General features: G+C 34.9%; 4 protein-coding genes across 6 annotated transcripts in view; 2 read left to right on the forward strand and 2 right to left on the reverse strand.

Moving 5' to 3' along the window:
- Nucleotides 1-2,036, forward strand: part of LOC110455371 (T-cell leukemia homeobox protein 3-like) — a 29,821-nt gene extending 27,785 nt beyond the window's left edge. Inside the window, exon 3 of the mRNA XM_021505469.1 lies at nt 1,509-2,036. Coding sequence (XP_021361144.1) covers nt 1,509-1,695 — 187 coding nt within the window. The 3' untranslated portion in view covers nt 1,696-2,036. The remainder of the gene's footprint in view (nt 1-1,508) is intronic.
- A 20,738-nt stretch (nt 2,037-22,774) lies between these two features.
- Nucleotides 22,775-38,136, reverse strand: LOC110455435. Of its 2 annotated transcripts, XM_021505573.1 has the most exons (12): nt 38,025-38,136; nt 36,079-36,167; nt 35,168-35,254; nt 33,248-33,718; nt 33,068-33,127; nt 32,341-32,463; nt 31,522-31,640; nt 30,373-30,448; nt 29,770-29,915; nt 27,977-28,106; nt 24,528-24,604; nt 22,775-23,352 (listed from the first exon to the last, which is right to left on the reverse strand). In XM_021505573.1, exons 1-12 carry the CDS (start codon nt 38,110-38,112, stop codon nt 23,286-23,288), a joined length of 1,533 nt encoding a protein of 510 aa, XP_021361248.1. In that variant the 5' UTR covers nt 38,113-38,136; the 3' UTR covers nt 22,775-23,285. The 2 variants fall into 2 exon arrangements, with proteins under 2 accessions (XP_021361248.1, XP_021361247.1); XM_021505572.1 differs by lacking the exon at nt 33,068-33,127 and having other exon boundaries at nt 22,776-23,352; nt 33,188-33,718.
- A 78-nt stretch (nt 38,137-38,214) lies between these two features.
- Nucleotides 38,215-42,939, forward strand: LOC110455437 (leucine-rich repeat protein soc-2 homolog). Its single transcript, XM_021505575.1, has 3 exons — nt 38,215-38,363; nt 40,144-40,879; nt 41,925-42,939. Exons 2-3 carry the CDS (start codon nt 40,148-40,150, stop codon nt 42,291-42,293), a joined length of 1,101 nt encoding a protein of 366 aa, XP_021361250.1. The 5' UTR covers nt 38,215-38,363; nt 40,144-40,147; the 3' UTR covers nt 42,294-42,939.
- A 4,343-nt stretch (nt 42,940-47,282) lies between these two features.
- Nucleotides 47,283-64,060, reverse strand: part of LOC110455414 (solute carrier family 23 member 1-like) — a 29,001-nt gene continuing 12,223 nt past the window's right edge. For both annotated transcript variants that reach the window (XM_021505541.1, XM_021505542.1), the window contains exons 3-12: nt 63,779-63,936; nt 63,079-63,194; nt 60,809-60,888; nt 59,015-59,196; nt 57,374-57,494; nt 53,397-53,553; nt 51,836-52,089; nt 50,834-51,107; nt 49,355-49,450; nt 47,283-48,328 (exon numbers count right to left, since the gene is read on the reverse strand). In XM_021505541.1, the coding sequence (XP_021361216.1) occupies nt 48,084-48,328; nt 49,355-49,450; nt 50,834-51,107; nt 51,836-52,089; nt 53,397-53,553; nt 57,374-57,494; nt 59,015-59,196; nt 60,809-60,888; nt 63,079-63,194; nt 63,779-63,936 (1,683 nt within the window). In that variant the 3' untranslated portion in view covers nt 47,283-48,083. The remainder of the gene's footprint in view (nt 48,329-49,354; nt 49,451-50,833; nt 51,108-51,835; nt 52,090-53,396; nt 53,554-57,373; nt 57,495-59,014; nt 59,197-60,808; nt 60,889-63,078; nt 63,195-63,778; nt 63,937-64,060) is intronic.

The following is a 64,060-nucleotide window of genomic DNA, read 5'->3' on the forward strand; positions in this document are numbered from 1 at the left end:
GGGGGGAGGTGCATAAAGGAGAAATAAAGGTTAATTTGGTATTAAATGGTTTGGATACAGTGGTGTAGGTTACTAGACTGATTGTCATAAGGGATCGAAATCTACTAATATGTCTTTATATATATTAACATCGATCGTACAACATCGTCACTATACCAGCTAAGAATGTCGTGACCCAATGGTTGACGTCATAACTGTAACATTGAATGCCGTTGACCCCCGGGACAGATGACTGTTCTGATTATTGAAACAAACAATGGTTAACTTAAGGAATGTAACTGCATTCAGTTGACATTCATAGGGTAGCGCGTTTACTTGATTTTTTTTTTTTTTTTTGCCTTTTTACTATTGTCATTTATATTGCCTATATATGCCAACTGAAAGCAGTTCAATGCTTAAATGACGTCATCGATACTTATGCTGCGGCAAACGTAATAAATATCCCCTGATATTCCACAAGATTCATATGACTTTTCATCCATTACCTGTAACATAGTTTGTCGATACATATAGGATCTTACATGAGTTTCCATTTCATATGAGATTTATGAAATGGAAACTAAGAATTTTTCAATTTGGCGAGCCTATGGCGAGCTAAAATAAAAAAATTCGTGACCAGTTTCAAAAATTCCATATGAAATGAAAAGAGTGTAAGATTCTTTTTTTCACATAATCAAGATTTGTGACATTTATTCGTGTAAAACGACAATTTTCATGCACCCTTGGATTTTAAAAAGCCGCCATTTTGACTCCAGTGAGGAAGTCTGTGACGTCATGTACTTGTCCTAGGCGTGACGTCATAATCAAAACAATTGAAACTTACAACCAATCACAGGGCTGATGGGTCATATTATGTACATGGGTTAATACACAAAATATGACATGGGCATATTCACTTGATAGCACAGTACATTATGTGATAAATATAATTATTAACTTGAAAAAGTAAAAATAAATATCGAAGAGTTCAGTTTATTGAATTTATTTACTTGTTGACAATTTTGATAGCATTACGAAGGGGAAATACAATCCGCTGTATATTCATGTGAACATACAATGTAAAATCTCACAATGGGGTGCTGATTTGCTACTGATGATATAGCTATTTATCAGATAATTGAAATTTTAAAATAATTTATTCAAGTCGTTATGAATTTTGTAAATAATTCGAAATTCTATGACAATTAATCACAGGTCGGGATGTTATAACACATCAATTTAAAAATCCTTTATATTCTTCATTGTTTGCATGTAAAAAGAAATTATGTTCTGTGTTAGTCATTGTCAATTCTGAATAATAAGGTTAACGGTTGTATATTTAAAATGAAAATAAAAAAAAAAAATAAAAAAAAAATATCTTAAAATAAACTAAAAAAGCATCTATATCAATATATCATTACTTTAAATCATAGTGTTCGAACGAGTATTTTTCACAAACAAATTGAAAAGGCTTTATCATTTTGACAGGGATATGGACAGAACTGATAAGGTTACTGTGTTTTTTGTAGACGACAGACGGCTGAGGAGCGGGAGGCGGAACGTCAGGCGGCTAATCGGCTGATGATAAGTCTACAGGCGGAAGCCAACAAGACAATATATGACATTCGAGACCCCTTGTGCATGAGCAATTCTTCCTTACATGCACTTCAAAACCTTCAGCCATGGGTTGACGATTCTTCCCGGGGTGACCAGTGATTGATGACGTAGAATATGACGCAGGGAAATATCACCAAGTGAGAGAAATCCCGAAGTGATAATTTATTGAGGAAAGTCCCCAAGTGATGAATAGTATAAGGGAAGCTCCGAATGGAATTAAATGTCCGTGACGATCGGAGCGCCTTGTCTCCTATCTGAATTCTGTTTCGGATAGAGAGATAGTGTGATCTGATTCCACAGAGAGAAAAAAGGACATCCCGATTAACGAAAAGGTCATTCGCCAGTGACTTCAAGATGCATTCGACCGTAGCGTTAATTTATTCTCCACCGTGACGTCATTATTGGTCATACTGTTTGGTTGAAGAATCTACTCACTTTACTCAGGATGTTAAGATAACTAACAACCTCACCTTGTCATATGATATAGTACTGCAGGGATTGTGTTGGATGATGGGCTATCCCCACGTGACGTCGTAAGGTCACGTGTCCCGACGAACACCATTAAACATGCACGTGTTCACCTCTTCCTTTGTCAATACCTGTGTTGTCATCTGATTTCATTGCAAACACTATACTAACAATGACTTTTGCAAACTATAAATTCAAATTTATTCGAAATGTTTCGTGAACTATTACGTTTTATTCAGACAGACTTAAGTTAAACATTTTCTTGCACAAAAAAAAACCATTTCTCTCAGTATTACAATGTTTTATTGTTTCGTTGTTCTGTGGAATGCAGAGGAACGCCATTTTCCGATGGTGGTCATACCTGTATAAACCTAGAAGGTATATTCAAGGTTACAATGCATCATTGATTTCATTTCAATGTTGACTGTTACATAATTCAAATTCCTTACCAGATATCATTATTTTGCTATTCCGCACGAGTTTTCGCAATTATTTTCTTATAATAAATTATCAAGATAGTAAAAAAATATTTCAGTCCATTTTGAATCAAATTAAAAACAACGATAGAAGGGAGATAAAAAAATACCAATGCATCTGTATTTAAAAGATATTGGTCAAGTCATATTATGCATTTGAAGAGTGCTATCAATAGATAATCCTTGCTGCGTTTTGCAAATGTGATACCATTTATGTGTCAAAAAAGTATTTGCATATACTCTGAGTAATTTATATTTTGTACTTGAGTAAATGAACCACTCGGTATGGTATTAAAGTTGTTGATAATGATGTTTTTATTTAGCATACTCAATATTTATCTCCTTGTTGATGAATAACAAAGGTTTAAACAATCCATACGGGTGATGCTATTAGAAGTAGTATTATATTGATATACATTTTTGTATAATATTCTCCACATACACATTCAAATAACTTCGTCATCTATTAATGTTTTATTAAAATTTATTTTCTTTAAATGCATAGTACAGCGAAGGATATTTTTTAAGTGGATTGTATTTTTTTCGACATGATATTATTTGTAATTTCATTTCAAACTTAATTTAGAGCATTTTTCTTGCACAAAAGAACAACTGCTAAGAACCAACCATTGCTTATACAGTAAAACCTCGATATAATGCTTCCCGTTTCTTTTGCCACTTCGTTTACCGCCAACATATTTCAATGTCCCTTTTTCTCGTTTACTGAAGAATTACTTTATACATTTCCCTCAATTTTTCGCCAACCCCTTTATAACGCCAAAATTTCCTTGGACAAATGATGGCAGTATAACGAGGTTTTACTTTACATATTTAATCACTTATTCACAAACTGAAACAAAATTTACAATCAAATATACATTCTATAACTATAGAATTTGTGAAATATTACCTATTTAGAGTAATTAATACAATAGGCATCACTGATCGTGAGAAACCGCTCCATATATAGGTTAAGGTATACTGATGGCTAGCTCAGTTGCCGTGCACTACTCTTGCGGAATCACCGCAACTTCTCAACACTGTTTGGCAAGAGGAGCGAGCGTTCATCTGGACTAGGATGGAAACAGCAAAGCTCGTAAATTGTTTTAAAAAGGGACTGGAAGGATGGAGCATGGTACGTTTTAGATCATGACATTTGGCAATCGGATTGACCTTCTCCTTACGGAGAAAGATTGTGCTGAAAGGACATATACAACAATTTCACAGTTTTCCAAGTAATGATGATGAATGATCAGAAAATGCGCTGACGGTCCTAGTAGCTGTTGGTCTGAAATTTAACATAGCTGGAACGCTATATAAAGCCGTGCTAATCTTGGCATGTAGAAATTTATATATTTATTTATTCTCTTCGATTTAGTTTTCACAAACAAAATGTGTCTTTGTTTAATTATCACGAAAAGGCGACAAATAACAAATGCATATTAAATTTTCATATTTCTGTTTACAAATGTACTCGAATGAATTCAGGGAAATGAGTATTTACATTCTTCTGAAAGAAAAACTTACATTTAAAGATATGTAACCATGTGTAGTAAGTACAGTTCTAAATTTCCGTATAGTCTTATTATATTTCAAAATATGATATGAATGCCTAAACTTCCACAGTGTTTAGAAATTGTGAAATTACTTATCATACAAACATATTTCTTTAACAAAGTAATCTTTTTATTTATGACTTATAACTGCCGATTTAGGTTAACCATAACGGGTTATATGTTTGAATGCGTCCTTGATCTAGTCTTTATGCCGACATAAATGGTCTACAAATCTGTAGTCTTCTGGGTCAGACGATAGGTAGGGGGTAATGAAATGTTTTAGCGATGGTCGGCATGGTAACGATTTAAGAAAAATAACTCAACGCTAGAATGATGAAATTAATGTCTGCTTTTAAGAAAACAAATAATTAAGAACAAAACCATCAAAATATTTATAGTTTAAGCAAAATGTTATCAGTTCGATATTCTATTCCTCAAAATGTCTATGGAGAAATCATCTATTTATGACATAATATATTGAAAAATGCATTGTCCAAACATCTGCTTCCTTCAACACGCACGGAGTTCTCAATCCTCAAAGACATAACGTGTACCATGTAAGCCCTCCTGCAGCGCTGCCGGTCAGGATATTTTCCAAAATAATACTTTTTCTTCAAAATTGCTGGGGATAACTTTGACAATTTCACATAAAGGTCCTTCATCTATAATTGTCTTGTATGAATTAAGTGGATATGACGTAGATTTATTAAGATAAAGAAAACGTCTCGTGCCTGTACTCAGTGGCAAAATGGTTGGATTCTTTATCTTAGCATCAATTATATCAATGGTTTAATTATGTTGAGTTCTATAATATATTGTTACACTACATGCAATTAACAGAGAGACACAAACTTTTATCAATCGTGATATAAAAAAGTGAGCTGTTTTTTTCAGCACCTTTAAAATCCTTTTCTCGCTGATAGCAAAAACGTTGAAGAAGTCCACTTAAGTTTTTGTATTTAGAGTAACCTCCCCTTAATTCGTTTGTGCGATATAACTTAAGTGCGCCTATTCCGTCTTTTCGTATTGCAGAGTTATCTACTCTTGATACCAGGTATTGATTGTTACATCATTTGTTTGTGAGAGTAACGTCATCATTTTTTGAGAAAACGACGTAATTTTCTCACACAAACTAATGACGTAACAATCAATACCTGCTCACAAGAGCAGATAAATCTGCAATACGAAAAGACGGAATACAAGGGTACTACCGTTGACTTACAGTTTCCAACTGAGAGACAGTTCAGGGTTTGAGTCTTTGTTAGGCCCTGCTAATTTGTTCACACTCAGAACTCTGTTGTTTGTCTCTTTTGTTTATTTCCTTGTTTACTTTTTTTTCTTCTTTTTGTTTTAGTTCCTTTTTTATATTTTTTCATAAAAGTCCCTTAAGGTATTGATTTTTTATCCTATTCAGAAATGATCGATCGAAGCCAAAGTCATGTAGAAAAACAAATTCCTATACAGTGTTTGGCAGTTGTACGGGGATCATTTAAATGAATTCTGTACTCATCACATATTAAATTATTGTCAAATTAACACATGCTCACTTACCTACTTATCATCATCCGCGATACTCCTTGGGTTACGCGCACTCTTGCTCTCTGCACCCCTGGAATATGTCATAGCAAAATCGAAGGCACGAAGATAGCTTTTTGGTTGCATTTTTTGGTCTCGGGTAAAAAAATATCTGACCAATCGCTAGGCTGATGCCTGTCCTTTGAAGATTTCAAAGGAGCGACACCCGACTTCAAAGCAAGTCATTGTTTACCGCTACGTGACCGCAAGATTCTTTTGATGTACATCTAGGGACCGATCTTGTCTTCTTGTCTCATCAACAGGGTGGCACACACTGAGCCTTCAGAGTTGTTTTGGCATATTCCATGGGTGCGGAGAGCGTAAGTGAGCGTAACTCTTGGAGTATCGAGGATGACCTATCATAGCTGCTATAACATTATATATCATTTATTATTATCAAATACTTTATCGGTACAACTTTGTTATAGACCATTGAACAGTGGCATCCACGTGTTCTATAATTCGAGATAGTATTCGATTTACCATAAATATATTAAAATAAAGGAAAAACAATCCAGTCAATGGATAAGTTTTTTCATAGTATTACTTACTTCACGTTATGTCGTGTACTTAAGGTAGAGGGTACCACTGCATCAGCTACAATCTCGAAGAAGAGTTCCAGTCGGAGTTATTGTGACTTGCGTGTTCTACCTCCCTCTGTCGAGTTATTCAAAGGCGTTGCTACCAATGAAGTTCGTACTTTATTTTCATGTTTTGCTGTAAAAATTCCCGTATGACAACATTTGCAATGTGTATGATTCTCTAATGTAATATTACGAGTTCAACGCATACCTTTTTTTTTTTTTTTTTTCTTTCCAAACATCCGTGAAATTTCGAACAACAAACAATTCTGTAAAATTCATGTAAAACTGAGTTTTTTAAGGATTAAAAAAAATGGGTTTTAACAAATAGTTCACATCGCGACAATGAAAATAATGCAGTTTAACTTGCTGTTGCCCTTTACCTTAAAGATGTATGTACAAAACCGCGGAAACATAATACTCATTGAGACATTAAAACATGAGACAATATGCTTTTGAAAAGTATGAATATAGCACCATGGTTGTGAAATATGGAGTAAAATGATTTACCAAAAGACTTGCTTAAGATATGTAATACAAGTGTTGTGCATTGTCTCTTTATGTGTATGGCATTAAAAAAGAATTCAAAATGTTATCGATGAATAATTAAAGATATTTCCCTCTTGTATTGATGCGTTTTTGATTATTTATTGCTAGATGAATCATATTTAAAAGCTTTTGCAGAGAAAAACGTGTTGCTTCAAATGAGACATTAACACGTGTTTCTATTGTAGTACAATTCATGTAATATGTTACTTAAGGGCAATCAATTTAGGTTAAGTCTTTGAATTGTTAGCTAAGTGACATAGTCAAAGGGTGAAGAGAGCGAAAGTGAGGGCAACCCCTGGGTATCGAGGTTGGCTAAGTGACAGCATACATGATATTTCATACCACCTTGATCATGACTTGTTAAAACTATCTTTACTACCAATGTCAGAGGAAGTGTCAGAACAATACATCTCTGTGTTTTACACTTATATATATATACATATTGTTATTTCATATTTCCTAAATATTACATTTACATTTTTAAGATATGAAAAATCGTAAAAGATATTTTTCACATTAACGTTACAGTGCTCTCTGCCAAATACATTGCATTCCTCCTGGCAATTTTCATACGTTCCAAATACGTTTCAAATAGCATCTAACATAGCAATTACGGATTTTTTCGGTTTGTCTCGGTCAATATCACTTTCTTAGGTTCATATACCCACATGTTCACCTCTTTGTCGATATTAAAGGGTGTCATAAGGTTTACTACCGGAATACCATTTATATTTCTAATGTGTGTCAGATTATTTACTTTAGTTTTCCACTACAAGAGTACATAACAAATAATATCCATTGGAAAACCATTAAATATCATATAAATGACATTTTAAGATCTTTGAAACCATAATCAAACATAAGAACGATGATGTCACAATCAAGGACAATACCGAACACAAATATTTCAAGCTTTCTGATTGGTTATAATATTTACTGGTAATGTATTATATTTTTCATCAGTTTCTTTTTTACCAACGATAATTAACATTTTGATCATTTTCATTGCAGAGAAAAAGGGCAATTTCACATAGTGAACAACTACAGACATGTCATGGGTAAAAACGTAGTGAATTAGATAAACCGTAGATACAACACACAAAGACAGAATCTGATTTCGAATTAGAAAACAGTGACAAAAACGGGAACCAGGAAATACTTTGTTGTAGAAAACGCTATTTCAGTTAAATATCCTCTTTCCACTGCTTAACTTTATATCTAATCAATAATTGCTGTAAAAAACGTACTTTTCGGAACTTAATGAAAAAATGATAAAAGAAAGAAATGAACAAAAAATATCATAGTTCTCTGAGTGTAACCTAAAGCCTCAATCGGGAACCGTCGGAACTTTCCGTAAACGAGGAAATATTTCCTCCTTTACGGAAAGTGCCGACGGTTCCCGACTGCCCTGAACCTACTGTCGATCTAGTCAAGCGAGCTATTTGGGCAACATGTAAGTGCACTGGCCCAGTGGCGCTTCCGTAATACTAAAGTATATACAAAAGTACAATGTATGAGAGAGCATCCGTATTTGACGTCCTATTTCAGGTACCAAGAAAGATAACTCTTTTGTTACTATTTTAACCAGTTTGTAATGAACTGTCCTCTGTTATTTGATTTGGAAGAATATATGCCATTGAACTTAAAATGAAAAAAACCTACACAGTAGGTTTACAATTATCTTTGTAAACCAGTATTTTAGGGACCTTTTCTCAGGATTCTATTTGATCAGCAGTAATTATAAACAACACTTTCAGACAATTTCAATTAATGTCACTTTGCTACATTTATAAACACCTTCAATCAAAGAAAAACAACTAGTGCATGGTCGGGACATTGTCTGAGGTCTTGACGTCATTACTTTCGGCAATCTGAATAAATACAGCTGTTCATTATTACGTACCGCATGTTAACATCTGATTTTAATGAGATTGTACTTTCGGTAAACTAAAGCCATTCATTCACCAATGTCAAAAATATCTTCTTTTTTTCTTACTTCAAAGTAGACAGATATTATGAAGACTAACTTATCCTTATGATCTTAACGAATATGCAAAACCAGTGGCATATAATTTATACATATGTAAAATGTGAAAAACACTATATTTCTTTTCTTGAACAAATAAAGATACGGAGAAAACAAGAAGGAGTGCCACTGTATTTGTCTTACATACTGTAATTAACCCCCTCTTGATTTCATGAAATATATTATTATCATTGACACTGTAATGAAATGTTTGTTTACGACATTAATCAAAGTTCAAAATTTGGAAACAAACATAAAAAATCGTATTGCTCATCCTACACTTTATCAATGTTTTTATCCAAACCAAAGATGAATACCATGCAAAGGGAAGTAACTGTAATCAAAGACTTATATAGCATCCATGTTGCATTCGGATCACTTCGCCCTTTTCCGTCTCATACTTAAAAAATACTCGGAGGTGAGCGTGTTACGAAGAATTCCACATTTAAATCAGTCACAATGGCGAAATAAGACAAAAATATTCAAGAACCTTGATGCTCCTTTGATAATACGAATGTTTAAAAAATTGAACATCCGGAATTCGATTGATTTGTCAACAAATACATGTACCGTGAAACATTAATTCATTTATAGCTGTAGACGTCGATACGAGTATCTTAATCTCTCCTTCAGTAGCTTCTTATTACATAAAGGCCATCTCCTATAAAATTAGGATTGCTGAAATTGCATTGTTCTTTTCGCAGTGTTTGGAAAAGATGTAGATTAAGCTAAAACAACTCATTTGGTCTCATCGCATGCTCAACAGTAGTCTGCCATCCTTTTTATGTCATGTGATCAAAAGTAGACCAAACACTTTTACTTACCTCCGTGGTTATTTTTACGGAAATGGGCGATCTTGGTCCGATTGTCTATGTTGATGTTTTTATATAACGGCGAATACTACATAGCCTGAAAACATCCGCGTCTTTGTCATCATTAATGGCGCAGTGGTAGATTAAACTATCTTAAATTATACTATCATTACAGGCCATGAAGGTGAATGTAACTGTAGAATAATGAACTCAAACTGGTTGAAATTTAAATTCGATTTCACAGCAATGAAGATGATAATTTGCTAATTTACATTTAAAAAAACCATGTCAAACGGGAATCGCCGGCACTTTCCGTAAACGAGAAATACTGTCTCGTTAAAGAAATCATTTTTCGTGTAAGAACAGTTTCGACGGTTTCCGATTGTTACATCAACTCTTACACACACATCTTCTTCAAAACTATCACCATATTATACACTGATTTGATATATTTATAAAATCAAATTTATGTATTTTGATAAAAATACGATGCGTTATTCTGAAACTAACATTTCGTCCAAATACGACGCACAATATATATATTCACATTTAATCAAAATCGTCATTATGTAATCGTGTCGCTTACATTTCGTCTTGGTTGAAATAAACATTTATACATGTTTTACAGGGTTTCAAGAGAACATCACATTCGTAGATGAAATAGAAAAACGTTTATTCTTCAGGAACACCTGGTCCTGCATTCATGAACTCGTCTTCATGCTTAAGCTAGGATTCTCTGTTTAACCAATTTTCTTGTAACTTACTTAGATACGATTTTACCATTTTCTCCTTTGGTATATTCCCTGTTCTTGTTGTTGTCTTTCTATTTGTTTTAATGTCTACTCAGTTCATGTAGTACGATGTGTTATTCTGAAACTAACATTTCGTCCAAGTACGACGCACAATATATATATTCACATTTAATCAAAATCGTCATTATGTAATCGTGTCGCTTACATTTCGTCTTGGTTGAAATAAACATTTATACATGTTTTACAGGGTTTAAAGAGAATATCACTTTCGTAGAGGAAATAGAAAAACGCTTATTCTTCAGGAACACTTGGTCCTGCATTCATGAACTCGTCTTCATGCTTAAGCTAGGATTCTTTGTTTGACGAATTTTCTTGTAACTTACTTGTTTTTGTTGTTGTCTTTCTATTTGTTTTAATGTCTACTCAGTTCATGTAGTTGCATTGCCGTTTGTGTTGGTGTGTCTCCTCAATTTATGTTATCATCTTCCCTTTTGTTTTGATGTTTCTTCAGTTCCAGTTATTGTGTTTCCTTTTGTTTTGATATTTCTTCAGTTCCTGTTGTTGTGTTTCCTTTTGTTTTGATATTTCTACGGTTCGTGTTGTTGTTTTTCCTTTTGTATTGATATTTCTTCAGTTCCTGTTGATGTCTTTCCTTTTGTATTAGTGTCTCCTCAGTTAATGATGTTTTGTTCCCTATTGATAATATGTGTCTCTTCAGTTCGTGGTGCAGCTTTCCTTTTGTTTTGGTGTCTCCTCAGTTCATGCTGTTGCTTTTCATTTTGTTTTGGTGTCTCCTAAGTTCATGCTGTTGTTTTTCCTTTTGTTTTGGCGTGTCATCAGTTCATGCTGTTGCTTTTCCTTTTGTTTTGGTGTCTTCTAACTTCATGCTGTTGTTTTTCATTTTGTTTTGGTGTCTACTAAGTTCATGCTTTTGCTTTTCATTTTGTTTTGGTGTCTCCTCATTAAATGTTTTTGTTCTCTCTTGTTTTAGTGTCTATCCAAATTTTTGAAATATAAATAACAAAATATTGTTTGAGACAAGTAATGTTCATGGGATTTGAGGAGTAATTTTGCTTTGAAAGCCTTTGTTTCTTATTGGCAGCAGTTTGAAGTTTCTCTGAGCACTGGTTTAAATTAACCAACATTTGTGGAGCTAAATTGTAAACTTGTGTATTGTAATATGTCTATATACAACTTTCAGCTGTTAGTTTTGTATATATACGATATATATGAAACATTCAAAAAATATCTTTCGATGTCATATGTTTTGATTTGAAAAAACAATTATTGATTGATGCATATGTCAAGGCATGCTGGTAATTTTTAACTTCAATCAAATTATCTATATATTCGTTGGATCAATCCTTTTATGTCACCGTTCCAGGCGCTCGATATAATTTTTAATGAAATGGTTGATTATAAGCTGAATTTTGCATTTTACTTAATGATATACAACATTATAGCCCCCTATATAATTTGTAAAATTACTCTAAAGCGCTTTACAACATATGGATTATAGTAATGGTTATAATTGTGAAAACAAAAAACAAAGGTTTACAATCATTTTTATACATTTAAACAAGCAATGTGCACATAATTGAACAAATAAAAGGGTGGTATTTACATGACATCTTTGCAAGGATTCTAAAATGCAGACGTGAAGAGGTGAGTCTTGAACTTGGCCAGAATATTTGACTGTCTAATAGCAGATGATAAGCTATTCCACAACGTAGCCGAAACCCTCCCAAAGCGTCTGTTTTCCATAGGTCACAGTACGAGATTTTGGGACACACATCAAAGATCCTGACGACTGATCCAGGGTAACAAGCTCCTGTAGATACTGAGGAGCTGCTCCATTCAGTGTCTTTTATGTGTACACCAGAATTTTGTACTGCGACCTGTATCGTACAGGTAACCAGTGCAACGAATAAAGCACAGGTGTGATGTGATCTCTCTTACGAGTTCGAGAAACTAGCCGTGCTGCAGACGACTAGTTAGTTTGTCAAATATATCACAGAGCATGGCGTTATCATAATCCAACCGAGAGGTAACAAGTGAATGCACCAATATCTTGCATGCATCTGCAGTTATAAACTGCCGAATACAGCCGATGTTCCTGATCTGTTAGTAGCAGGATTTGGCATTAGCGTTCACTTGTTTCTCCATGTTCAGTGAACTATCAACGTATACCCCTAGGTTTTTAACAGCTGGAACAGTCTCAATAGTTCTGGCACCGACTTTGAGCTGGAGAGTCATTGTCTGCTGACACTTACGACGTATGCCACATGCAGTAGGACTAAAAAAGGACTAGTTCAACCTTTCTCCTAAAATGCAATCCTTGTAGAATATTCTGACATGTTTATTGCAAGAGAAACTGATAGTGATAAACACTCCCTGCAAATTTGATAAAACTTCAAATATAATAAGAAGTATTTCCGACTGAGATAAAACAGCAACAATACCGATAACCCAACTAAACCCCATCATTGTTGACAGTTTTATAAAGACAATAAGCTGGTTCTTTGAATTAATAGAAATGGACGTAGATGATATATATTGAATAATAAAAATGATTAAAATAATGTTTCCGCATATAATTAATAGTATTGGAACGATGAAAACAATTAATAAGACTAAAGTGTGCGATAAAAAACAAGCTTGCCCGCCATACCATTTTTGAGTTGGTGCTAAGTACAGATTAGTAAGTTTTGTGCAGACAACAACTGAAATTGAGGTAGCAAGACCAACCAACACGTATTTTACTGTTACAGTGGTCCTTTCAAACTTGCTGTGATTTTTTAAATCTCTTATTTCAGCGTTGAAACGAAACAAGCAGGCAAACATGAAAGTGAACGTTCCTAGCCATACACAATGATGAACCATACCAAGCCATTCACAAACACCGTCTGTGATTGCAAAGCGAGGAAGAACCAAGAAACAGATCTGGGCAAGAAGTAAGAAAGACATCAACACCAGAAGCAGTTCGGACTTCCCATCCCGCAAAATTGGAATAACACAATATTGTAGGAGGCAGTAAATTATAAATATAATAGATAGAGATGTGCACGAGATGTTTATCATTTCTCTGAAATTGACTATATCATATCGTTGATAACGGTTTTGATATGTCGAGAAAAAAATGTCAATACATACAAAATAAGTTTCATGTGCATAGACAATGTCCGATTGTTCGATAGCTACTCCGTCGAGATAGAAGTAGGAATATCTGCCGGGCACATCACTTACTAGTCCGTCACTCTCGGTCGTGTTATACTGTACTTTCACTGCTGGGCATGGTAAATCGTTGTTGATGTGATGCTCGTCAATTGCATACATTGGACTTTTCAAAGATATATTAGTCTTACAGGAGGTGTTCTGCACATCATCCAAATGTACAATAAAGTCACCGTTTTTAAATTTGTAATAAGAGTTTTTAACAACACCTGAAATCAACGTTCTTTCGTATTGGATCGTGAAATTACTCATCTGGCTATTCTTGTTTCGTTTAATTGGTAAACGAACATGCACGATAGAGCAAGACTTACCAGTTGTCTCGTGCACTCCTCGTATAACTGGAACACGTATGAATTGATACCAGAATGAATCTTTAAATACTTTGTTATCATTACTGAACATTTTGGACAGAGTGAAAAGTGTTTCAGTTATTGTTCCGAAAATATCTAAGGCTTTAACTTCACAGCATGATTCATATAACAGATCCAACGTTATGGAGTTAGTACTGGTTGTCTGCGCGATATCAACACATTGGCCACCGGACGGTTCTGCATTGCCAGGGCAATATAAACGCTCACAACCAATCTGTTGGGGAAAGAAATTATAGGTGAAGACAGAACATAATAACCACAGTATTGATTAAGATAGTGTGAGAGTTGATTGAATTCTCTTTTGGGTCCAAACATCGTGGCTTATTCACGAAATTGATACACAGACAACCACTGTTGTACTGCAAACATTTAGAGACTCAAACGACAGGTCACTGGTTGTAATAAAATAAGAAAATGAATTCAATTTTTAAAACTTAATGGCGCTAAATTGATGCTTTAACTAAGAAAACAAAATATGTAATATAATGCATCAAAGTCGCGAAGGAATAAGAAAAATCAGAAGTTGAATATTAAATTACACATTGAACTAGCACTCATTTTGGTACTCGTTAAACATAATTTAAATTGGCGGGAAAAGTGAGTATTTCAATAGAGGAGTCTACCGGTATACGACAAATCATAATCACTGTAAATAAAACAAAGCAAAAGGAAAATTAAATCGTCCATGTAACTTTGTAAAGAAGAATAAGAAATACAAGAAACCTACTGTGCATATTCTGAAACAATTTTAATTTCATGTATTTGAACGCATTTTCCGATTTGGATTCAAATACTTTTTCTAAATGATCATTGATGATGATTATGATGGTAATGGGCGTCTTCGTATGTCGCTTTATATTGCGTATATTGTTGGCGTGACAATTCATCGATGCGTTAATCCGATATAATTCCTTCATGCGTTTTAATTTTTATTTGTTAAGATAAGTATATGTTTATATAATATGTAATATGGTTACCGATTGAAACAAATAAAAAAAAAAATCTAAAATAAAAGAACAGTTAACATATCTATGGGGCTGTGAGAAAAGGAAAAAAAATCACAATTACAGAATATGATGAAAACATGAATATACATTGTAATATGCATTCATAATTTAACCACAGTTATGTAAATGCAACTTTTAAAATCTTAGCAGACAATTGCTTAAGAGCAGAGAGACAAAATAATTCATTTATTGAATTTATGAATACTTTGAAATTCCAAATGGTATAAAATTATGCGCAACAAAATGTGCATTGGGTCTGCATAAAACACAATTTTAACATTATAGAATTCTTTTTCAGGGAGATATTAGCTTAATATCATTACTCTAGGTATTTTGTTCTTCAGAAGAAGATGATTAAGCAGTTTAACAAATTGGCTCGTATGCCCTTTAATATGAGTCAAATTCATTTCTGTAGGTGAGTTTATAACACTACTTGAAACAAGATATTGGCCAAATACTATCATTCTTATGTATTTTTGTTCTTCAAAAGAACACGTTTTCGTATTTTTCAAATATATCTAAGTGAACTTGGATCATGAGTATGTATCCTTTTCATTTCTCTTTTGTAGCATTCTATGTTAGCATGTTATATATACTAACAAAATATCTAGACTCTTTGCCGTTTCGTTCTTCTCAATGTAATAGGAAGTTAAGAAAAAGCCTTATGTAAGCTGTCGCAATAAAATAATTATTCATTTAAGATCCTATTATTCTGCATCAAAGACGGCTGTATTTTAGCCTTCCTAACATTTATGTAATTGAGGAATATGCCAAAGAGAAATCATGTTCCTTTTGTAGATTTCAACAAGTATACAAGACTCAGAATGACATTCATCAATTTGGTATGAATAATGAAGTTTTTTATTTGGACACAAAGAATTTTTCAAAAAATATATTGCGAGCTTTCGAAAGCGTCCGTTTATGTTGTACACTAAGGGAAGGAATGGATACAATGATTACCTGCAGTATCACAGTGCTATCTGGTAAAATGTCTTGATATTTTCATACAGCTGGCATTACTGACTCGGTACATAGTGGCTAAGTGAGTTGTGTTCAGCCGTTTAGTCAAGATACTGGTTGTTTGCAAGAAGAAGTTTTCGAAAGCTAGTATTAGTGTTCAAAACAAACTTAGCATTTATTTGATAAAAGGTGAAAATATCTATATGAGGGAAATAAAATTGGACAAAGAAATAACAGATTTTTCGTTGAACTTCTGCTTAACCTTTCCCTTTTTGATGCGCTGCTACTTTTAACGATGACAAATTACTGAAATTACATAATATCATGTTGAACATTTCTAAAGTATTGACACCAGCTTATTATTTAAATAAGCGTGTAGGGTATTGAGATATAGTGTTCTTCTTACCTGGTCAGAAAGATACACTTCGTTTTCGCTGCATTTCACCTTTTGTTGAAACCGTAGCAGAGCAGAAATATCTATCAGGCTGCTTAATGTATAACCGTATAGACTCGTTTTCACCACGTAGATACTTGAAATCCAACAATAAACTGTCTTTACATAAGTACTGTAATTGGACTCGATAAAACATTGTATATTTCTGTAAGTTTGATTATTTGCAACAACAAGTATTGGTTGAAACACGCGATTGTCACAGGTTGAATTGCTTACATAGTCTGATGTGTTCGATAGTATTTTATAATGAAATACGTTGTAGCAGTAATGCACAGTCACATTCATATTGGCCGGTGGTTTAAATCGATAAATGCATTGTTTATTTTGTATCTTTAACATCAATACGTCGATGACTGAGAGATATTTAGATGACATATTGCCTAAATCAAAATAAGGCGAGCATGTAGTTTCTAAACGCCAGGGTATCCAATGTTTTACCCCATGACATTCTGCACAATTTCGACTCTTGAAAGTAACCCCACCTTTTACATTCAAAACTGGAACCTGGTCTAACCAATTATCCACTGTATCACGCTCACATTTGCTCTTAGTATCATCACTACCTGTCCAGGTCTCCGGGCATGATGATACCATAAACACGCCCTGTCTCCTGCTATCAAAGTGGTCATGAAAAGCAATATATTCGCAGGTAGTCCTTTCAAGATATTGACTAAGTAAGTCATCCTGAACTGTTCCTCTGTTATTCCCTTTTTCGGTGATTACCAATGCATCAAAACAACAATCATCATAGTAAATGCAGTTGTAACTACAACTGCAGAAGTCATTGTTTATCCCAGTAGAACAAGAATAATAATCTTGAGCACAACGATGAAGTCTGTCTAAATAATATTCCATATACGCTGTGTTAGAAATTATCAATGTTATGTACTTGTAGGAAATCATTAACCGCAATAGTGATGAAATGTTCATCTTTCGTTATCTGCACGTCGTCAATTCACACCGGGGTCTTTCTGCACACTACCTCAATGTAACAATGATTGCGGTATTGCTCATACTCTGTCGTGATATATAGATGTTTCTTAACAAAACGAAACGAATTGTAGAGTGAAGCTTCCTATACCAGAGTTGTTTTAATGTGGTTTTGGATCAACCATCAAATGGTTTTATATGGTATATAGAAGGCGTGTCAAATATCATTCGATAATTTACCCGATACTTATACCACTAGAGTATGGCAATGGAATGCATTATCTAAAGTTTTATAACGTTTGCGTTGGTTTATGAAAGGCATGTCAGATAGACTATAGTTTAATGTCAAAGAAACCCCTCCGCATTAAAGCCCTTTTGATCTCTGTAGAGTATAACATAAACATGTAGAAGAAGTAATATCAACGTTTAAATATCTCAGAAAAACTGGATCATTACAAAATAAGTGCACACACATCAATCACGATTCCTACATTCATAGCAACAAAATAGAAATGTTGATCTGTTATGGACTTTTGTCGAGGTGAATGTGTGCCATGGCTATATGGACCAGAATGATTATATACATAGATGCATCGAGCTAATATGACTTATCACAGACCTCCACGCGATTATGATTAAACCAATGAGGGTTTTGAAAAGAATAGTGTTATCTAATACAAGCATAAGCCAAAAGCCTAATTTGTCGTCGTTAGAGGCAATTAGACAGAATAACACCATAGTGATTCTGTTCCGTATTTTCACGTTTTCCACCCGCGAAAATACCCACTGTTACAGTATTTTTGCCCAACAAATGTCTAAATGTTACGTTTGACGCTAAACAGTCCCAATCGCTCACCAATACATCATGTGTGGGACGTGTTATTTGAACGCTCCTAATCAATCAGCGAGTACCTACTTTTTATCATTGTTTTGCCACAGGTTATCTATTTATACTAAAACTTCCATCAGTTTGTCTGATATAACATTCGGTTTTAACATCGTCTTTTTTTTCTCTTAAATATATTTCGGAATTATCTGTATATAATTATAATAAATCAGGAATGCAAACAACATCAGGTGGTGTCTAAGGTTTTATGCTGTTCCACCGCTACGATTCATGACTTTCAGAACAAGGAATAATGTTACAATCGACATTTTTACGGAGCGCCTGAAATGTCAGTAAGATATTAAATATATCAGTGCTTAGTAATACGAGACAAAAGTGCAGATTTTCAGATAACATAAAAGCAATGCGTACTCCTGAAGAATGTATCTCATTTTCTCCTGGACATAGTTGTATGAATCAACAAGATTTGAAATGGCTGAGGATATTTCTTTAATTGACTGTATCAAAGTTCCCTTTCTTTTCCTTTCCCTCTTCTCTCTATAATACATCTGAACATCAGAATATATTAAAAAAAAATAAGAATGTATTTCAAAAGAATGTATAAAAGGTGTGAGAGAGATGATATGATACGCTTCAGCAAATTAACACTCACATGGGAATAAAATTGGTATTTTTGTTTATTATGATGATGATGACATCATTATGATAACTACTTTGTATATACAATGAAGATGATATCAGTTAGAGGTTGATGATTGCATGAGAAGAAATCAGTGGATTTTAGTGTCTTGTTGATGGAATTGGTGAGAGTATGATGAGGATAACTATGAAGAAGATTATGTCAATGTCATGACGAAAATGTCTGGGTAATAATGATGAGGATGATTTGAATGTCATATGATGATGATAATGATACCAGTTTGATGATGGTGATAGTAGTATGAGAATAATGTTGATTTCAGTCATGATTATGATATTAGTTTGATGATGAGAACAGTGTGATTTTGATATTATTGTGAGAATGATGTTGATTTCATTCATGATGATGATGATGATGATGATGATGATGATGATGATGATCAGTTTGATGACGACAACAGTGTGCTTACGATATTATTGTGAGAATGATATTGATTTCAGTAATGATGATGATATGAGTTTGATGATGATGACAAGTGTGATTATGATCGATATCATTGAGAGAATGAGGATAATTTCAGTCGTGGTGATGATAATGATAATAATGAAAAAGTTTATGTCAATTGGATGATGATTTTCTGTCATGATGGATATATCAGTGGGATGCTTATGATGATGTTGAAAATGATAATGATGATAATGATAATGATGATGATAATGATGATAATGATGATAATGAGAATGATGATGATAATGATAATGATGATGATAATGATGATAATGATGATAATGATAATGATGATGATAATGATAATGATGATGATAATGATGATGACGATTTCAGTGTTAAATGTCATGAGGATGATGATAAGGATCTTGTGTAAAGCACCTATTTTGCAACGATGTTCGCAATTAAAAAATAAAATTATGATCGATATGTTTACGGAGCTACAAGAAGATATAAAATATATCAGTGCTGAGTTAGATTCTGCAACATCACAACATCGGGCTTATGCCTCGGTTTGGATAATTCTAAAGATGTATTATCCGTTCACGCTCTTTTACGGGTTCTCATTAATCATGGACGCACAAATGCACGGGCCACAATAATATTACATTTCCCACTTTTCCAACAAGAATATATACCAAAGATCCCAGAGTTATTACGGCAAAAACCATGTAGTAAAGTTTCCATTTGACCTAAGTAAATTGATCTTTTCTACAGGTTGGATTGCCTTCTGTCAACCATCGGTCCATCTGGTGGTAATATTCGAGCAAAACGTTATGTACCTCTGTGTTTGACTTTGTCTTTTCAAAGTACGGTTGTAATCTGACCAATTACCTGACATATAAAGAGTCCTTTGCTGCCAGTCCAGTAGCGTAGCTACCTTAAGTTCGAGTAGGCACGTACATGTACCTATACATACCTTTGTCACTTTTTTTAGTCAGAAAATGTAAATTGCAAAAATTGCAAAAACTGAAAATGTGTTTAACTGAAATAACGGATTATACTAATCAAGGATGTTTGTATAAGTCTAGTACAAAATACACGAAATCTCGTTAAAGTTTGTTTTTTACTTACTCGAAAAACATCTTAACAAGCTTACATTAGACAAAGGTAATCCTACAACAACAGTTGTAATACTTAGTTTATGAAGTAATCAAGATTTTTCAAGTTCGTCTTTAACTAAATTATTTAACTTTATAGCCATTATAGTTGCTACACACAACCCTAAGGCCAACACGAAATTCGCCACCTGGAATCCAAAAGAACGGCAAAACTCTAAGTCTGTAGGAAATGCAAACCACACCGAACAATCTGAATGATAGGCATGTACTTGTCTGTGTCGACAAATATTACAATATCTAATATTTTAATTTTGGCGTGCAAACACAATTACATTGCAAAAGTATAACTGAGCATGCGTGGTTACCAAGGAAACCTTTCGTGTACATCTTCCAATTTTCAGAAAGACAAAATACTAGCCAATCATGCTTCTGTATAACAATTTCCCCGGATACCCATGATGAGGATACGGGCCCACCTCCTTTGTTTTGGTTTTCGAAATTTTACAAGAATCCTTACAAATAACGTTTCATCGCGGGATCAAACGTTCCGACTTTTCGACCTTTTACACTTCTATTTGTCATACTAAACACAAGGACGGCATCGTTCTCTTGTGGTGAAAGCTTTCTTTTCGAAAAGAAGGAAGAACATCGATTTAAATATATGGTTGTATGGTTGTGAATTATTTTGGAGCATATGTTTGCGAAAAGCACAACCAAGGCTAAAATAAATATACAGAAGATGGAATTGCGAGTATGTTTTAGTTTCTTGATTGACAATATCTAAGTTAAGTTCGGTGGCAAGACTTCCCATCAGTGAGCAGACTACAGGCATTCCAATAGGAACAAACAGTGTCCCTCCGTATGTTGCAGGTCATTCGGTCGGTATTCAAGAGCTTGCTGCAAATAGCATAACGTCTTGACTTCGTCATGATGGCATATTCGTCGACTGCTGACGGACAAACTTACAACACATGGTATTCAAAGACGCAGATTAATGAAGACTATTGGCAAGTTTAAAGGTTTCCATCATGATCTAATAGGGAAAGATGTTTTTTCTTCGTATGACATTTCGGTATTTTCTTTTTAAAATAACCATCCTCTTATCAAAAAGGTAAATTTAGTTTATAGATTTTTGGATAACAATTGTGTTGATAGTCTAATACAAAGTTATTTTAAACACTAATGTAATTGGGAACTAATTGTAACTGATTACAAATCTTGCTGAAACCCTCAAATTTAAGTAATTAACACTCATTCATTTTTAGAAATGGACATCAAATTTCGTATTATTTATTTGTATATCTATCAATCGATTTTATTTAAACTCTTAACCTGTTGTCGTTAAACTAAACAAACGCGCATTTACCACCCAACTATTCAAGTGTCTATATAATATTTACAACCCAGCTACGCCCCTGAGAGAGTCAAATATTCGAGAAAGCTCCATCCAGTATACGTTTACAGAAATCGCGACAACCAACCCGATTGTCAAAATGCATGATGGCTGCCTGGATGCCATCGTGTTCTTCCGATCACTTTCAAAATGAAACATGCACAACAATCCAAGAAAACTTACAATAGAAGTTTGAGAAAGTTATGTACAGTACTTCTTAAGAAAAAGAAATAATAAACTTCAACTGTCAAAATCCAAATACTGATCAGTAGTCCCGTACAGATGAATTATGAAAAAAGATCCGTCAAGTACCGAAAAATAACGATAACAAACGTTTACTGCTGGAATTCAAGATGGCTGTCTGGCGGTTACAGGCAAGATAAAAAGGGTCCAGGGAGAACTTAAAAAAGTACATATGAAATTTGAGAAAGATCCCTAAAGTACTTGCAATAAATTGCAATATCGAATCTTTTCAAAATCCACGATTGCTGCCTGGGCGCTATATAATCTGGATCTTCCGATTAGTCTGAAACCTCCATAACTAACGAGAACTTTTAAAAGCAATCAGCGAAAGACCCGTGTAGTCATTTCGAGAAGAAGAAAAAAACGATAAAATGAAGGGTTAAGAACGGACGAGGGAAAAGGGCAATAAGAACTGCAAACCTTCTGATAACAGTGGGCTAAAAATAAATAAAACCGGCATAGGATATAAACTAATACATCCTGTTATATATATGAGTGGTTGACTTAAATATCGTAAAAAGGAATTTGGCACGTGATTTACTGACCTATCACCAAAGTCTATTCCACCGACATCTGATTTTTCAATACCAATTGATTTTCATTATTCTTATTTCATTTTACTGTTTCCCAAAGATACCAAATGAAAACAATTTGTTTATAAAGATCACATTAAAAACAGTTTTTCTGATTAAATTTTATTTAAGAATCATAGAATATATATAACAATGTGTAAAATATTTGTACATACAGTAACAAATTTTAAATTATTTGTAATGAAATATAACAACTAATAAAAAGATTCTGAACAAAGTTTTAGGATAAAACATCATATGTATTAAATATGACATAGTGTAAAACCGGAATGGGGATGATACTTCTTAACAGAACAACGGAACATCATGATACTCTTCACAGAGTCATTCCCCGTATTACTTTACTCCTTAGAGTGGAATGCCGAATTGAAAGCAATTTGCAAAACCAGTACATATTTGAGACATGCTCAATATACATGTATGCTGTGGTAAATTTTAAACATGTCATCAACTAATAGCTTTATTTAATGTACAACGTCAATAAGAATTAAGAACCAAAAACTTGTATTCAGGTTTGATAATGGTTGTTATGGTAAAGGTTCTATCACTTGTCTGATTTGTATGTAGAACCACATCACGTGTCTGACTTGTATAGAGAACTAATATCACGTGTTGGGATTGCTACACGTGTCTGACCTCTATGAAGAACCAATGTCACGTTTCGGGCGTGCTAAGTGTAAACTTGGCAAACACAGGTAGATGGTCAGAAGCAGCTTTGTGCCTGCAAGGTAACAACAATGTAGGTATTTATAAGTGTAGTAGAATGGAAAACGCAGATATGTAATTGATAAATGTACTGCTGAGTCTGTCTTATCTGAACCCATAAAGATGATATTCGTTGCAACTGGCTTAAAGAACAAGTCATTCGGATTGATACATCTGGCCTGTGCCCCGCTTTGACCATCAATGCACATATCAGAGAAACTAATTACTTAAAATGAAAGGTAGGCCTCATCCAGCATTTGATGCATGAGTTGAGATGTAGTACCTAAGATGCATCTATGGTCCAAGTTTGGTTGGTCTAGCACTTATACTTTAAACTAGGTTAAACGCAAAAACTTAATGTTGATGACGCCGCCGTCGCCTGAAAAGGAACACCTTTTTTTTCAATTAGTCTCGCTTCCGCTACTTCGTCGCGGCAAGACAAACACGATAAATCGAGCTTCGCTTAAATTATTATTAACGAATTGTTTTAACAAAATATTGAGAATTTCAGTTCGTAACATGGCCCCATCTTATTGCATTAACCAGCTTCAAACAATGCAATTTGATATGAAAGTCTACATTTTTACAAATTCACAACAGTTATTCGGGGAGACAGGGATGCCACTATCAAGAATGGGATGTTCATGTGCATCATCGGAAAATCGATATCATCACATATGAAACTTAGGTTGCCTATAGCTATCGTGATTAACGTAGAAAAGGTTGAAGTGATTTCAAATTAAGGAAGGTATATATATTTATTACATACCTGTTGAATCTTGTTATAGTAATACAAGCAATTTTCAGACCATGAAATACAACGTTCTGTATTGCACATATCCCTAATACGGAAGGTATGTGATAAAAGCAAGACGACACACTTGTGCTTTTCTAATCAGAAAGCACTCATTTATTGCGCGGACGGATATATATTCACTCGTGCGCTCCGCGCACTCGTGAATATTTTCTGATTCGTTAGAAAAACACAAGTGTGTAGTCTTGCATATATATATATATATATATATCATATTAAAAGACAACACATCATCACTGTATCCGAATCTGAAATTGAAGGAGTTATCTGTCCTGATATGGTCTTTGAATTCTTAGTCAACAAGATAGCTAAACGTCACTCATTTGGAACCCCTTTTTATCTTCGTTGTCCAGGGCCGGGGTTATCATTACACTCACCCTCTCCGTTCGTCGTCTGGTGTTGTAACTTCAACAATCTGCATGTGTTTGGACTTCTTCATAAAGATATAATCAATCTACAGAAAAGTGAAAATGTGGAAAGTATTTGTATAAAGTCTTTACGTAATTTTTGTGTCTGACGACAATAACTGATTGACAGTAGGTTGGCAGCGAACGCTTTATATGGACCTAACATTAGTGGGTATTAAATAGTTCCAGGGCAAGTAAATCTGATATTAGCGTCAGTATAATCACCGCCATAAATCTCAAAACACAGAAGCATTATCTCCATTCTAATTGATATCAGCTAAAACCATCGGAAGAAACAAAAGTTTTATGATGATTTGTGTTCGTTCTCTGCAACATCTGGGTCTCACTGCTGTGGATTGGACACGACGTCAGGAACATTCAAAGTGAGGCTGAATGACATTGACTTTTGTAGTGATGCTATATATATATATATCATGATGTGTCCTGGTTATTGACGTCATTAACAACTGCAATCCGGGCTTCAGATGCATATCTTTGTTCGTGTTTTATGTCATATTAAGGTAATAGGATTGTGTCACGATTTCTCAGTAGAATTTCTTCAAATTTTGTAGTTATATTGCTTTAAAGTAAAGAAAATTTTCTGCCCCCAAAAAAATATAGGTTGTCAGAATTTTAAGGATTTTAAATGGAAATTTATGTAAAAAAGAGTGAATTTTGAAAAAAAAAAAAAAGAATATTTTTACAAAATAATGTCAATAAAAATGATACTGACATATATTAGTATTGCAATAATGTATATCAATTTAATAAATGCTGAAATTGTGTAAATTAATTCTCCAAATGCGATATAAAAATTGACATTTTATAATAAAACCATATACACATAGTAATTGCAGGTAAGTGTTATCGTTCTTGAAAAACTTCACAGTAGTGAAATAGGTAGCCGGTTTCCTGAAGTACAGAAAAATGGACACATGTGACTCATTGATAAAAAAACCTGAATTAATGCCTGGATTGCTTTGAAATACTTTAATATTGAGAGAACACATTGTTCTGTCATTAATAAACATACCATATTCATCAGTTTAAAATTAAACATTAGAATTTGCGGAAATTGTGATACTGTCTCCCTACATTGGCTTTTCAATTAGGAATGTACTTCCTGTTTCCGTTTATCAATACACTCCAATGACCTTAACAGTTATGGTCATTTGAGGACGCGCCAGGTTTAGGTGGTGGAGGGAAGCCGGAGTTCCCGGAGAAAAACCATCGACCTACGGCCAGTACTTGGCAACTACGCATACGTTCCCACATAGGCCTCGAACCCGCAACTCAGTGGTGGAGGGCTCGTGGTAGCAGAATGTTAGACGCATTAACAACTTGCATATGAGAAATTTGTGGACAGTATACTGGGGAAAATTATTTTCATTGACTAATCAAATACAGTGTTACGTCACCAATGAATTAGAATTACTGATAAAATGTTGCAAATATGACAAACAAATATCAAATGCATGTAAATAAAACAAGAACAAAAAGGCAAAAACTATTTGCATTCAAGTACATCCCATATACCTTTGAATAATCGATACCGATGAGAAAACCTTATTAAGATTTGTGTTACAGAGGGACCGGCATGAACTTTTTATCAACGACAAACCATGAAAACATGTGACTTGAGATCTCTACTTAGTGTCCCATGCTACCTTCATCATCTTCTTACAGGAGCATTATTCAAAAAGTCAAAACGGGGAGATGTCTCCAGTGCTTCCTGAGAAGTAGGATAACAAACCTTCAATGTCAAAATCCAATATGGTCGCCTGCCAATGGCAGTATAACAGGGGTTTAGTGATGGTGGAAGCTTACTCACCAGTGGCAGTATAACAGGGTTCAGGTGATGACAGTTCTTAGTTTACTGGCCAGTGGCAGTATAACAAGGTTTTAGTGATGACAGAATCTTTACTTGCCAATGGCAGTTTAACAAGGTTTCAGTAATGAAGGAAGCTTACTAGCCAGTGGCAGTATAAAAACGTTTTAATGATGACATATCCTTTACTTGCCAATGGCAGTATAACAAGGTTTCAGTGATGAATGAAGCTTACTAGCCAGAAGCAGTATAATAAGGTTTAAATGACAGAAGCTTACTCGCCAGTGACAGTATAAGAAAGTTTTAGTGATAACAGAAGCTCACTCGCCAGTGGCAGTATAACAAGGTTTCAGTGATGATTGAAGCTTACTCCCCAGTGGCAGAATAACACAGTTTTTGTGATGATAGGAGCATACTCGCCAGTGGCAGTATAAAAAGGTTTCAGTGATGACAGGAGCTTACTTGCTAGTGGCAGTATAACAAGGTTTTAGTGATGACAGAAGCTTACTCGCTAGTGACAGGATAACACAGTTTTAATGATTACAGAAGCTTACTAGTAGCCAGTGGCAGTATAACAAGGTTTCAGTGATTACAGAAGCTTACTCGCCAGTTGCAGTATAACAATGTTTAAATGACAGAAGCTTACTCGCCAGTGGCAGTATAACAAGGTTTCAGTAATTACAGAAGCTTACTCGCCAATGGCAGTATAAAAAGGTTTGTGATTACAGAAGCTTACTTGCTAGTGGCAGTATAACAAGGTTTCAATGATGACAGAAGCTCTACTTGCCAATTGCAGTATAACAAGGTTTTAGTGATGACAGAAGCTTACTTGCTAGTGGCAGAATAACACAGTTTTTGTGATGATAGGAGCCTACTCGCCAGTGGCAGTATAAAAAGGTTTCAGTGATGACAGGAGCTTACTTGCTAGTGGCAGTATAACAAGGTTTTAGTGATTACAGAAGCTTACTCGCCAGTTGCAGTATAACAATGTTTAAATGACAGAAGCTTACTCGCCAGTGGCAGTATAACAAGGTTTCAGTAATTACAGAAGCTTACTCGCCAATGGCAGTATAAAAAGGTTTGTGATTACAGAAGCTTACTTGCTAGTGGCAGTATAACAAGGTTTTAGTGATGACAGAAGCTTACTTGCTAGTGGCAGAATAACAAGGTTTTAGTGATGACAGAAGCTTACTCGCCAGTGGCAGAATAACAAGGTTTTAGTGATGACAGAAGCTTACTCGCTAGTGGCAGTATAACTAGGTTTTAGTGATGACAGAAGCTTACTCGCCAGTGGTAGTATAACAAGGTTTCAGTGATTACAGAAGCTTACTCCCCAGTGGCAGTATAACAAGGTTTAAATGACAGAAGCTTACTCGCCAGTGGCAGAATAACAAGGTTTTAGTGATTACAGAAGCTTACTTGCTAGTGGCAGTATAACTAGGTTTTAGTGATGACAGAAGCTTACTCGCGAGTGGCATTAAAACAAGGGGTCAGTGATGAAGGAAGCTACCTTGCCAATGGCAGTATAACAAGGTTTAAATGACAGCCAATGGCAGTATATAACAAGGTTTAAGTGAGGATGAAAACTTACTCTCTTAGACAGGTCCTGTTTCAGTGTGTTATAGGTGAGACCAGGGGTGTCCTGGCCATGGGTTTCGGACCAAACATCTACAAAGCCTGTTGTTTGTTGATTTTCAAGGGAAACCTCTCCTCGTAAAAATCTGTAAATAAAAAAGTATATTTTTCAGTGGAATATTTATAAATTTCTTATAATATACAAACATTTTGACTAACACAATATTAGTATTATATTATGATATTTTTTTTCTCTCACTGGTGTTATATTATTGTATTTTATATTAATAATGAATATAAACAGCTTCAAAGAAAGAGTAACATCAGTTAAACAAATGTAAAGCATGAATGCCCCCCACTCTGATGCAAATTACTGTCATCATTTGACAAATGATAAAGAGATAAAGTTTGTACAGTATATGATGACACTTATTAAGTGGTTGACAAATTTCTTTAAATAGTAACAGTGACCTTGGCCTTGACCTTGAACTCTGAAATACCAGGATTGATTTGAGGCATTTTCATGTTTGACCTTTTGCATAAAGAAATTATGTCGTTAGCTATTGATGTGCCTCAACACCAAGTTGAAATAGGACCTAAAAGGTGTCGGGGAGATGGAGGTTGGTAAGAATATATATTATCACGCATCCTATCTTCAGCTTTGTAAACTCTGACTGCGTAAAAATAAGCATATTTGCAGTGAAAAAAGGCTCGGCTGATTGATACTTAATATTTCATAAAACGGTCGGGGCATAAAAATGCATTTGTCATATCAGAAAGCAAAGCAGCTGTTTATGATAGATTTTCTTCAAAATTATTAATAATACGTAGTTTCTTCTTGGTTTTTAATATCATTTTACATCAATGAAAAAAAATTATAAGAAATATATTTAAAAAAAAAAAAATTTAGAGATCCATTTTCGGAGCATGAACATCGTTTTTTTTTCAGATTTTTTGGGTGCGCAAAATATTCAAGTAGAAGCTTTTTTCCAGATTTTCAGCCTCAAAAAGTACCGGCGCAAATTACAAAGGTGCGCAAATTACATGGGTTTTTACGGTATGTATATTACATGTTTAGATTCTGGAAACGCTTTTAAATCAGTTTTAATACCAAAACCAGATACAATGTAGCATAAATACAGTGTGTGTCATTTCAACATCTGTAGCAAATTAGCGATTTTTTTGTTTTCTGAACATGATACCTCACTCTTGATACAGATTATAGATATTAAAACTTATTTAAACAAGAGGCCCAGAGGGCCTGTATCGTCAAACTGGATCTTTATGCCAAGCAATGGTATAGATCAGCAGTTATGAAGAAGATGACTTTTGAAAAAATTGTTGACGGATGGACAAGGGACGACGGACGACAGACTCCACAGTATGCTATCAGCTCTCCTTGGTCCTTTGGACCAGGTGAGCTAACAAGTCCTTTTATTTCCATGGAGTTAATCATACCTGGTAACTAGACATATCTAGCTAAGTTTAAGACAGGATGTCACTGAATACTTGTAATTTAATTATACAAATATCATTTCTTTGGGTGATTAATATTTGATGTCAGAGTTTTCAAGCGAAGAACTTCAAATGGACCTCACTTTGTTATAACTCTCTTTGAACTATGCAATTTAGGACCTCCATTCATTTTAATTAGAAAAAGGACCCCTCTTATGACCTACACAGTGCTAACACTGATTAAGGTCTCCTAAGGTAGCCACACTGTACAAGCTTACTGAATACATTTGGGCAGGTTCTCTGAGAATCTTCAACAATATTTTTGAAGTAAAAACGTAAAATGTATTTAAGTACTTTAAAGCTTGTTCTTCAGGTTCTGCATTCAAATCTCCCATGAAAATTACTGGTCCCTGGAGTTGTTTAACGTATTTCCATATTGCAAGAACTGCTTTCTCCCTGGCTTCATGGCTTAGGGACAGGTGAGTATTTAAAATGTTGATCTGAAATAAAAACAACAATGAAATTGGTAATACTATGCAGATTTGCAAGGCCTGCCTGCCATCTTGGTTTTCTTGGAGAGAAGTGAATTTCAAGGCTGGCCTGTTTTTGATTTTGCAAGCCAGCTTACTTTTGACTGAAGGAATACCACAGGCTTATACTATCAAAGCCAGCCTATTATGAAATCAGCCTTACTATCGAGATTTTAGGGTATAAGATCAGAATAGATTTGAGATTGACTAAGAGCATGCTTGCTCATAGCAATCAACATATACAGTGTCCAGACTTCATATAGCTAGGATATCTCATAGAATGGAAGGGAATTATAGAAGTTAATTTAAATTACCCAATTGATGTAACTTAGCTATTGAGAGCTTCATGGTATTGATAACGAAAGGGTTTTAACATTACAAGTTTTTGCATTATTTCTAGTTTTAATACCTTATCCTGCCTACATACCTGTGTTCCTGTTGGATGAGAGATGACAGCATGGAGACAAACCCTCTGGTGAGTGTCAGCACTATTGCTTCTGTTTCTGTATAAAACAAATACAGCTGCTTCAGATCCGTAAGTGTTATACACATAAATCATTATCACATCTCGTATTTTACCGGTGATAAGCCCAGTTTGTAGGTCTTCTAAAAGCAGTTCACAAATTATTATCCCTGGTTATAGGGCCTTTGCAACCAGCCAATATATTTCTCAACTCCCTGGGGAGCATACTGCTGGTGCTGCCATTTCAACACTCACAGCTAGCATTCAACAATTCTAGCACTGCCCAACCACGTACTCATTCACAGCTGTCATGAGTAGACTGGAACAAGCGGAGTAAAGTATCTTGCTCAAAGATACAACACAGTGCCGCAACTCGAACCTGCAACCCTTCGGTCACAAGCCCGGCGTCCTACCACTAGACTACCGTGCCTCCTTGTGTATAGGGATTGGCTTATAATTGTCACCCAATATGAGCCTTTGTTTTACTGGTCATAGGCCCAGACTGGTAATTGACCAGGATATCTCACCAAAAAATATTGCTGGGATTTTTTTTTATCTCCTCCAGTTTGTCGTGAAGCCCTGATGTCACAATCAAATAAGGTTTATCGAGGAGTTTCGGGGGAAATACCCTGGGATAAAATTAAGAAAAGAAATCTCAACATAAGAACCTTTTTTGGATTTACAATGTTCATCATCAGATTTGAATTCAAGAAATTAGACTGTTTAACTTTTATCTAAGTCTATCTTCATGACAACAAGATCATATTCCATCCTTCCTTAATATGCTACATTTCAAGATCTCAGTGAGCTGTAAGGATTTCATCCATTTATGGGTTTTTTTGTTATAGATTTTCATAGAGCGAATTTCAAAGAGGAAAACAGGGGAAAATTAAACACTTTTCAATTTAGAAAAGGTTCTTAAACAGACCTAAAAAATACCATGATAAACCCCTTAAATGGATGTTATTTCCTATTGGTATGGGATGCCTTATTGTAGTATTGAAACAAACAAAAAACTTGAAAAAAGAATGCCAATATGCTACTTTGACCAATTTTATGCTTCAGACCAGTCACTTTAAACCAAATTCTGTAATTAAAGATTTGTATACAGACCTGAAGAGGAGTAAGTGGTTGACAGACATGATCGGGAACCTAGAAAAGATTGCCACGCCCTCCTCGGTGCGACCCTCATACAGACTGTTCGGCTGTAGTTGGCCAGGTTGAAATACGAACTGGAAAATACACCAGACACAAGTTTTAAGTTGTTTGAATGTTCAGATTATATCTGTTTTCATACTTAAGGTTGAGGATATGACGGAGAAAACTTTCATAATCACAAGTGTATAAAAATATACGAGGACAAAATGTCAGCTTTAATTTGAAGGGTGATATTTCAGTGGTTAATTTTTCTTTTTCAAACATGTTCTTTTAGTATTCTTGTTTCATGTCATTAATTTCTTTCATTATAAACACACATTTAAGAAACAGAAGCTAATACAGTAGGTTAACTTCTAAAAATAAAATAGATTTATTTTTACGTAAACAATTTTTTTTCTCACTTAAGTTCATTAACGTACAATGTATGTTATATTTACACACGTGATTGCTTTCCTTACTAAAAATATCTTTGAAAGGTACGAAAACATCATTTTCCACTTCTTAAAGTCCAATTCTAAGTAATAATTCAACCTCAAATGAACAAAATACCTTTGATAAAAGTTACATATGTGCCATTATAAAGATATATATATCCAAAGTATAGTTGTAATCTATTTTGAAATAATAGAACAGGTAATCTTTAATCCTTTTTTTATAACTCTTGCAACAATGTAGTAAAATTTTAGGTATCAAAAAGATGGTAGAAAGTGTAAATTTTTAGTTGCCCAATTATCCCAAAAGGGGCTCATAAGCTGTAATTAATAAAACACATGCCTGATAGCCCTCCAACATGTCCACCAGGTGCTGAACTTGACTGGGCCCGAGTTGTCCCCCTTTAGAGTATTCGTAACGCACTTCCTGGAAGCCTATAATATCTGGTTTACTTCTTGCCACCACCTCAGATTATAGAAATGTAGTACAGGTAGTATGAAACAAAAGTTATTAAAAATTTTGATAATGATATCTAATAATAATAATAATAATATCAAACCAGTGGAAACACAAACACATTCACCAATAATGCTTGATAAATCATAATTTGATAAACATTATCAATTTATCATAACTAATCCTTATCAAGATCAGATTATTTATTTTAGTTTTATATATATAGTGGTTTTTTTTATAAAAACTCAACTATTTTAAAATTTGTAAAGATATAAATTCAACATATCAGAGAACCCCGCAGTAGCATTAACCTTTATTAGCTTTAAGGTAGCGAGTACCAGTGCTCATAATTGTATCTCCACTAAAGAAGAGTTCGAACTTATTCAGCATTTTGCCTATCACTAAAAGAAGAGTTAAACGGAACATATTCAAATACGATTTCTTTTTTGAAAAAAAAAAATAACCCTCTTCCTCTAAAATGTCTTGGTTCGTGTGGTGTTTGAATTGGTTAAAGGTTTGCTTTGGTTTAATTTTGTTTAACGTCCTATTGACAGCTAAGGTAATTTAAGGACATTTGGTTAAAGGACAGGTTGTATTGAAATTTTAAACAAACTTCTCCAAGATACTGAATTCTTTTCACATAATGTTTCTCTTTCCCTGATAAAGAGTTCATGTTCATGTAATTTAAGGACATTTGGTTAAAGGACAGGTTGTATTGAAATTTTAAACAAACCTCTCCAAGATACTGAATTCTTTTCACATAATGTTTCTCTTTCCCTGATAAAGAGTTCATGTTCCACGTGTTGAAGCTCATCACTGTGAAATCAGGTTTTGATTGATGTTTCTTGTCAGAGCTGACACCGTCACTAGGCTCCCTCTTACAAGATGATTGATCGGAATCCTTTAACCAATGGCTAGCATCCTTATGAAAATACTCATGGCTGCCTTCCTCTCTTTGTAACAAGACATCTGACTGGCTAGTCATGGGTTGTGGATTACTTTCACAGGATACTGATGGGGGTGTTCCTTGTGTATGTGACTGGGGATCGGAGTATATGTGTGAGTACATGTTGAGAACTTCTCTAGGAAACATGGACACTGTAAATTGGTGGGCGAAGGCTTCCTTCTGAGTCTCCCAGTACAATGTGAACTTGTATAGAAATCCAAACAGGATGACGTGGAGTGGTGACACACCATCGTGTCCCTGCTGCATTAAGTCTTCCTTGTAAACAGGATTTTCTTCATCAATGGAGTACACCAGCTCCTGTGCAAAATATGAAACAGTTCATCACAACAGTCCAACAGTGTAATGATAAAAATCTTCAAAAAGATGAGACTAATATATATGACCAAGAGTTAATAGGGCTGGCACAAATTATATTGGAAAACTAAAATATCGCAGGCATATCATAATTAACACATCTCAATACAGAAATGAAATATTAATGTACGCATCTCAATATTTTTCAAGAGCTTATTTTCACTTATCTTTTAGGTGTTTTTACTTGGAAATTACTACACATTGTAACCAACACATTGAAATCTTTTCCAAAAAAGACAATAAAACATGTACACCATCACTAATGGTGGGTATAATGATCAGTTAGAAGTTTGTATTCAATGGTTTATTCAATGAAAACCTTTTGATATATGATTCAGTTTGATACCGGGTTACATTCTGACAATTCCTTTCTAAATTAAGCACTCTTTTCCGATGACAATATATTAGGATGCAATTGCAATACATTTGTATATCGTGACACAGTAAAGGCAAAATACAAGCCTCCAAATAGTTGACTAAATGAATATACATGTAGTCCAACTCTCTGTTCGGTAATGCTGTTGAATATATAGCAGAATAGATTGACTGGCATGGTTACACTATCCAAGAAGGTTAATAAAACCCTGACCTTTGACCCTGAAATTAATTGGTCATCCTGTAAAGTTTCACAGCCAAGAATGGAAAGATATATGTCACTTAAAAAATGTTTTGGTATTTGTTTTGTGTGAAGAGTCACTATCAATTGATCTTCCATCTTTGAACCCAAATTCATGTCATGGCCTCCTAGAGGTGAAAATAACCTGTAAACATGCAATCAACAATCTATTATTGTACAGCAGGTTAATTACTCTGGCTTTTTGATACTTCATTCCAAAGGTTTCATTCTCATCCTGTGAGTAGAGACATTCTTTGAAGTCTGATGAAGGAAGCTGTATAGGTATATAGGTTATAGTTCGAAAAACCAGACGGATAGAAAAATGGACAGAGCCAATGCAGTTGTAATATATATAAACACCTCTTCTCCTCCTCCCCCTCCCCCCCTGAAAAATATGCATTTGTGGATCAAAATTTATTTTGCAAACAAAATGCCAAATGAGAAATACAGGGAGGGTGGGAGATCAGGCAAAGAGATCAGGAAAGTTCTGTGTTACACAGCAGACAAATTCCACAAGGAATACACAAATTGCCAAATGTTTCCATCACTGACCTGTATTTTCCTCTTCGTAAATAGAATGCCTATATATTTGCATAAAGCTTAATTTTGCCTGTGTGCATGACCCTTTTTTTTTTAATTTTGTCAATATGGTCAAAACTTAAATAACATTTCATTTCATGTTAATAGGCCATGAAATGTATAACCCATTTTCAGCGATACGTATATAAAGCAAAGTGCACCAATTAACAAACAGAGTACCACCATTGTATACTTACTAGTTTCTCAACATCAGATGTCTTGGTCTGGTTGAGAAAGTCTGGGACTGACCACGGAAACCTCTCCTTTACAAAGCTGTAAGAATACTAGAAATTCAAAAAAAAGATTGCACAATTATATTTTGATTGCACAATTATATTTTTAGGTTTTTGCAACAATTAGATATAAACTTACTAATAGTATATACAATGAAACTAATGTCACCACAATATTTAACATACTGTATCAAACAATAAACAGACTCTATGATAATATCATTGAATTCAATTACTAAATGCACTGATCATGTTCAACATTGCTTAACAGTGAGTGAGTACAGACACTTGAGCGAGTCCCAGAGTTATGCCACATCATTTGAAAAGTTTCCCCCTCATATCCCCGGGCTACTACACAGTATTCCTCCTTCCTTCTATAAGTCACATCCCCCTAATCCCCGGGTGGGTGGGTGGGTGGGAGCCCCTGAGCCCCTGACCTTGCTCCATGGTATAAAAACTATTGAGCGCATCCCAGAGTTATACCACATCGCTAGAAAAGCTAGCTTGCCGGTAAAGCAGTATTTCCCCCCTCTTATCTCTTGCAGTATAACAATTTAATGACGAGGAATAGTGATAAAGATAGTGCCTGCCGTCGCTGGGTCTTGAACCCACGGCCCTTGGCTCTCCAGTCGGATGCTCTATCGCTGTCGAGCTAAGGGAAATTCCCTACAGCTGACACTAATATAGTGTAAGGCAACCTAATCAATGCACATCTTTTACACTATTCACCCTTTTTTTCATAAACCCAGGTTCTTTGACTCCCCGCCAAGGGTTCTCCTACCTTTTACATTAATATATAAAAAAAATATGCGGTAGATCTGACAGATTTATCATTTTATTCTATTTATTTTTTTATATTTTCAATGAACACTTACCTGAATTACAGCTACAAGGTCCTTGTCTTGACTCGATACTGTTGTATCTTTCTTGTGTAATATTCCACCATATTCTATTTTACTATAATCTAAGGAAAATGAAAGACAATTGATTATAAAATAAAAACGAATGTATGTACAGCTGGTTGAGAATTTGAATAGAATTAAACCATGAATCAATTTCATTGTGTTTTGATAGTGTCCAATTGCAATACACCGTAAGCTTAACAGGGTGAACATGTTTTCTTTGTGTGATGGATCGGAAATGAGTACACCTCAACATTGTGAACCATTTGTGTGTAACAGGAGAAAGAGAAATGCAACGGCAAGACAGGGATTCGAACCCGGGAGCCTCCAAACTCTAGACAGACACTTTACCAACTGAGCTAACTGGACGATTGACGATCAACCCAGTCCAGTTCCTCTACATCCCAGTATCCCTCCTTTTTCTAAGTCTTCGCTCAGAAGACAACACTATTTATAACTCAGATTCAGATATCCCCTTGCTAATAAGTATCAGCCAGTGCTTGAAACAAGGGTTGGCAAGCTTGCAAATTTTGTAACAGGAAAAAGAAATGCAACGGCCAGATCTAGACAGGATTCCATCCCAGGACCCTCTGAATTTTAAAAGATTGCTAGCACTCTACCAATTGAGCTATATTTTGTACCTGGAAGCTCACGATCTACCCTGTGTGTGAGTCGAGTTCTGCTACATGTGTAACAGTTTGTTTCCATATGTGTGTGCATGTGTGTATGTGTATGGAGGCCTCACAGAAGATTATTATTGTATAAATCATGTAATTATCTTCTAAATGCAATGGCCAGACTAGTACTGTGAATCAAATTCTAGACAGATCGACACTCCAACCATGCGATTGCATGATCTAGTCGCCAGTGATCATATTTTTATCCATGTAGTTTCAGTACAAATATTCTCCATCTTTCAACCATATTTAGGCTCATCTGTCAAAACACCCATAATTGGTGGGGTTTTTTTTTTTTTGCAGGTAGACAAGGCTAGTATTCCTCACTGTGTTTCAATGAAGTCTTCAACTCTGCAGACACACGAAAAACATATCCATGTACCTTCCATCAGTTCAGTTATGGAAGAAAGCAGCAGCTAGACTCAGTTATTCAAACCTTAAAGTGTAACATGTAATATGTATGTCAACTGTCATGTTACATGTGATGTCTATGATCTATTTCCTGAAATAAACATTATTATTATTATTAATATAAGGTGTTGATAGACGTAATATTAAATAACCAATCAAGCTACAATATATAAATGTTATGTAGCCTGGTCAATGTGCCATGCAGTCCAGTTATGCTACATTATCATAGCATTTTATTATATATGTGGCAGGTTTTTATTATGATAAATGATTATGGTTGGGTTTCTAACTTGCGCTAGAGTGCATTTTATTTCCCTTTTTAATTCTAAGCTCAATCTGTAGAGCAGCAGCAGCAGCAGCTAACTTATTCAACTAATAGGAGACGAAGGTTTGCAATTCGCAGGTGTGATGCAAAATATTTTTCCTGTTACAATATAACTCATTCACCCCTTAAGGTCTATAACGAACTATTCCAAACTTTGAATTGGAAGAGTTCAGATGGTGTGTTCAGGGGTGAATGAGTTAATAATATATTAAAACTACTTTTTTCAAAAGAGTCAAAAAGTTAAAGTTGTTTTGCAAATAATTATTTTAGTAAATGCATGATAGATAAGACTATGTAATGCACTTCAACATACACGCACTGATCAGAATCACCCCCGGCCCCTTAAGTCTCCGACTCGACTGACAACAAAACAATGGACTTGTGCAAGTCTATTACGTGACAGGTGATCACCGGCCATCTAACAGATTAAATTTCTTGGGTTTGTAGGTATATATTGAACCCTTGCGATATTTTAATGTAAAGGCACTGGTGTCTTGCATAGTTACCTGGTTCATCGTGTATTTGTCGCTTACAATTGACGAAATAAACAGCTATACAATATTGAAATAGAAGTAAATAATGAACAACATCCATTGCAGCATCTTTGGGAACTCTTCTGTTTGGGAGGTAAGGAAAATTTGGTTCCGAATGAACAAAAAGTATAATTGCCTATGATAAGTCTAGAGAACATTCAAGAGGAATTCAGTTCTCATCGTAGTTGTGACTCTCACTTTCTACTTTAAATAAGATTGTCTACACCGAAGAACCCTTAATGTTCGACTGATGTTCATAATACGTCGAGTTCACATTCAGGCGCCGTCATGACTTACGGCGAAATCATAAAGGTAACGAGATTTACAACCAGTTTCTTCCTCGTGACATGAATCAAAATATGATAGCCAAAGTTTGAGAGTGTGTCCATGTGATTGAAGTTTATGCTAATGGAAATTACGTATTTCGATGGTAGTATTTTAGCTTGTCACATATATGTGTAACAGGATTGGAAATATGCGCGGGCAGACCGCTACAGTTGTAGTAGGACGAGGAATAGTGATAAAGATAGTGCCGTCGCTGTGGCTCGAACCCACAACCCTTGACTCACTAGCCCCGATGGTCTACCGCTGAGCTAAAGAAAACTTTCCTACAGCTGACGCTTGTAAGGCAACCTTATCAATGCACATCTTTTACACTATTCTCCTATTCTTCAAAATCCAACCCAGGTTCTATGACCATTCCTCCTACTCCAAGGGTTCTAGCTCCTACATGTACCTTGAACGGGAGGGTAAACGGCACCAGTTTGTAGTAGGACAAGGCTCCCCCGGAATAGTAATGAAAATAGTTCCGTCGCTGTGGCTCGCAACCCTTGGCTCTCCAGCCCGATGGTCTACCGCTGAGCTAAATGAAAATTCCCTACAGCTGGCGCTTGTATTAGGCAGCCTTAAACCAATGCACATATCTTTTACACAGTATATATATGTGAGGTTCTATGTGAGAACTAATATGAAATAAACATTATTGAGCTTGTCACAAGGCTGTACTGCATATCTAGATAACTAGCTGGTCAATAAGTCTGTTTCCTCTCTTACTCATGTCAGTGGCTGCTACACTATCTTTGAGACGTTTTGTCTGGAGACTTTGCCTTTGGGTCTTCCCTGTGTACCACATCTCTAAATGTAGACCCTCGAACCAGACATGCACACACTTACGCATACAAACAGATATTTGCTTAGCCCGAGTTTCCTCTGGCCCTGACAACAGACTTAGACATTTTGACAGATAGGTGTCTGGTGTGGGACATCTATCTGTCAAAATGTCTTAAGTCTGGTGTCAGGGCCAGAGGAAATTCAGGCTTATATCTGCTACAAAAGACACCTACACATATTCATTCTTCCCACACACAATCACACAATGGAATCTCCTTCCCATAGCAGCAGCACAATGCGCAACACTTGATGACTTTTAGGCACACATACCCTTGAAGCCCTCATGCGCTTGCCTTTATGAAGGCAGGTACAGAAGGCACAATCATCAGAAATGATGGAGCCTCTGTAAAAATAAGATAAGAACCACTTCCCTAGCCACCTAGAACTGGCCTTACCCTACATGTCATTGTAGGAGCTCCAGGGTCTCGATGGTGTCACCAATTGTAATCTATGAGCAGGCATCTATCCAGCTACTGGATATTGCATTAAACTATATTGTGCGAGTCCCAGTGTTATACTGCATGGCTGGAAACATTGTATTTCCGAGATTCGGGTCGTTTTGCCTTAAATCCAGTTCACCGAAGACTGTTTGCCCTAATACAAATACTTATTTTAAGTTATAAATATTTGTTGAAATGTTTTAAATAGTTAAAAAATATATATACATTTGTCATGTTTCACCAGCGGAAGAATTGAATGCAAGTATTTAGCTACATTGTACGACCACTTTACAAATCTAACAAGTCTTATGTAAAGAAAGACTAAGGGAGACTTAGAAAAACTTAAATAAAGCCATATATACGGGACTAGAAAATCATTTTTAGTGCGAAATGACCTGACACCCTATTTCCCCATCTTATTATTCTTTTGCTGTTTCACATTTAGCTTAACTTCTAACATGTCTTTCTTTTCCTCCTTACAGGATTATGGATTTGTTGCAAATTGAAGAAATTATCCAGAAAGCTGAAAAAAATAATAGAGAGGTTCTAAACCTCAGCCACAGGAATATCAAAGTTGTGTCGAGTAACATACAGAAGCTGTCCAACCTGCGGAAACTGATGCTGAATGACAATGAAATCCTGATGCCTCCATCCGAGGTGACGAAGCTACTACTTCTGGAGGAGTTGGTGCTGAATAATAACAGACTGACAATGTTACCCACGGGAATAAAATCGCTGACAAATCTTACCTACCTCAACCTGTCTCACAACCCCCTCGGATTTCTTGGTGAAGAAATAGGGAACTTGTGTTCACTGACTCAACTTTGGCTTGTAGAATGTCAGCTCACAAATCTATCGGAAAATATCTGTAGGTTAAAACAGCTCAAGAAATTAAGTGTGAGAGAAAATTTTATTTCAGAAATTCCTGAAGGATTTGATCGTCTTTCTAATTTGATGTGGTTAAGTTTAGCCGAAAATAAGTTTGATCAGTTACCCAAGAAACTGGAAAGGCTGTCAGGTTTAGCTTATCTTAATCTAGATCACAACCAGTTCCAAGACATTCCAGCATTTGTTCTAGAACTTGAATCTCTGACAAACCTATCAATGAAAGGCAATCTTGTCATGGGTGTGGACGATGATACGATCTTGGCTTTGTCAAAACTAACGAAGTTTGATTTGAGGGATACCTGTATTTTAGAAAAGCCGGATCACTGGAAGGTTGGTATTTATCAGAATAATTAATTAAGCATGATAATGGAAGAACCCTGTATGGGGCTTTAATCATTTGGGTTCAGAGCACAGAATGTGAGCATTTAGAATGAATACATGAAAATGGGCCAAAGAAATAGATGCTGATGTTGAAGTCTAACAAGATTTAACGATTGATGGGGTTAAAAGCTTTTGATACTAGAAATTTAAACCTTCAAATTCATTATTGTCACTGTCATAATCGCAATTAATTAATGCTTTGTAACAACATATTTATTAAGATCATTAGTTACAAGTGTATAAGATTATCAAACATCGGTTAAACTTATAACAGCTAATAAGGAATATGAGGGAAATACTGCCTTGTACTGGCAAGCTATAGCTTTGACAGTGATGTGGTACAATCAGCCATGTGTGAAAAAGATGCTGTTACGTCGTGATGTTGTTTACATAACAGGTCCAGGTGTGACACCAGATTCCGGGGGCATAAATAATTGATTCTTACATAAAATTTACCAATTATTTTTTGTGACAGTGGCCAAAATAAAGTGATATAAAGCGAAAATGATATCAAAACAAGTGATAATAAAAGAAATGAATTACATAGGTTATATAGCAGGAAAAACGGTACATCAAGAAAACATGATAATAACTGAAATGTGACATTAAGCAACGTGATATTAAGTGAAATGTAAGTTGTATAACTCAGGGAGCAGCTCACTAGTTCAGCAACGTCAATGTGGTCAGTAGTTGGATGAGTGACCACCCGCACGTAACATTTGATGGCAGTGTATACGTAGTGACTCTGTGACCATGTAAGGCCATGTCCAGTTCCCAGTGGTTAGGGCAGGTGCCTTGATGCACAGGGAGGACCTGTGGGATTCCCCAGGCCAGGTCTCGGGTTAAAACTTATCAGAGGGGGGGGGGGATAGTGTTACAGCTACGGAATATGAAGGAAAATATATGGGTGACCGCCTGCACATTATAAACTTATACTTTCTTTAGAATATATATGTGATATTTATAACCATAAACAATGGAATATCTTCCACAGGGCTTGGAGTATATCATGGTAGGTAACAGTGTAGAGGAGATGAAAGAACTCGCTAACGAAGTGGCAACAATGCAGGAGGAAGAAGAAGATGAGGAGGAGGAAGACACTGAAGAGGAAGAAGATGCTGAAGAGGAGGAAGATGCCGAAGAGGAGGAAGATGCTGAAGAGGAGGAAGATGAAGGAAATAAAGTAGAAAATGAAGAGGAGGAAGAAGATGAAATTAAGCATCCTTCTAAAGACAATAACAGTGTTAAAACATTAAAAAAGTGTGAAGATGAAACTGAAGCAATTGAAGGAGAAGAGAATGCTGCAGTGAGTGAGAAGAAATTGGAATGTAAAGATACGAAAATGGGAAACGGGTTGTGTTAAAACTGAAGTTTCTCTGTGCAATATGTTAGTATCTAATAATTAATCATTAAATCGCTTAGATTATGGGATTCAAGTAAGTGAACAAAAATAGAGTTAGCTAAAATAACTTTATATTTATAGTTGTTTGCCATATTTCTTTTACCAATTTTGATCCAAAAAAAACCCCACCTAAATATTTAATAACTTTTTATCATTTTCTGGTTTACTAATGGAAATTACTTAAAACAAAATGTTTATATTTATTTTACCAATTTGCTAATAATGGTTAACATGGATCACAACAGTTTTGAGGTTTACATCTATTCATCTCATTGCCATTTGCAAATATAACGATGTAAATAAGTGTAAATTTATCAAGATAAACTAATTGTATTTTCTGAGTGTTGTGGTTTAAATTTCATCAAAATTGGCTTAGAAATGACCTCGCAAAAACAATTCTAGTACTGTAACTAGGTAGTTAATGTTATATTACTGTAAAATCAAATGTTTTTGTGGGGCCCAAATTTTGTGGTTTCCAGACAACACATTTCCTGGGTACAGTAAATGAATTAGTGGATTTTGAGTACCCATTCAAATGGAGAATTGCTTTATATCAAACTTGTGATTATAGGTACTTCGTTCTTGGATGAATATTACCCTCAAAAGCAACAAANCCCCCCCCCCCCCCCCCCCCCATTTTTTTAGTGATTTCACAGTAGTAATGATAATCTTAACTAACTAGTTTATGGCCACCAAAAGTACAGATATGTTTACACGAACTTCTGAGGATAGTGCCTTTGTTAATTCCGATATGGTTATAGTTCATTATGAAATTTCAGGGGTGAATGAGTTAATTAATCCTCATTAACTTAAGACTTTCGTCTACCAGTTTTATTTCACAAACAAAATGATTTTGAACCATAGTCGTAGAAGTGAGTTACAATTCATGAAAGATTTGGTGTTTTCTGTGATATCCATGCAGTATTATATTGTATAAACCTTTCTATAAGGTTTGATTTAGTTCATTTTTGTCAAAGACAATCAAGCTTTTAATTCTAACGAATAGGATTGTATATTCAATTAGTAAAACATTTATTGAATTGAAACTTATTCCATTTGAATTGTTTTTGATACATAAAATTACCTGATATTATTCATGCAAATTCTGGAAAGATACCAATCATACTGCATAATACACCATTCTCTGATGTTTGGAAAATGTTACAAGCCTGATATGCATCGGCACACTACACTATTTTTTATCTTTCCTGGGCAGACGAAATTATTGCGTGACCATATTCAATAGCATGGCATCCTTTATCTGACTAAATTTTCCTTTAAAAACTACTTATCAAGAAAACCTGAGGACATTTTGACTATATATTTGCCATGATGATCCACCCTGGTTCAAATGAATTAAACGTTGTATAAGTGACAGATGTAGCCTACCTATGGTTGGGCCTAAAAGTGGAATTAGAAGTTGATCTTTAAAAGACTACTCATTTAAAAGTATCAATGAAGGGATTGTGACCTTATTTGGTAGGGTGCTTCTATTGGCCAATTAGTTGTAGAGATGAAAGGTTTTGCCCGATAAGGACAGTGATGTGAGACAGGTTTAGGTAGGTAAGATTTGTCAGTGATTCCATCCCCATAGGTAACATATTGTCAGTCTTTTAATAAACTGTGACCTCTGGGGACAGAGTGACATAGTTCAAAAATTGAAACAAGTGTAGTATTTAAAAGACTACTTCCCAAGTATTGATGAAGTTACTTTGACCTAATTTGGCATTGAGTATCGATGGATAAAGTGGCTCCAGTATTGTGGATCAACAAAAGGGCAATACAGAAAAGAGGGTTCATTAGAGGAAATCAGTTCTTCTACAGGTTTTATAAGTAAATGTTATCACACGTTGGTGCACATTTTCCTTTCAAGGTCAGTTGTTATTTTCAGGCTGATTTAAGATCAACTACGTTATTGTACTCTTGCTTGAGCCATTTTCTGCTGCTCAGGTTCAATCAAGCTGTTTTGGGCATTTAAACCTGTGTTCTTATGTGCTCGACTAAATGTTGTAGAACGTTTGCGGTATTTTTTTTCTCATATTCCAATAGGCCAACGGTAATAAACCCATTCTGAGTATTGCTCATAAGGTCCTGAACAGGTGTTCTTATTCTTATTTGTTTGCTTGATTCTAAATGTGATATGGATGACTTGTTTTCTGATTTGCTGACATCTTTGCGATAATTTCTCACTTCCGATTATCGTTGGCGGTTTAACCTTATATCGTTCACATATATCTGTCGATGTCATTAACAATGTTTCTATTTTAATTATTTGTGTGAACAAGAGGTTCGGGATTACCGCCATAGTTTCAAGTTAGCAAAAACTTTTTAAATTTGTTTTAAATTCTTGCCAAGTTCAGATAACAGAAGATACAGGTGAGTGATGCAGTCCCTATGATCCTTTTGTTTCAAGAACACAGCCCTAGTATACATGTATATTACATTTGTTAATTGAGGCAAGCAAACATAATAAGAGCACCAACGGACCAAGTGAGTTATTGCCAAAGCGCATTATCCTTCATCCATGTGTCATTAACTTTAACTCTACTAGACCAGATTGACGAAGAAAATAACTAAAAGGTATGAAGTAATCCTGTGTCTAGAGGGTTAATAAATTGTTGTATGAATTAAAGGAGTTCAGGGGGGGGGGGTAGTAGTTGTACAGCAGAGGGCTGGGGTCCAATTGGAAATACTCAACGAGAACTGGTGAAGTTTATTTCAATTCAATGTTGTATAAGAGGAGAATGTTCACGCCATTCGAGATGTTGAAATTCAGAGTCCAATAGGAGAATGAGACGAAGTAAATATTTAAAAAGAAACTGCTCATGAGGAATTAGTGAATGTACTTTAACAAAATTTGGAATTGATTATACCTGGAGCTAGACAATTTAGTGTTGTATAAATGAAGAGTTACTCTCCAATAAGGAAAAGAGAATTGCAGTTGTTAGCCTAAATCTCAAATGAAATTGAAATACACAAAATCAATTTAGTAAATGATGGACCAATGGAATCAGTTTTGCATAAATCATTGATGTGTCTATCGTTCGCCCAAATGTAAAGAATAATGTAAAGAAACATCTAACTTAGTAAGTTACTTAGTTCACATGCTTATTCTAACCAATCCTGGTTGCCAATCATCCTCTCATGGTATTCTCAAGTTACAACTGGCTTATTTTAACCAATCTTGTTGCCAATCCCCTCATGATATTCTCAAGTTAAAACTGGCTTATTTTAACCAATCTTGTTGCCAATCATCTTCTCATGGTATTCTCAAGTTACAACTGGCTTATTTTAATCAATCTTGTTGCCAATCCTCTCATGGTATTCTCAAGTTACAACTGGCTGAAAATATTACTTGTTTGAAAAACAGCTGCAATAAGCGTAACAATGACTATAGAAAAGAAAGACTAAATGTTGATATGTTTTAATACTATTTTATCTCGTATTCTGGTTCTCTAATTGATATTTCTTTCGTCCAATTTTCAATTTAATGATTATGAAAAGTGCCTTAGATATGCAGAGAACCATGCTCAATGTGTGTAATAAATATTTTTCACTAGAATTGTTCTATTTTTTTAACGGTTAACGTGTATGTGCTTTGATGAAGAAAATGCTTGAAGTGTGTTAAAACAGTATTCAACAATAGGTACAATGTATGTGGTGAATTCACTGCATATCAATATGAGTAGTTTAAGAGGAAATGTTGGATATGATAGGTGTTAGTGCTATATATTGATATAGATGTAACTGTGTCAGAGAGAGAGAGTTGGTTTTTACCCTGAATACATGATCTCAACATAATTAACCATTCCAAATAAATATATTTGACAAATTGAAATGATTTTGTTCTGACGTTTGAAAATATTAAACACAAAATGAAGCTAACTAAATGAAGGCTTGTAGTATTATTTCAAACACACATATATATGCATGATATTGTATAATACATTTGGTGTATACGACATTGACTTTTCAACAAGAAGCATATTTTAAACAATGCAATGGGGCTTTATTAACTGCTTAATAAGTTGATTTAGAGTTGCTACTTCTCATACAATCATTACATGTAATGTATTTCTGGACTGCCTGATCTGCCGTGCATCCTGATTTCCTACTCCTATAACATGAGAGGCCTCTGGTCGGCCTTTTTTTCTATCGGATATGATGTTGCCGACTGCGACAAACTGCGACTGTTACGCGGCGCCTGTCAAAAGTTTTTCGCCGCGCATTGCCTGATCTACAAAATTTAATATTATTATTGTCATCTAATGACCCACAGCTTTTGCAGGAAATAAGCCTCTTTATTAAAAAGTCATTTGAACTGAGGAAGGCAGGCTTGCAGAATGCATAAGTTTGTAGTTTTTGCTGTCCATTATACAGTATCAATGTTTGTTTGATGTTTGCAGCTCGATCCTTGTAAATTGGATGTAAAAATGCAATAAAGTTGATTGATTGTAAAACCTCTTACATTGTTGGAGTACCTGATTTCCCTGCGTAATGTTGGGAAAGTACACGTTACCGTCTAAAATAACTTTTTACTGTCTATAGTGCCAAAGACAATCTGGCAATGGGCCAGTCTTCTTATATCTGTATCTATAATGTGTTTTTCAATAGCAGTCGTACTCTGCATAATAGTTCGAGTTTTGTATCTTTCAATTTTAATTCAGGCATGCTAACTGATGATATGTATTAAACTATTTCTCATGGAAGATAATCGTAATACACTAAGTCTAGTGGTTGCGCCTTTAAAATTGGTAATAGAGACAATACTATTATGCTCAAAACTAATTATACTGCCTCATACAGCTGTTGCTAGGGGCCAAACGGTAGTCAACAATAATGTACGCGACTGTATTTGAGGTTTCTTGCATTCAAAGGCAAATGTCACTGTATCATATTTTACATCTTTCCCTATCTTTATAATTAAAAGCAAAGCAGATAATTGTCATCATATAATGTTTTTAATGTACATGAAAAGCATTTCTTATTTACAAATTGTGAAACATTTGGCATATACTGTTTACATATCAAGAAGACAGTTTTCATACGAAATATCATACATTTATACGAGACCATCAATGGTGTGATCATGGGAAAATGAACTTTTCAAGATAATGATAAAAATTGCACAATTTTATTTACAATGAAACATGTAATGGACTGCAACGGTTGTAAACTGTCTTCCTTGTTATCGCCTTAATAATGTTCACCTAATTATATAATGTCATTGATATTGATGTTTAAATCTTTAAATATTAGAAATCCTCACCACAGTTAAGGCCGTAAACAACCACCGATACAGCAGCCATCTGAATGGATTTTGGAAAGCAATGTAAACTGACCCCTCTTTTACGATCTCCAATGAATTCTGAAGTAATTAGGTCTTTAAATGATATGTTAGGAAACACGTGAATAATGTAGATATAACGATATATGTATATGTAGGGGAGTATATCGTGATAAGTACTGAGAAACACATGTATTGATAATGCTTGAGTTAATGACTGGCCGATTATAATTTGTTATATCGAAAGGGTAAGTTTCAAACTAAACTTCAAGTTTCGTTTATATACGCATTTGACATTAGCCATCATTTTAACTGGTAAATACATATAGAGACTTATTTCTCCAAAAATGTGAAACCATTCTCGGATACATAATCAAAAGCTTTTAACGATTTTCTATTGACTCTGTTTTAACATTTTTTCTTGATTTAATTACTATATATATAATGCCAATTGTATTTGACTTTTACACCATTACATCAGATACACCAGCAATAATCGACTTCCTTCTTGCCCATTGACCAGACAGGCTCCTTTTTCGTTTCTTTGGGGTAGGCATAAATGGGATATATTCCAAGCCTTTCCAGTTTTTCATGGATTCAGGTAGCCAGGTGTCATACAACTCTATCCCTTCTACGTAGTTAGTAGTCGCCCCCGACTCGCCCCCTTCGTTGTTCTGCCAGGCTGTGATTCCTCGTTCCTCCAATGTTCCTGTTAATGTTAAAAAGGGTGGGCGGTTATAATTAATTGCTTAAGCGTTTTATGTCAAAGAGATGAACGTCACACACACAGTTGACTGCACATTGACATTTGGTAAAGCATACAGTACAGTAAAACTCCGATATAATTCCCATTATTTCATTTGCCATCTTGTTCATATCTCCAACATATTGTAACAGGGACAGTATATAGATTATATATCCATTATACGTCCCTGATTTTAATGACCTTTTTCTCGTATTCTTAAAAAATTTCCTTGATAGCTAATATGAACACGAACTTGCAGTGCTTGATCGGAAACTAAATATTATGTAAACGGGATCCCATACGTCAACACTTATTTCGAGTTCTATTTAGAAAAATGTTTGCATGTTGGTGTATTTGACACCCGGATGATTATCCAAGATGTTGACATCCATATGCATTTACATTATTTTCATTGATATGATATTATGAAAATTTATCTAAAAGTATTATTACCACTTACATCACTGATTTAATGTGTCTGCAAATACACAATTAAAAGTCAAACAATGTATAATAATGTATAATAGTCCATTGCTGTATTGCGCTATCTTGACGTCACGACTGAACGAGCAATAAAACGCACTGCCATATATTCTGTTTGTTCATGGTAGAATAAACTTCCGTATTGAGCATGAACAACAGTGTAAATACATTCATTAATCAATAAAATGTCAGTCTCTGTATTATAACTAAACAGCCCATTTCGACCCACTCCCGTTAAAGTTAAAAATTGCAAAATCACTAACGAAAGTATGTTCTGTTTTACCATAAAAAATGAAACGGGAACATGGAAGACGGTAACAAAATAAACCAAGTCATGAAAAACGTGATAAAAAGATTGAAATTGGTACTATACGCTCTTCGGTAAACAGGCATGTTCACTTGATTAAAATGCCTTTGTTCTAACAATCGAGGTTAATTATTGATGTTATGATCTGCATCCTACTTCATGCTACATCTTATATTGCAGATTACATTTAGTTACAATACCTGGAATTGTGTTGTCCAGAAAACAAGCTATTATTGCTCCAGAAAAGTTCGGATTTCCTAAAAGTCCTTTCAATATGAAATCCACTTCCGTGTTCCCTGTGGAATGTGATAATAAACAAAATGATAATACGATTTTTTAAGTATATAACAATTCAAATCTAATACAGGATATATGCTATGTAATATGTTGAAACTACATGTACGAATCACAGCGTCAAGAGTATAAATACACTTTCAACATTTGATATTGTAGACATTCTTGACAGGATAAAGAAAATCAGCCTCGGGGGAAATTCACACTTGCGTAAAAAAGCGTCAGTGCGATTTTCCCCTGGCACCCATCCTCGATATCAAGGGGTTACGCTTACTTTCGCTCTCTACACCCCTGGGATATGTCATAGCAAAATTGAAGGCACGAAGATAGCTGATACCTGTCCTTTGAAGATTAAAAAAGGAGAGACGCCCGACTTCAAAGCCTGTCAATTTTTACCGTTAGGTGATCGCGATATTATTTTGATGTTAATCAAAGGATCGAACTAGCCTTCTCGTCTCATCCACATGGCGGTTTACACTGAGCCACGGCTGCAGAGAGCGAAAGTGAGCGTAACCCCTGGATATCGAAGATGTCTGGCACCAAAGGATGGACGAAAATATGGGGACATCAAATTACAAACTGTTGGAAATGAAAATAGCAAAATGATTTGAACAGCTCTTGGTAGGGGGATCATATGAGGAATATTAAGCTATGTTTGTATTTTCTTGTTTGGTGGTAAATTTTCAGGAATAACCATAAATTGAAAGTCAATATTTTGAATGTTCGTCTTTTAAAATAAGTTTTTTCTCCTTGAAATGTCGTGCAGACGAAGTCCGTTTTGCAAGAAACATACATTTAAAATACCATACACGACATGTCAAGTCATGTGAGCTGACAACCAATACGGAAGGCGTCACCCATACACTGATGGATATTGAAAATCCTTTTTTAACATAACATTAATTTGGTAGATGCAGAGATATTTTTCTCCTCGATATCCTGGGGTTACACACAGTTTCGCTCTTTGCACCCACGGAACGGAATCATCCTCGAAATCCAGGGGTTACGCTCACTTTCACTCTCTGCACCCCTGACAGGCTTTGAAGTCGGGCGTCTCTCCTTTGTAATCTTCAAAGGACAGATATCAGCCTAGCGATTGGTCAGTCTTTTTTTACCAATCAAACAACTATCTTCGTGCCTTCAATTTTGCTATGACATATTATAAGGGTGCAGAGGGCGTAAGTGAGCGTAACCCCTTGAGTATCAAAGATGAGATATTTAGAATTACAACTCCATTGACAAACGCGAGCTAGGAGATTATTCTTTTCAACATAAACTTATTTTTATTATCAAATATATTTATTTAGTCGCTTTATCAACCACGTATAGGATTGCATAACAAAATTATACTAAGTACTCATTTTTAGTGCGACAAAGTAACCTACCTGTGTCGATGTCGTTGGGATAGGTTTTAACCCAGAGTGGTACAAGGAGGCCCATGAGGAGAGAGACCCCCATGATTGCAAGGTTTCGGGAGGACGTCAGATCGACGTTGACCAGATTAGACAACACTACTCCATTAAACATGCCCATCATGATGATCAGTGCCCCGCCAAGGACGGGGTAGGGGATAGAAATGAAAACGGCAGACAATTTTCCTATTACCCCGAAGATGATATAGACAACCCCTACCACAATAAATACACTGCGACTGGAAACCTACAACAAAAATAAGATACATGTAGTTCCATCGTCTTATTCGAAATGATAATGATAGTCAACATACTGTCGTCCTTATACAGGTTATATTCTCAATTATAGAGGTGATCTCTCGATTAAGTTATGATATAAGTTAAAACTGATGAACTTGACTTCTTAATAAGGATCCCTGTCAAAAATCACCGAATTCCAATGCATTTTTTCTCGTACAAAGATTAACCTCCCTTTGCAATCGTTCTGAATGTAACTATAGTTTGGTTTGGTTTAGTATTGTTTAACGTCCTATCAACAACTATGGTCAGTTAGGGACGGGTAACTATATCCCGGCTGGGCTAGGGTCATACTGTTGACCAGCAGGTGGTTAGAGAACAGTATAATAATAGGATGTTCTGGGTTCGAATACTAGTCTGACTTCGTTGCATATTGACATTCAGAACGCTAGTGTTGTATTTTCTTCGTTAAAGTTCCGCATGATTTATTCTATTTTAAGAACTGATTTAACAGTTTCAAATGCATTGTTTGCAATTTGTACAGTGGTACGGGGATTCTTCAGCGAAATGAAAACATGATACCTGGAGATGCAGAAGCTATTAATAGATTTCTTAAACAAATTTCTATGATGACTAATTAAAGAACGACATTTTTGGACAAGACCAGTAGTTGTCCGTATGCTGGTTATATATGTTACATATGACATACTCTTGATAAACGCATGCTTATTTACCAACCCTTGTGACGCCAATAGCTCCTATGTTCGCTCCATATGTGGTCGTTGCTTGGGGGCAACCAAGTACCCCTGACAGAACAGTACATAACCCTTCAATAGCTATACCCCTATTAACGGCAAACGACGGAGGAGGTGGAACGCGACATATTGCTGCGCATGCGTAGTAATCTCCGATGGAGTCGAGGATAGAAATGAAGGTGGCAATGAGAAAGCCGACAAAGACTGTTGAGCTAAAGGCGGGAGACCCGTGTAATCCTGAAACATAAACGCAATTATCGGGTCGACTGTTTCGCGGCAATATCACAAAAATACAGATGGATTGCATGCATACAAAGAATATGTGTTAGATAAAATGACGACTGTGAAATGCAACAGATGGTGATAGCAATAGTTGTGAAGTATATTCCGTAATACCGAAATATGTACACATTAATCTCGCGATGTCGATAAACTGATACATTAACTTAGTAATGTCGAAATATAACTCCATGCTTGTTATATCCTAACCCCAGTTATGTCGAGATATGTTACTTCTTATCTTACTTCTTGTCGAGATATATATCTTCAATATATAGAGATGATAATATACTCTGATCCTCGTTATGTCGAGATATGTAATCATATCCTTGTCATGTCGACATATACATATATTCAAACCTTGTTATGGTGAAATATGTTATTCCGTCCTCGTTATATATTTTCACTTTAAGGTTCAACAAGCTCATGTAACATGTAATTGTCACCCTAAAATTCAACCCCCTGGCAAGTCATATTCAAATACCCTTATAAAAAATCAGAATAAATATATGTAATTTAGATATATTGAACTTGTACATGAGCTATTAAAGGTACATAACCAGGTTATATGTAACTTAACGAAGTCAAAATACGGCATTAAGGCTGATGTAATGATAAAAGTTGCTCACCAGATTTATTTCATGTCAATCTCTTAAGCGATCCAACTGAATGTTACGAAATGACATGTTTATTGAAGATCATTTATATACCTAGGTCATGCGGGGCATTTCTCTTTAACTATGTGTTGAGAGGTATACCGGCCTCACAAGTACAAATATCATAGTAAAACGTCCGCGTAACATATTTTACCAGTATATATGTGTAAAACCATAGACCTTTGATCATAAGCACTACTTGAACTTCATATAAAATGTCCTTTCTTAACATTCAATGATTTTTTCCGGTCTTTGAACATGACTTATCAGGGGGATGACATTTTAGGTGACTACAGCATCTTTTAGGGGGCTTATTGAACCTAAAGCTTGTCATATGAACGATTATACACTATAGCCTCGTCTTATGAATCTCTTTAGGACCGATAACAAAACTCGAGAAAAACAAAAATCAAAGCAACACCATAAGGTTAACGGAAACATCAGGTGAGACAAGGTGTTCCAAAAATATAAATGCAAATGTTGGTCATTTTAAGTATCTATTTATCATAATAAAGGTTAAAACGTGATATTCCCCATCAGGGGGTTTTATTCATCATTTAAGATTATAAATATGGTTCGAGTTTCCGTTGACTCGAGCAAAACACTGACCTGGATATGGAAAGAAGAACCATTTAGCACTAGTGATGGTGCCGAGTCGGGCGTCAGTTCTGGCCAGGTACCCTTTGTTCTTTGGGTCGTCCGTGAAGCCTCCCGCCTCTGTTATTATAAGGCTGACCAACCAGGAGATGGTGATCGCAATCAGGATCTTTAAAGTAGAGTAAAGGGTATCTATACACTAGCATCATCACATCATCAGGATCTGTATAGTAGAGTAACAGAGATATATACACTAGCATCAGCACACAACCAAGATCTTTATAGTAGAGTAACAGAGATATAAGCACACAACCAGGATCTGTAGAGTAGAATAACAGAGATATATACACTAGGAGATATATACACTAGCATCACCACACAACCAGGATCCGTATAGTAGAGTAACAGAGATATAAGCACACAACCAGGATCTGTAGAGTAGAATAACAGAGATATATACACTAGCATCGGCTCACAACCAGGATCTGTATAATAGAGTAACAGAGATATATACACTAGCATCAGCACACAATCAGGATATGTATAGTAGAGTAACAGAGCTATATACACTAGCATCAGCACACAACCAGGATCTGTATAGTAGAGTAACAGAGATGTATACACTAGCATCAGCATACAACCAGGATCTGTATAGTAGAGTAACAGAGATATATACACTAGCATCATCACATCATCAGAATCTGTATAGTAGAGTAACAGAGATATATACACTAGCATCGGCTCACAACCAGGATCTGTATAGTAGAGTAACAGAGATATATACACTAGCATCACCACACAACCAGGATCTGTATAGTAGAGTAACAGAGATGTATACACTAGCATCAGCACACAATCAGGATCTGTATAGTAGAGTAGCAGAGCTATAAACACTAGCATCAGCACACAACCAGGATCTGTATAGTAGAGTAACAGCGATGTATACGCTAGCATCAGCACACAACCAGGATCTGTATAGTAGAGTAACAGAGATATATACACTAGTATCAGCACACAACCAGGATCTGTATAGTAGAGTAACAGAGATAATTATATACACTAGCATCAGCACACAACCAGGATCTGTATAGTAGAGTAACAGCGATGTATACGCTAGCATCAGCACACAACCAGGATCTGTAGAGTAGAGTAACAGAGATATATACACTAGCATCAGCTCACAATGAGGATCTGTATAGTAGAGCAACAGAGATGTATACACTGGCATCAGCACACAACCAGGATATGTATAGTAGAGTAACAGAGATATATACACTAGCATCAGCTCACAATCAGGATCTGTATAGTAGAGCAACAGAGATGTATACACTAGCATCAGCACACAACCAGGATATGTATAGTAGAGTAACAGAGATATATACACTAGCATCAGTACACAACCAGGATCTGTATAGTAGAGTAACAGAGATATATACACTAGCATCAGCACACAACCAGGCTCTGTATAGTAGAGTAACAGAGATATATACACTAGCATCAGCTCACAATGAGGATCTGTATAGTAGAGCAACAGAGATGTATACACTAGCATCAGCACACAACCAGGATCTGTATAGTAGAGTAACAGAGATAAATACACTAGCATCAGTACACTACCAGGATCTGTATAGTAGAGTAACAGAGATAATTATATACACTAGCATCAGCACACAACCAGGATCTGTATAGTAGAGCAACAGAGATATATACACTAGCATCAGCACATGATCAGGATCTGTATAGTAGAGTAACAGAAATATATACACTAGCATCAATACACAACCAGGATCTGTATATTAGAGTAACAGAGATATAAACACTAGCATCAGCACACAATCAGGATCTGTATAGTAGAGTAACAGAGATATATACACTAGTATCAGCACACAACCAGGATCTGTATAGTACCGTAACAGAGATATATACACTAGCATCAGCACACAATCAGGATCTGTATAGTAGAGTAACAGAGATAAATACACTAGCATCAGCACACAACCAGGATCTGTATAGTAGAGTAACAGAGATATATACACGAGCATCAAGAGACAATCAGGATCTGTATAGTAGAGTAACAGAGATATATACACTAGCATCAGCACACAATCAGGATCTGTATAGTAGAGTAACAGAGATAAATACACTAGCATCAGCACACAATCAGGATCTGTATAGTAGAGTAACAGAGATATATACACTAGCATCAGCACACAACCAGGATCTGTATAGTAGAGTAACAGAGATATATACACTAGCATCAGCACACAATCAGGATCTGTATAGTAGAGTAACAGAGATATATACACTAGCATCAGCACACAATCAGGATCTGTATAGTAGAGTAACAGAGATATATACACTAGCATCAGCACACAATCAGGATCTGTATAGTAGAGTAACAGAGATATATACACTAGCATCAGCACACAATCAGGATCTGTATAGTAGAGTAACAGAGATATATACACTAGCATCAGCACACAATCAGGATCTGTATAGTAGAGTAACAGAGATATATACACTAGCATCAGCACACAATCAGGATCTGTATAGTAGAGTAACAGAGATATATACACTAGCATCAGCACACAATCAGGATCTGTATAGTAGAGTAACAGAGATATATACACTAGCATCAGCACACAATCAGGATCTGTATAGTAGAGTAACAGAGATATATACACTAGCATCAGCACACAATCAGGATCTGTATAGTAGAGTAACAGAGATATATACACTAGCATCAGCACACAATCAGGATCTGTATAGTAGAGTAACAGAGATATATACACTAGCATCAAGAGACAATCGGGATCTGTATAGTAGAGTAACAGAGATATATACACTAGCATCAGCACATGATCAGGATCTGTATAGTAGAGTAACAGAGATATAAACACTAGCATCAACTCACAATCAGGATCTGTATAGTAGAGTAACACAGATAAATACACTAGCATCAGCACACAATCAGGATCTGTATAGTAGAGTAACAGAGATATATACACTAGCATCAAGAGGCAATCAGGATCCGTATAGTGGAGTATAACAGAAAGATATGATAGCGACAACACATGGAACCGAGGAAACACGTTTTCTTATTTCCCGCAGCCAAATACTATACATGTATATCATACTGATAAGAGCCCTGGAGTCAGTCCCCTAAACAATATGGTGTCCTCATTATAGTTGACTAGGAAGTCCAATGATGTCTTTTGAAAAATCTTGTCTGAGCATTATTAGTCTACGATTAGTAAACTTTAACTAACAATCATTACAGTATTTATGTAGTTATGCAAGTAATTAAGTATCTATATAGTCAACAATGTAACTAACGTGAAACAAAAATATAATAAAGAAAAGAATGTGATCACTGTTATAAAAGTATAAAAAAAAAAGGCTGTGCAGTTTGACATTTTTTTATATTAGACCATCATCGACACAGTAGTGTTCGGTCCCCTAATTTTCTTCGATAATTATCTATTGTTTTTAAAATATATACATGTTCATTGGCCTTCATATATCACATACTGTACTGTGTTATCCAGTGAATATACCGTCAAGCATAGGACAATTACATGACGTCACAGACTTACTCACTGGACTCAAAATGGCGGCTTTTTACATTTCAAGGTTTCATGAAAATTGTCGTTTTACACGAATAAACACCACAAATATTGATTTTGTGATAAAAAGGATTTTAAACTCGTTTTCATTTCATATGAAATTTATGAAAGTCGTCACGAATTTTTCATTTTAGCTCGCCAGAGGCTCGCTGAATCGAAAAAATCTTAGACTCGTTTCATAAATCTCATATGAAATGGAAACTCCTATATGATCCTATATTTCACCAAAGATTGAAAAGAGGGGTGTCAAAATTGTCTAAAGCAAAGCATATATTTACATAATAAATAGTACACATTACGATATATCAGTTGTTTTCATATGGGGGTTTTCAGGAAATGCATGATAAACGAAGGGGAACTCACGGCGTATATCTGATGGAAAGGGTAGCGAATGATATGACAGCCTTTTGCCCTGGTCCATATTGGGATAGGCATCTTCCAATTAGCCAGGTAGAATGCCAGAATGAATCCGATGGAGCTGGTCCTGTTTACAACGTTAGAATGTGTATACAGCATGATACAGTGTAGTGCTGTTCGTGTCTAGACACATATTCCTATATGGTGTATTTCTAAAATGCATTTTACGGAATAAAGGTTCAAGCATATTCAGTTTACTGTTCTTTAAGGTGAAGGGTAACACTGCATTCGTAACAACGTGAAGAGGACTTCTATACAAATATGTATATATATATATATATCTTAACTCACTTTAAACAATCTCTTCTTATATGTAAAATATGAAACTTTAAGTATGAGTTTCAGAGTCTCTTTCCTTAATAGAGGTTTTTATCTAAATTATATTTTTCACGTAGCTCTTACAGCCTACAAGTTAGACTCTTATTTTGATGTGGAAAAATTATAATTCCATCAAACGGTTATTATAATGTTTTATCATTTTATTCCTATTTCAAATTTAAAATAATTAAGTGTATCATGACCTATTTTTATACGACAGGACTAGATAAGATATTTCATAATGGTGTCCAATGTAAGAGACATGAAATTGACCAATGTCTTATTCGAACATTTTGTTATCCTTAATAACAAACTATTATTTACGTTAGCAGAGGTGAACATTACTGTTTTCCAATATGTTAGGAGATTTAGTTAACAATAACGTCAATAAATGCGTGTGTTAAATTATATATAAAATCAATTTTGAAACTCAGTGATACAACTGAACAACAACAACAACAACAACAACAACAACAACAGCGTAAAGTAAAAATAAAGAATGGAACCCATCACAATTTAATTTGTATAAACTAGCCGATTATAACGAGTAAAACTGTCTGTTCACACATTTCTGTGAAAACTTTTACAATCGATTATTTCCTGAGGGTGAAAATATTGTCCTTGCAGTGTAAATCATCTTAAATAATTTTTGACTCCAAAATCCATCAAAATTGAAAAGTCTTTATTCAACTTTCATTTCACCGTTTCTTTTATTCCAAATACTTCCCCAATACTATTTAAAAAGATGTTTTTATTAATTTTCCACGATAACGAGCTCGAATTTCATAAATTGGAGAAATTAAATATTCAGCTAATTTTGTCCCTATTTCGTGTAGACTGTTCTTACTATCAAAGGAGTGAGAGGTGATAATATTTAAATGATATACATCAGAAACATATAATTTGTTCAAGATTGTGCTATATTGAATCTGAGAAAAACAGGAAACAAATCTCGAAAAATTTGACCGACATTATCTAATTTCAATAATTTATGCAAATTTCAATTACTCACCATGGTAACTATAAAAGTAAACAGCAATTGTTATTGTTATAATAGTATCGAAAACGTTTTTGAAATTCAAAATCAGTAATTGTAATTTTCAATGAAAGATTGTGATATTTTTTTCAAATACGATTTGGGACCAAAAAAGGTCATAAACTATATACAGTCTATTTTTAAAAAAAGTATGAATAGAAAACAACTTAAATATCAATTTTTCGGGTTAGGATATGTAGTTTACAGAAAACAAAATGCTGAGACAAACCTACAGAAGAGCCATTCCCCAGTGTGGAGCCACGAATGTCAGCACGGGTTCAGCCACATATATTCCAAGTAGTAGTATGCTGGGTACGATGGTGATCGGACCCACGTATCGTAACAATACGCCCACGAGGCCTGTAGCGCCAACCAGGAAATGAATAGTGCCCACGATCATCAGACATCCCTGTATCTGAAGATGGAAGTTAAATGATTAATTTACAAAACAACGGTTTTTCCTTTTTTATATTTGATGTTTGCTAATGCCTGGAAATCACACGCTTTAAATATTTTAATAAAGAGCGCTGAAAACGAAATAATTAAAAGTCCCAAATTTGTTTCTTCTTCCTGTTTTATCAAGTTTGAGTTTTATTTTATATTTTTATTGATGATGTATATTTCACCTTTTCTTCATTTAGTGTACTACAATTTGGTATTTCCAATTTAATGAAAGTTTGTTTCATATATATCCCATGAAGTACGGATCAGTTTGCGACAATTTAACACTTAATTCATTAAGGATATACACCTCTGAGAAGTCAAAAAAATCCCTGTATTAAACCTTTTTTCTTTTATGGATTTTTGGATAAAGGATGTAATGGCATAGTAGAAAATGCAAAAGATAATATATGTCCGTGTGTTCGTTTTCGTGCTATGATCGGTCAAAGATACCAATTTAACACCACATGTGATTTAAGGTGATTTCATTTGTTTTGACCATTTGCATAACAAAGTCATACAATTTCTTCCAAGTGTGTTATCAGATATGTATGAATGTTTGTAGAATTGATGAAAATATTATTTTCTTTTAAATTATGGAAGTAAAATTTCTTAATCTTATTCATTTAACTCAGAAAGGCGATTTAAGTTACCCCTACCCCTTATTTTTTAAGGAAAAAAAAATAAAAATAAATTGTACGCTTGATATAAAAAATTCTGCTATTAAACTTTTTTTAATATTAAATGAACTAAAAGCTTCATTTTTTGTCCCATTATCATTTATGTTATTTTTTACCTTTTTCGGGGTCAAAAATCAAAAGTGCTTCAGTTTCACTAAATATGTAAAATGTATAATTTGTATGTATAATTTTCCCGTTTGTTGCATATTACTTTTATCATATTGAACATTATAAAGATTTACAGCAAAGTTGAACATGCTACAATTAAAAATGGCGACACAATGACAATTTAAGTGATCGATCTAGTGTCAAAAAAGGTGATTTTTTTGCCTTTTTTGAAGCACAAGAAATACACATTAATACACATTTTCAAAATGGCCACCGAATTGGTATTTTTTTTAAGTTCGTGTGAAAAAAGTTCTATAAACAACAGGCAACTAATTTTTTGACATATTTTTGCAGATGCTTGTTTGCTAATAAACTTGATCATAATTTGTTAAATATTACAAAAACCCGTTACACCAGATTAAAACGAGACATGCACGTGATTGAAACCTTAGAAGAGTACATCCTTAAGATGATCTGAAATAATGTTTGCTATCTGCATATTATGAATATTGACATCTTTTCAGATTAACTCAATGTTGGTGCCGTTCAAAAAAAATCATTCCGATTACGATTTGTTAAATGATTTCAAACATCAAATAAAGTGAAGCCTTTAGGCGCGTAATAATGTGAAAAGTGTTCATTACCTTAATAAAATATATAATAAAATATTCAGCTTTATGTTATCAATTATAAAACCCGGTCAGGTTGATTCGGAGAATGTCGTCCTATGTTTATATGAAGTTTATTATCAAAATTATTCAAATTGACCACTGAAATAAACCCTCTGAAATACCGTACCTCAGCGAAGTATGACAAGACGAGGTCTTTCTGTGCTTGTTCTTCGTTGAATGGTATTGGGGAAATCGTTGAATTGAACCCTTAAATACAAAAAGTTAATATTCACTAATAAACAAATTTTGAAATGTTTTGCATGACTACTTCTTTAGTTATAAATTCAACGATTCAACATTTTGACGTTGAAACACACGATAAGAACATAAGTAATGTAATGATATGTCTGATGTAACGGTTACAACCTTTAGATGTAATAATATACCTAACAAAATATTCTTGTATTCATTAAGAAAGCATGCTACAAAACTTTGGCATGCATCCTGCTTTACAAAAAGACACTAAATGCCGTTAAAGAATGAATTACGCATCCCCCCTCCCCCCCAAAAAACATCACTCAAATGACAACAAATACACACATTTCTATCACAAACACTTTAGGTTTCCTTATTTCACTCCAACAACCACTATATGTTTTCTAATCTTACTCTCACAACCACTACCTGTATATATGTTTCCTCATTGCACTCCAACACAACCACTACATGTATATATGTTTCCTCATTGCACTCCAACACAACCACTACATGTATTTATGTTTCCTCATTGCACTCCAACACAACCACTATATGTTTCCTCACTTTACTCCAACAACCACTATATGTTTCCTCACTGCACTCCGACAACCACTTTAGGTTTCCTCACTTCACTCTTACAACGACTTATGTTCCCTCACTTTATTCCCACAACCACTACAGGTTTCCTCTCTACCACCTCATTGGATTAACCTGCTTAAATATGTTTGGTTATCCACTAGTGGGTTACACCCTGCCAGGCGTAATGTCTTTGATCAGTCGTCTAAATATGTCGTTCTTTGACAATACTTTGCGACGTCTTTCTTCATTGTGACTTCGTATTTCATGACATTTGTTTTCCCCAATCGGAAACAAGAATAATGGTTTCAAAGAGAAACATGTTTTTTTCTGGATGTAATATCTGAACGTTGTGGGAGGACCCCTCCTGTAACTCGTGACGGTTGGTTATCAAGTTTATCTAACTCTCGTTTGTTTTACTTTAAACGAAACTCAGTGAACCTCGTGTCATTTTACAATTTGAAAATTCAATAACTCGAGTAAGATAAACTTGATAACCAATTACCAATAAACAGAGAAACTCTTTGTATCTATACAAAATAACTTCCAATAAATATTGAAAAAATATCATTGATTATAAACATTAATAAGATATTTATCAAACAAGTTGCAACAACGGTTGCACCTCAAGAAAAAAAGAGGACATATAAAAATAAGATTAAGCTTTAAAAACAAAATACAAAAAAAATAATCATAACCCTAAGCTGAACATATATAAAATCTATCAAGTACTACTAAAAATATAAAATCTATCAAGTACTACTAAAAATATAAAATCTATCAAGTACTACTACAAATATAAAATCTATCAATTACTACTTAAAATATATCCAGTACTACTAAAAATATAAAATCTATCAAGTACTACTAAAAATATAAAATCTATCAAGTACTTATTAAATATAAAATCTATTAAGTACTTATAAAATTTATCAAGTACTACTAAAAATATAAAATCTATCAATTACTACTAAAAATATAAAATCTATCAATTACTACTAAAAATATAAAATCTATCAAGTACTACTAAAAATATAAAATCACAATCAAAAATGCTAAATGAGGCCACTAAGACATATCATAAAGAGAGAGAGGGGTGAACTGAAGTGGACGATTAAATGTGGTACTGATGAAGAGGAAGATGGTGTACCATACGACGAGGATGATCAAACTAGTGATGATGATTTATGTCACGACGATGTGTGATGACATTACTGTGTGATGATGATAGTTTTAATAATGAGGATAACATTGTTGATTATGATGATGGTTAAGGTGTGAATGTCATTATTATGAAATAAAACAAAATTATGTGTAAAAACCTAAGTTAAAGAGGTATAGCGAACGGAAGCCCTCCTACGTTGAAGGCATTTATTGTTCGGGGATTGAACCAAAAGCCCTTCAACCCTGGCAATCCATATCCCAACTCTATTGCTGGATATTGAAAAAATGCACGACAGCTTTCTCAATGTTCAATGGTCAAACTACGTCATGTAATTGCTATCAACTATCTCCTAATCCTAACACTCACTCAAAGTACTTTTTTTCGACAAAAAAACCCTGTTAATCTGAGTATTAATTATAAATGGCGTTTAACATAAATATTTTTGTGAGTAGTCTTACCTATAGTAGAGTTTTGTAGTGAAGGACGTTTGATAGAACATCGGTTAGGATCGATCTGCAGTAGTGCCAGTAGAGGGATTATGTATCCTCCATACGCCCCTTGGTACAGCGGTAACCTAGACAACAGGATGGTAACCATTTTATATATTTTATGAATACCTGAATTTTCATTCTGTGATTTTTTTTTTATTTCGTTGGTTTCGTGGGTTATCTTCATCCACGAATTCATAGGTTCACAAAGCAATTAGAAGTTTGACACAAAGCAATTCTCCGTATGAAAGGGTACCCGAAATTCACGAATTCGTGTACCCACGAAATGGTGTTTTGTTGGGAAACCACGAAATTTTGGCCCAACGAAATAGATGGTTTGACAGTAATATGCAAAGTTAAAATTACATGTTATATCATTGTCACTTTGTATTTCTCTGGCAGTAGTAATTTTTTTTAAATAGGTGTAATGCAATTTTAAAAATGCATAAAAGCTTTTTCACACAGTATGAAAGCGATGGTATTAACATTGAAAATGCATAGATATAATTTGAAAATGTGTTGCTTTAAACTAAATATATCGTGCAATAATTTCTTTTGACCTAGTTATGGTACCCGCTATACAGTACTGTAAATACCTGCACTCAATGGTCACTTAATAAGTATGATGGATAAACTATATAAGTACTATCTATATGGTTTTTGTACTTGCCTAGCCCCGATGGTCACCATCAAGATGGTGGACACGCCATTTACAAAGAGAGTAGAGCTGAGCATCTGCGACGTTAACTCCGCGTCTTCTTTAGCGCATATGACGTCAGCGGCGATGAGAACGATGGCGAGTGACCCAGATAGTGACAGAAGAGCGTGCTGCAATTCGATTAAATGATACATTTGTTACATAATTCGTTGTTTTCGAGTACTCATTCAAACGGAGAACTGCTTAATTTTATATATGCTATTGTCTCTATTCCGTCCCCCCCCCCCCCCCCCC

Source organism: Mizuhopecten yessoensis, unplaced genomic scaffold (assembly GCF_002113885.1).
Source record: "Mizuhopecten yessoensis strain PY_sf001 unplaced genomic scaffold, ASM211388v2 scaffold8213, whole genome shotgun sequence".
NCBI lineage: Eukaryota > Metazoa > Mollusca > Bivalvia > Pectinida > Pectinidae > Mizuhopecten > Mizuhopecten yessoensis.

What these genes read in the sequence shown, in the direction of transcription:
- LOC110455435 (XM_021505573.1), bottom strand. Translation starts at nt 38,112, where the DNA reads ATGGATGTTGTTCATTATTTACTTCTATTTCAATATTGTATAGCTGTT. An exon ending in CATCTGATGTTGAGAAACTA is followed by an intron (nt 33,719 to 35,167) that starts GTAAGTATACAA and finishes TATTTTGCACAG; the next exon opens with GAGCTGGTGTACTCCATTGA. An exon ending in AACCACTTACTCCTCTTCAG is followed by an intron (nt 30,449 to 31,521) that starts GTCTGTATACAA and finishes TGTTTTATACAG; the next exon opens with AAACAGAAGCAATAGTGCTG.
- LOC110455437 (XM_021505575.1), top strand. Translation starts at nt 40,148, where the DNA reads ATGGATTTGTTGCAAATTGAAGAAATTATCCAGAAAGCTGAAAAAAAT. An exon ending in AAAAGCCGGATCACTGGAAG is followed by an intron (nt 40,880 to 41,924) that starts GTTGGTATTTAT and finishes TATCTTCCACAG; the next exon opens with GGCTTGGAGTATATCATGGT.